At 41.3% G+C, this 72,089-nt stretch overlaps 1 protein-coding gene across 1 annotated transcript; it reads left to right on the forward strand.

Moving 5' to 3' along the window:
- Positions 1 to 16,531: 16,531 nt before the first annotated feature.
- On the forward strand, positions 16,532 to 42,562 carry DPT (dermatopontin; the record flags this gene model as incomplete). Its single annotated transcript, XM_082277651.1, has 4 exons — positions 16,532 to 16,830; positions 27,258 to 27,383; positions 36,622 to 36,729; positions 42,437 to 42,562. The coding sequence occupies 4 exons, from the start codon at positions 16,532 to 16,534 to the stop codon at positions 42,501 to 42,503; spliced, it is 600 nt and encodes a 199-aa protein (XP_082133777.1). The 3' UTR covers positions 42,504 to 42,562.
- Positions 42,563 to 72,089: the final 29,527 nt, after the last annotated feature.

Here is a 72,089-nt window from a genome sequence, read left to right on the forward strand (position 1 = left end):
GTGAGATGGGCTGATGTCACAAAACACAGCAGTAAGAACAACTCAGAAGTCAGGGAAACGAAGACCTGCAGTTTCAGGTCTTCTGTAGGGGCAGAATGACCATAATCCTCTATTTGAATCTCAGATTAGACTTGGAATTTGAACCACGAGAAAACAGCAGAGTAGCTGAATCCCAGATCTGAAATTGGGCTTCTCCCTAATCTTTTCAGACAGATGTTTCAGGATTGTTCCATGAGACCCTACACTACCCAAAGAAGAGCATTATGGCCTCATCCCATAGAGCTGTAGATTCTCTTACCAAATGTTATTTTCAATTTTTGATCATCATGGGAAGCCTGTTTCTAAAACAAAAGGTATTTTCACAGCACACAAAGCTAAGAAATTAGATTCTTCTGTATAGCAGATTACCAGCACCTTAGAAAAATCTGGCCTGTCCAGACTTCAGTCATTTCTAGAAAGTTAAGTTTTGTAATACTTTTCCCCCTCAGATGTCACTGGGAGCTTTGCTTTTGATTTCTGCAGGGCCAGGGTTTATTTCAAGGGCATGTCATCTTATTAGAGCCCAAACCACTTCATACACTCTGTGCACATGGGCATAACCTCTCCATTTGATGAAATGCTATCTCTGTAGGACAACCATGGGCTGACAAGACATCCACATGCATATAAAAATCACCATGTCAAAGCCCTAATTTTTCTGAAAATTTTTTCCTCCAAGTGCCATGCAAATTAAACAGTTCACCTTCATTTCCCTCTGGTGGAAAATAGGCTGAATCAAGAGAGGACTTACAAACAGGACTTGACAAAGAGTGTAATTCTTTAGAGCAATTAGGGCCCCAGTGTGGGATAGGAGCTGTGCACTTCACCAGTCTTCCCTGTGTTCATGTCTTAATATCCACTTGAGAAGTTTTACGTTGCTCAACTAACAAAAAAATGGCTGTAGCATTTGAATGAAGCAAAGGCCAAACAAAAAATGAACTGTCTCACAAGTCAGCTCTGCAGCTCTTATGCCAACCCTCTTTCCCTGCAGCCAGTGTGATGGCAAGATACTGCCATACATTTGGCAGGAAGTCACACCTGAAGAAAGGAAAAGTGAAACTGTGAAGCCACGCATACCTTAGCACAACCACACTTACACCGGTAAGCCTTAGGCAGGTGGGGAGCCTGTGCTTGAGATATGGAGAGAAACTTGCCTTATGCCCAAGGGCCTCACATCAAAATCATGTACTTTAATATCTACACTGCCCATAATCCCTGACAGTCTCTAATTTTGAAGGGGTACATAAATATAAATCTAAATAGGGAGAGGGATACATAAATACATACGGTATTTTACTAAATAAACAACTTTTTTCACACCTGTTACCTCATGAGCATATCTTTACCTACAATGAGATAAGAGTTGTGGTGGCTGTCTGTTTGGAAGCTCCAGTAAGAAGTGTTTCTGTCAGACAGCTTTCTTTTCTCTCCAGTGTTACAAAACCAGGGCTGCTGTGGGCGCAAGGTGATGGTCAGTGAATCTCAACAAGCCAGGAGATGGTTCAAGGAGTGCAGACTGGTGTTTAAGCATTAACAAACATCAGTCAAAAGTACAGCAAAAGAGGGTATCAGAGAGCAGCAAAACATGATCCTGCTGCAAAGTTCCAGTGAGGTACAGAGTATGTCATATCTTCCATGGTGAACCCCTTTCCCTTCCTACTCTTGGCAAATCCTGTCCCCTCTCCAAAAGACTTCTCTTTGCAAACAAACTGCAGGGGTGAGGTTTACACAAGGGAAATTCTTGAGCATGAAATGCAAAATACAAAACACAACATCAGCCTGAAAAGTCCAGCAATCCATTATCATAAGCTTACATGAGCCACATTTTCCATGTTTCTAAAACACAACCAAAGTAGCTAACATCTCTTATGTGGCAGGAATCCAGAGAAAGAGGCAAGCCAAAGCAAGACTGGGCAGTCCTCCAGCAGAAAGGGCTGGCTTCAAAAGCTGAAGTGCACTTAAAACTTTAAGGGGGAACAAGAGGCCAGCTTTAGATGTTGTTTTGTCAACCACACATGGATTTCCAAGCTGATGAGAAGTTCCTCTCATCAGATTAATACTCCACCATTAGGCAATAGTTTCATACATATAAATGATGCCATTTAAGTAACAGGAGCAAGTTTCATCATTCCATCAAACATCATGGCTAACACTTGCTATTTCCAGTATACTCTCTGCTCCACACATGGGGTAAATTTCCCCCCAGTAGGGTAACTACTACTTACTCAGCAGGAGTCCAGGGCAGAAAGTAGAGAGGATTGCTTCTACAAATGAAGAGTGCTTGGAAAATTCTGAGTAAGATAGAATGTTACTAGCATCTAGCAAGAAGTGGCGCAGACACTGTGACAGTCTCTACTCTTGTGGAAAATAGCCCAGCAGGGAGCTCATTTCTTGTCCCACCTGGAAACTATCACTTCCACCAGTACCAGACCATTTTATATGAGGCTGCTGATCCACTTGGAATTGGCTAAATCCCTTGAGACTCTCCCAGCCATGTTGTTACTCCAGTCACTGATGGTTTTCTTGGGTAGAGCTAATTGGGACATGCTGTAAAGGCAAATCCTCTAGTAGCCATCTTATCAGTATTGCTGTTTTGCCATGCCTTGTCCATACAGACAACTGGTGGCTGATGTAAAACAAGTGAGAAGAAAAGCAGGTCTTCAAAAATCAAGATTTTTTTTCCTCTGAGCACACTCAGACAAAAGACACGGTTTCGAAGATCTTGTGGTGCTTTTAGAAGAGAGGGAGAGACAACTCATTTCAGGGAAGCTTTGTAAAGCCAAGCAATCCCAGCTTTAGTGATCTGCAGAGTATATGTTGCATTAAGCAAGATAAAGGGGGAAGGGGCTACAAGCCTGCTTATATCAAGCAAGAGCAGAGAGAAGAGCTATTCACAACACAAAAACACTGTCATGACATTTAACCCTGCTCTGCTGACAGCCTCAGTGAAGGGAGCAAGAATTGATTCAGTTTGGAGACTGAACTCCTACCTCTATCCAGGAGTGAATGTGAGGGTGTAGGAGCACTAGGAAAGAGGAGAGGAGTGGAAAGCAAAAAAAATTGTTCTTCTCTTATTGAAATTGGCAGACAGCTCCCCTGGTGTCCTCACATTGGCAAAGAGCCTCCCCTCCTCCTTAGCAGCTGCCCCTTGTTTCAATGTATTAAAAACAAGATAACAAATCTATGCAGAAAAGACATTTACAGGGTGACTAAAATACAAAGAGTGCCCACATCAATAGAAATCAGAATTTTGAATTGACTATTCTTATTTCACAGAGTACATTGCCCAGAATTTTTAAAATAACCACGTGCAGAATTTATGGGGGCTTTCTTTGAAAGGTAAAGAGGAAAAAATACCAACCAGAAAACTCACTCAAACCCTAAACACTTCCCTTTAACCAGCTGTTGTATACACAGATGATTGTCCTTTTTTTGGGGTGCACTGCAGGGCAAATCCTGAAGATTTCATCCAGGAAGAATCTGGGGATTTTTTCAATGTGAGAATACTGAAAGATAATTTGTGTAAGGAAACTTTTCTGAAGTATGGACTGAGAAAAGATGGGATCCATCCCCATGCACCACTGCACATAGCCATACAAAAGACTGTGAGTCCAGAAAATCCAATGGAAAACTATTCTGGAGTCTACACACACTGCAGCCTCCACAACATTTCAGAATGACCTGTTTATAAAGCAAAATGCTAATGGTTTATAACAAAGTTGAAAGCCAGCACTGTAATGGGACACAGAAAAAAAAAAAGCAAGAGAAATGAGAATTACTGGCAGTGCCCAAGGTCCCTGAAAGAAGCTGGGAGTTTGCTATGGAATTTCCTAGCTTTTAGCATGTGAAAGAGAAATAGTACTGGCAGTGTATAAGTCTGCATAGCATTTGAAGTGTTTGGGTATCAGATCCAGATTCAGAAATATGGAAAAAAACCCCACTTTCAAGGATAAAACCTGCTGAAAGAGAGGATAAGACATTGGCAAAATAGTAGCAGGAAAGGAAGAGAGGAGGGACAGAAGGCACAAAGAATGGGAATGGCTAAAAACAGGGAAAGAAATGGTGGTGAACTGTTGGGGGTTTTTAAATGCCAGTTTAGTTATAAACTCAGTGCATGACTTTGATGGCAGGTAAACCTTATCATGTTTTTCCTCAGTTCTCCATGTATGTAAAATAGATACAACATTTCTCTACCTCAAGATTTTTAAACAGAAAGTGCTAGAAAGCTATAAAATATACAGTGCAAAAAAGTATCAATTAGGCATAAAAGGAAAAAGCCAACTCAGAAAACAATCACTGGTATCTGTGGAAAAATGTCATTTTGGGTGCCATAAAGAGCTATGCCATTTGTATTCTTAAAAAGAGGCATGGCTGAGAAAAGCAGCACTCTCTTCTTATTACCACTGAGGTCCCAGCAGACCTTCCTGCTGAAAGAACAGAAACTGTAACCAAATAAATGCTGATGTGATTGTGATAGTGATTGATGAAGGAGGATCTGGATCTCATTGTGTTCAGCACTGTGAACACCTAATAATCCTTACTCGAGAGCCTCGTATTTAGACTGTAAGCAAAAGACAGTGAAGGATAGAGTAAGCTGGTGAGAGATGTATATACAGCAATGAAATTGCCTTTTCTAATTGGGTTTCATCTTGGTGGAAAGATAAGTGATCCCATCATCCAGGCCTCGTGTTTTATAGGCATCTGGATCTGTCTGTTGTGTATGAAAGCAGCCAGCAGTTCTCTGGTGTGGAGGGCAGAGACTGTATCAGGGAATTCATTGAGCAGTAACTATATGCAAATTATTATCTCTGCAGTGGATGACAGCAAAGAAGGAATTTTGGCAACATCCTTTCCAGGATTTTACTGTTCCTCAGGGAGTCTTCTGTCTAAGTGAAGGGCACTTATGAGGTACATTATTTCATTATTTCTGCAGCTTGGGCACTCTTTTGCCTGCAGCGCTGCAGGGATCTTAGCATGCAGCTTGGGATTTTGCCAGTCTGCTCACTGGAGTACTGAAGAGAAGCAATGAAGCCAATGCAGCAAAAAATGCTGATGGTACTAGAGTCTGGGAGAAATCCATTTCGTATTCAACTCACGGCAAAGCCTGTTACAACGTCATAAATCCTCTGTAGCAGCAAGAGAGGGACACGGGAGAGAAGCCTGCTGTCTCTGCTTTTCCTGCACTGTCTATTCTCAGCACTGTGCGTCACGCTCTCCTTCATCACTCTCCATCACTTCTGCACAGTTCAGGAAGATTCTGACATCTAGGTTTGCAGTGTTATGAGTTAGCAAAGGCCTTTTCCACCACAATCCAAAGACCACAAAAGCCAGAGAGTTTCTTGCTGTCAAACCACATGTTTTTGCTCTGAGTAAACTTGACAGAATAAATAGAGAGCCCCCATAGCACCACTATTAAAAACAATTTTCAGAGTACAACAGCACTTTAAATGAGGAAAAAATGACACAAGGCTCTTGGAAGAAATAAAAGCAGATATAAATGTCAAATTCATTTAGTGTCAGGAAATAACATATCAAGAGAGACGGGTCCATAGCAGTTATTATAACCACTGGCTAAGAAACGTTTTTTGTTTTCTGCTGAATAGTTGCTAGATTTTTCCCCATCTTCTTCCGCAATAGCACAAGACTGTGAGTTCACCTGTGAAAAGAGAGCAAGAAGCAAGCAACAATAGTTAATAGCTGGAGAACATGGGTATTTGCTTGGGGTTGCAAGACATCAATTGTCAAACCCATAATGAGACAGTAACTTAACAATTGAGTTTACAGCATCAGGCCAGAAATACCAAAAATGAGCAGAATGCCAAACAGGAATATGAAGAGACTAAGTAATTTGTTTAAGGATCAAGAACAGTAGAGTGACAGAGCTATCTCGAGCTATGACTAAACCCAGTGTATCAAGATTTATTAACCCGGGATTCCAGGATTTACTAAACCAGCAACTCCCGCTGAACTGTTGATATTCTGAAGCTTAGGTTTAAATACACAATAATATTGTTGGAAGGATGATATAAAAAGGGTTTCAGGCAATTAGCACAGTTCTTTCACTGGGTGCAAGGTTGCCATCTGGAGAGCTTCAGCCCTACTGGGATAGGGACACTGATAATTTCAGAGGCAATTGGTCTAACCTTCTGCTGATGTAAAAGAACACTGGTGCATTCTTTTTAATTGCTGGGTTTTGGATTTGTCATAAAAACAACGAGGTAAGAGCTGGCAAATATGTCTAATATAGGCTGGGAAACAGTCTGGTTTTCATTGCATGTGTGGTATGCATCTGCATCCATGTTGCTATGCATTCTAATGTCACAGAGACAGGACGTGCCTCCTAAAGTGAAAAATATACCATTTTCAATATCATGCTTTGAAGGTTATAGTGATAAAGAGAGCTACAGAGCAAGGAGTGCTCAAGTAGCAGAGTAACAGCAGCTTTGATTCTGTTACCAAGTTCCTCTGGTCACAAAGATATTACATTAGGGTTGTGTAACTTATGCTTTCTGTTTGCAGGTGGAAAAATGACAGGCTGTACATTCTCCATTGTTGGAGATATTCTAGACTGGATAAAGCTGTGAGAAATCTGGTCAGATCTTCAGCCAACTCTGATTTGAACAAGAGGTTGATCCAGAAACCTTCAGAGGTGTTTTCCAACCTGAACTATGCTATGTGCCTATTGCAACATGAGGATGGTGTAGTGTTGCTGCCCATGCTTAGCAGAATAGCAACTTCTGACCTTTATGTCCTGGCCAGAGTCAAGTATTTGATGTCTGCTGAAAACAAACTCTTCCATTTTTCATGCTTCACCAGAAAGAGTCACTGGGTATGGCTACAGAAGCTGCTCAGTCCCATAGTACAAGACTTATCCACAGGCATTTCCAGTTAGCTTAAATCGTGAGCTCCTAAACCAGTGAGTGCTGACATTTTACATTGCCTTGTGTGGAAATAAAAGGCATTTAAGTAATGAGCAGAAATTTCTCTTAATCTTGTCATATTCCCTTGAAGGCAGTCATGAACTACAACATAAATTATTCCCTTATGCCTGTCATGCCTCACCTTATGATGAATAACCCAAACATACAACTTTGCTTCTAGAGATATTTTAGAGTTCTGCTATACTTTTTTGTTCTTTCCATGTCTATCTTTCCATTTACTGGCAAGTATTTTCTCTTTATTTCTGCATATAAACCAAAAAAATGACACCAAGGTTATGAACTCGCAAGGCTACTCTTCCACAGACATGCAATCTTTTCTCATGATGAGCAGTGGTTGTAAATGTACCGAAGCTGAGAAGAGACGCAGGGAGCACGCTGCCCTAATAAAGTTGTTGAAGTCTCAGTGCAATAAAATAACATAGAATGAAGCACAAAGAAAAGGAAAGGATACATTATCCTGTGGACATAGTTGGCAAACTGTCAGAATTTGATGTGATTAGAAAAGCTTAACACAGTAATAGCTATGTGGGCACTTCTCTGCTTCTCGGTGAGCATGGCTACTGCTGGTATCTAGTGTGGTGTCTGGCACACCAACAAAATACAAGAGTGCTCATACAAACATGGCCTGCCATGTGGGTTGGCATAAGGCTCAGTGAGCTGTGTGGTGCAAAGGCAAATATGTTTGAAAGTTGAGAGCGGGCCCAAAAACTTCGTTGCTCAAGCATGTAAAGACCAAAGAGCAAAATTGTGTTTCAGGGGCTCTCAGTTATGCTTCTTGTGGCCATGAGCAAGAGCTGCTCTGGGCCAGCCTCACAGAGAAGTGAAATGGAGAAGTAGGCAATTTGTAGCAATAGTGGTCTTTGTAACTGCTTGCAAGAACAAGGGAGTGGGAGAGAAGTACACCATGGATCAGAACTAATTACAACAGTGCAGACCTGCTGCCAAGAAAAGGGCATCGCCTCATCCTGGGGACCAGCTTCTATGAACATCAGAGTAAAAATCTTGACAGGACAGTGCAGAATGGGTTAAGTAAATACACTTTTGGTTATATGCAAACTCTATCAGAACGGTGTCTGAGCCAGGGCCGTGTCAAACCCACCTGTCACACTCACTGAAATAGTTCATCACCCAGCTGAACTGCAGGACTATCAGGACCTTCACTGCCTGACTGTGCTCTGTTTGAGCAGATAGAATGACCACAGAAACTGGGTGCCAGATATTGTCGCACTCTCCGTATTCCAACTTTTTGTCTGCAACCCCAGATATTTCCCAGGGGAAGGCAACCTTTCAGTGAGCTCTCAGTGCTGTCACCTCTGTACAGCAGCAGAGCAGGAGTTGAACCTAATTAGATGAACAAGTAACAACAAGGACGACCTCCAGCTGATGCCTTAGGTTGCCATGCCCTGCTTAAAAGACAATGAAGCAAGATCCGTAAATGCCATGTAAAGAGGGACCTGGCAACAGCAGCTGCCAGTCACACTTGGAGAAAGTCTATAAGCAAAGGTGAGGAACTTGCAGCATGAGAAGGCAGATCTGATCTAGCTTTCATCCACCTGGCTGAGACACCCACAGCAACAAAGACAGGGAGCCTTAGTCAGCAGCATGAACCAGTGGCCACACAAAGAGGCAGGGACCCCAGTGGCTTTCTACTCTGCAGTGCTGGCACAGGGGGATAAGTCCCAGAAGGAGGGGAAGGAGAGAGCCATGCACAGAACAGCAGGGTCTTTTCTGAAACTGAGTAGACAGCCCTCAATTGGCACAACCACAGAAAGCCAAATTTATCATCCACCCCCAGACACTGGGACTGCCGGCTTGAGCACTCTCATTAGCAGCTTCGGTTCTCATAAGCAGCAAAGAGGGAGGCATGTAGGGAGGAAGGAGGGTGAAGCAGCCTGGGAGCTGGGAGGACACAAGGACAACAAAGCAGGGTGAGTCAAGGAGCCAGATACCACTGCAAGACTGTGGTATTATCTTGGTGCAAATGCTAAGGAGCTGCTTCTGGAGCAGGACAATCTGTCCTCTAATGACAGGGTTAATTTTAAATTGGCAATGAGCTTCTGGGACTTTTTCACTTTCACTGTCAAATCTCTGGGGCTGGCAGTTGCTAATTACAATATGAGGTGACAGTCACATGAGGAGTGATGGATGGCTGAGTGGGGCTGAAAATCCAGAAGGTCAGATCACAATGAGTTATAGTGACAGGGTGCAGAAGCCCTTTCCCCAGATCTTCTCTTCCTGTCTCCACTTCTTCCCCCCACCATCTGTAGCACCTCAAAAGCAAAACAGCAAAGAGAAATCATTCTCACCACTCTCACAACTAGAATGCAAAATGGATGGAGGGCAATGGGAGCCAGATTTCAGTGTCACTCCAGCTATCCAAATTCACAAAGTATGTGGCCAAAAGGGACCAAGTAAGCATCTCATTTCATTTCCCACATAACATGGGCTGCCAGACAGCACCTGACTTTAGTGACTGCTAAAGCAAAATCATTTTGAACTCTTAAAATTTTATTTTGACACAAAGAAGCCTACACAAAGAAAGCACAAAACTGGAATAAAACATCATGAGCACTGAGTGTTCCTACTCAGCATTCACTTTGCATGGGCCTGAAAGGTTGTGCAGAGATAGGGTCCTTTGCATGTAAAACTGAGATACTTCTAAGTCACATTCTCAGCTCTTTTCCCCCTTATCTAGCTCAGAAATAACTGGCTTTGGTTCAGCCCATTCCCATGACCAGCAAGTTTTACAGCATTACAGCTACTGCCATTCTCAAATAAAAGATCAGTTCAGCCCTGACCTTGGACTTACCCCGTGGGCCTGTGCAGAGTTATTAGGAGTGATTAGTTCAGATTTTCCCCTCCAGCATTTCACAGTGATGCTATGAACTGTTGGTCACAGACTGTGCTGGAGAAAGCCGTGTGAGAACTTTCTAATGATACCAAAATCCTCTGACAGAGGAACCTGCTCCCCATCCACAATGGATGGTTTCCATGACAAGCATCCCAGCTGACTGATATCTTGATACTGTTCAATCGGCCACCTACAGTCACACCCTTGGAAAAGGGTGGCCCATATTAAGCCTCAGGTCAGTAGTCCATGGATTTTGAAAATGCTGCAGCTGTCTGCTGTGGCCATTTCTAAAAGGTGTCCCATGGATGAAACTGAAATAAAAGCAACCAAGCTTTGCATGGAAACAAGCTTTGTGTTGGACTTTAAAAAAATTGGACTGGTGCCTCTGTTGTATCTCTTCTCAGATTATGAAGAATACCTCAATAATACTTTGATTGCTTCTTGTGACTTCTACTTTTAAATGTAACATTTTTCCTACACATTTTATCACAGAGGACTTTCTCAGGGCTTCAAGAATCAGCTGAAGCTACATATTTTGAGGCCAAACTTAAAAAAAGTTGAAAGAAGGAGTGGGTAATTTATCATATACAAAATTCCTTATGTGTTTAGTAGCAATTTCACTCAAATGTCCAATCAGACCACTGGAGAAAAAGTCTCTTTCTGGAGGAGTCATAAAGTTTTAGAACATTTCTGCCTCTGCTTATCTGGTGATGACTGCTCTTCCAAGAAAGCTCTCCAGCTGTATCAGGGGCAAACCAACAAAAGCACAGAGATAGCCAAGCTTGAATTTAGCTCAAAGATTAAAAAAATTATTATTTAATATAAATTTTTATCCTAAAGCCTACACACACATACACACACACAAAGAGGATGAGTGATGAAAAGGGGATTCAGCAGCTCAGCTCACGTATGAAAAGGTCCTGGCAAAATGCTGCCTGCAAGTCTGTGAGGAGCTTCAGCACTGACTCAGCCTGAAGCATCTGGCTCTCTCCTGAATCAATGCCACCTGAATTTCCTGTATCCTCGAGGCTTTTTAAATTTCTTTTGGCAGCTTCACCTTCAGACAATGTACCCTGACTGTCTAGGCTTAATACAGGACTGGAACTAAAGATTTGGTGTGGATTTCAAGCTTATATGCTGAAAGAGATAGTGGTAACAGCAGCTACAGCAACAAGAATAGACTTTGGTAGCAAAAAGCACTCATAAAAGACACCTTGCTTTTAGCAATAACAAGTAATTGGAAAGTACCATGCCCAGTCCTGACATGGGAAACTGTAATGGCAAACACTCATCAACTTGTGTTTTCTATATTGTAAAGATCCTGGAAGGGTCACTGTAATCACAACAACTTTAGGGATTGAATTTATTAACATAAGTGTTAAGGGTTACTACAGCAGGGCAACTTTTACAGCATGAAGAGCAGGGTAGGGAGGAGCAGTTATACCTCTGCTGTGACAAAAGCCTGAATTTGACTAGGATTAAAAGAGGTTCAATTTTAGTGGATCTGAACAACAGTGAAAAAAGCATCAATTTCTGTTCATAAGTTGTGCGTGACTTCGTACAATATGTACCTAATAGTCAAGTTACCAAGCTCCTCCTGCCCATGTTTGAAGAATGGCTGTATCAGAGCTGGTTGAATATCCTTTAGTAAATCTATTTGAAATTACTTCTGGAGACAGATCTGTGGAAGTCTGTAACGATGGCAGTTGGTTCTTGGGTTTTTTAACACCAGAATATTCTGGGTAGCCATTCTGGGATGTCTCTACAAACCCTGCTGTTGAGAAGGATGCCTCCCCTTGCACAACTCAGCTCTTTTCCAGTCTCCAGCTTTTCCCTACTCAAATCTTTATGTGAGCAGGAGGTTTGTCACAAAGGTTTGTGACTGCTGCTTTTGAGCAGTTTTTGGGGGTAATCTGATTTAGCAATGATGATCAATCTATGAAACAGTTGTCTGCTGATTACCTGAAAATTGAGTTTGCAAAATAATAGATCTCAGACTCATAGAAGGAAAAGAGTTATCATGGCATCTAGATGTTTTCCCAGACCAGGAAAATTTGCTTCAGTTGTTTCTTTACTAATGTTTCAGTGCAGCTTTCTTACCATTTCCTCAGAGGCTTTGTGACTTAAGTTTCGCTTTTCTGTTTGCTTCTTTTACTTAATCCATAATTTAATATTACACGTGCAGGAAGGAAGCTATTACAAAAGCAATTCAAAGGCTTATTATGTTAACTTGAAAAAATAGGACTGCAGCTAGCACTTTTTTTTCTCCACAGCAAATTCCAGGTGGTATCATATCAGATGATTCTACAGCTATTTCCAAAGAGAAAACAGCTCTGCAGTATCTTCCAGTATCACAGAATCTTAAGTAGTAGCTTTCCTTTTACATGGAAAGAGCTACACAAAGTAGAAGCTGAACCAGCATCTCTGTAGGGAAGTAGCAGAAAGAAAAGGTTGAGATAATGTGTGCTTTCCCAGGACTGGAGTAGGATTTTAAACCCCAGTCTATATGCTGGAGTTTAAAGTCTCTTTCTAGCCCTGAGGTACTGGTGGACATTGGGCAGATCTCTGGACCTGCTGTGCAAAGGGTTTTACCCTTTTCTATTTTTCAACAGGGTTGTTCAAAAAGCTTAATCAAAATACTTTGAGAACATCAAGAGAATGGGGCTACACAAAATATCATTAATAGCAGGAAGACTTGACAAATGAACTCCAGCCTTCACCACATACATTACTCTGAAAGAAGATAATATCTCTGAGCTATAAAGTTGTCTAGGACATATCTTTATCCCTTATGAAGCACAGTCTTTCAGCAGCTTTGTCCTCTACAATACCAAGGCCTCTGTAATCTCATTTCAAAAACATAATAAAGGGACCCCAAATCCTCAAACTTTTATGATAACTGACAGTGCAAGAAACTTTTATATATATATAAAAGCCATGCTGCAAAGATGACAGGAAAAGTAATCGGTAATAGAATTCAATTTACAGCTTCCAGATCATGCAGCCTCCCTGACTCATCCAAGCCACTCTGCTTTATCAGAACTGCCAGCATCACACTGAGACAGTGTGAAATAAAATATGGAAAATATGTTCACAGTGTGTGACCTCAGTGATGCTATGAGCTGTCGTGGAGAACACTTTCTTCTCACAGTGAAATGCCACGATGCGGTTCATTAGCTTGGAAGCAGACATTTATTGCTGCTGCTACTGACACTGCTTCTGCCATACCTGTTTTATGTACAGAGGATTCAGGGCTCAGGATATACACACTCAGGCTCCCTCACTAGCCCAAAATGCAAAGCTTCACTTCTGGCTATAGTCCTGAGTATACGAGTATATGAGATGGAATCATGCCTGTGCATCTAAATGGTGCAGTGAGGTAACACCCTCATTTGCTCCTTCTGCCCTCAAAGTGGGGCAAAAACTGGCTGCCCATGAGCCAGACCTTTGCAGACACAGGAATTTAAGCAGCACAGATACTCCAATAAAACCATATGACACTGCTTTCATGCAACTCAGTTTATAGACACAGATCTAGTTGTACCTGTCACTGACCAAGTCTGAACCCTCACTTTTCTCATTCAGCTCTAGCATCTCTATGTTTGCCAAATAATAAATCAAGTTTTACCATTCTTTCTCCTGTTTTAGTATAGAGCTTGAGTGCTAAAATAAAACCTGGATACTGTTATTCATTCAAATAATACTTCCACGTCTGTGATTTTAGCTCAAAGCACTGAAATCTTTCTGCATTTCATGGCTGTATCATGGCATGGCAAGAGAATACTGCAGCATTTCTCCTAATGGCTCCAAAGCACTAATAACACCTGCAGCACTAAGTAATGGTGCATTTACCTTCAGCAGGAGAGAAACACAGAGTAAGTCAGTTGGAAAAAACATTCCTCTTTAGTCCAAACTGTAATAAAAGTTGAGCTAACTCCAAAGTTAGGCCAGGGAGGCAGGGTATCAAGAATAATCACTTTCATCTGTCACCACTGGGCAGGAGAGAAATTAAATTGTTTGTGTGGATTAAATGCAACATTTCTAAGAGCTGATGAAGAAAAAAATTACATGACAATGTAGATTCCACAGCAAGGAACTGATCATGAAAGATTGGTCTTAGCACCTCATATATATTACTTCATTGACACTTTCTGCTTTTCCAAAGATTGGATATGCATGGCATGCAGCTGATTTTTTAAAGTCAAAATAAAGGGTAGGTAATTTCAGGGAGAGACTGATTTTTAAATACCTTGTAGTGCAAACTGTAGCTGAGGACAACCAAAGACACCAAGCTGCAGCTTAGTTTGCAGCTCTTCTAGCCACTGGCTTTTGAACTTCTGTGCTCGAATCACTGGCCAGAACAGAATAAGGCTGGTCAGGACATGTCTGAACTGCCACAGCTGCTACAGGGAGTTGTTCTTCCCCATCCACTGTGTTCAATATCTTCCCTGCATAGCAGCCAAGCCAATTCTTGATCACAGTGCAGCAGGGAAGTGCCACTCTATCCACTAACTGGGATCAGGCAGGGTAGACTGTATGTAAGAAGTGAAAACAGACACCTCAAAGCTTCACACACTTGTCAAAGGTAGGAAAAAGACTGCCTACTGTCCATAGAGCCTTCATTCCACCTTCCCCTCCCCTCTTGCCTGTCATTTTGTGGGTTATGTAAGACTTTGTTGCAAGGAATGGTGCTTATAAAGGGTTATGTGAGGTGAGGATCATATGTATATGATAATGTGGTTCTTCCTGCTAAAACTTCTTCCAGAATGCCTCTTAGGCATATACAGCAGTGTGCAGTACTCCCTGATGTGCCTGTGCATTTAAGGAAGTAAGGGAGAAAAGAACATACACTACTGAGCCAGCTGAAAAACTCATGTGAGATGGTGCAGCTCACACACTCTGGTGCTCATCAGATAACTTATGGGGGTTTTAAATCTTAAATTTCCGCTCTCTTTAGACACTGGGTACCCGTGTCCCCCACTGTTACCTAGGATCTAGGGCAGCTCCAAGGAAAGGGCTCTTCTCTGCTGTGTCCGCAGTCCCCTTCCCCAGGCATCTGGGGCTGCTACAGCTGGAGGTGAGGCACTGAGCCACATCAGCAACTCTCCCCTGCCAGGTGCATGTGGATCTGCACTGGCTGAGAGCATGGACAGCTGAGATGTTGCTGCACTGCTCTGGAAAAGAGCCAACCACCACCTACAATTTTGTTGAACAAGGTTCTGCTACAAGAAAAGCTATTAGCTAAAGGCACAAAAGCACCTGGTTGATGAGGCTGAAGGCAGTTTTGAGATCTGAGGTTTGTTAGTAAAGGCACCGGCCTCCTGGGATGCTTATGCTCCTGCAAAGAAATTACCAGGCAGGATGGGTTTGGAGATCCCTAGAGAAGAATAAGTCCACAGTTACCATCACAGGTCTTTCTGTCAGTACCAGCAAGAGAATAAAAACTCATACACTTTTTATTCTTTCTTTGTTCTTTTTCTTTTTTCTGTGCATGGTCCAAATGTGGAAGAGAGGTGGCAAAAAGATTTGAGAAGAAGTTTGCAGCAAGAAATGGTCTCTGGATTTCACTAAAAGATACAGAATCTGAATCTGGAGCTGTTCCAAGGGTCACACACTTTATTAGCAACACAGCAGAGGCAACACAGACATAAGTAGACTATGTTAGATTGATTTTGGACTGTCTTACTTATTAAAACATGCTCAAGTCCCAGAGTTTTCTATGGGTCAAGTACACAGTTAAGTAAAGCACGCCATTCCAGACTTTCCTGAATAGAATGGGTTCTGGATAAAGAAATTGCCTAAGGATTTTACATATAAACACTTTCCAAGTGGCAAGTCAGGTTTTGAATTTGCAACACAGCAGTTCCTCAGCAGCAGCCTTGTGTTCCTAGTCCATGATAAAATCAAGGTAGCTTCAAGGCCCTTGCTCAGAGATTTCAGTAGGCTCTGGTCACGCATGAAGCTTTTCTCACTGTAACTTGCATATGTGCTTCATCCTCAAATTAAAACCTCTGCCGAGTCCACAGTTTCACAGAGCTCACACACAGTCATAGCAAAATCGGTTCTGCTTTGAGGAAGCCAATGCCCTACGTCTCAGGGTGGGCTGTTCCCATGCCAAGACAAAGTCTCAGTCATTTGGTCTCCACCTTCCCTCCAACCAAACCAACCCAAAATTTCTAAAGGAGTTTTTCAACAGGAGCAGTGAATTCTCTCACCTTGCCCAATTCCCTGCTTTCTAGGCACTGGCAGAATCATGTCACACACATTTAGGAAAAACAGGATGGTGACACACACACAGACGATTACTAATCATGGAAAAAGGCAACTTCAAATAGAGCTTTAATTTCAAATAAAGTACTTTTCAAATTTAACCACTGTCTTGAGGATGGAAATGGGATGTCTGTGACAGCTGTATTATGACATGTAGCTTGCTGTGTACAGTAGCCCTGCAGTAAAGGATCACAGATGGTTTGTGGTGGTGGGAAGACCCTGTTCTTAGGGACTGCAGACTTACTGTACTTGCAGAATTCCACCTTAAAAGTAATTGGACGTTTCTGTAGCTCTGAGAAGGTTTGCTAAGCAATGACACACTGCACTTGGATCTGAAAGCACAACATCTGGAAGCCAAATGTTAGAGGCAATATAAAAGGGCCAGCCCAACAAACCAGAGGGGCACTTCTAAGACAGGAACATCTTCAGGATGGACATCTTCCTTCTCTGTGTGTTCCTGCCTCTGGTGACTGTGGCATGGGGCCAGTACAGTGACTATTACTATGGTCCCTATAATTATGGAGATAATGATGAATGGGCCAATGTGTACCGGCAAGGTTTCAACTTTCAGTGCCCACATGGGCAGGTGATCGTGGCCGTCAGAAGTGTTTTCAGCAAGAAGGAAGGCTCTGACAGACTGTGGAACTATGCCTGCATGCCAGCATCCCAGAGCCTCGGTGAGCCGACAGAGTGCTGGTGGGAAGAGATCAACAGGGCAGGAACTGAATGGTAGGATAACCCCAACCATCCCTGGAGGGCACAGCCCTGATAACCCCTGTGGAATGTGGGTCCTAATATTGTGGTCAGAACAATGCAAATGCATATTAATGTCACAATAACCAGCAGGCTTCACTGCCCTAAGACTCATTAATCACGATGCATGGGAGGTGACCAGCATCACATTTGTCTGCTCTGTAGCAATTTCTTGCTGGAGGGTGTCAGTGTGCTTTACAAATGCCGTGTCCTTTGGTCACGCACAACCTCAGCTGTGAAGTGGTTCAGTCTTGCTATTGTTTCAATGATAAGGAAAATGAGGCAAGAACCGTTGCTGAGGAGAGCATAAAGTCCCTCTTGAAAAGTCACATTGAATCAGTGTCTAAACGGGGGAGCAAACTGCAAAACTCCTCACTCCATCCTCATGCTCTTATCACTAGTAAAAATAATCTCTGTATTGCACTGGCTCTTTGCTTTGTGTTTTTGTTGCTAGTCTTTTTCGCTTAGGCATAGACAAATGCTGTTTTCTAGTTGTGCTGTTATTACAGGTGCCAAAAATCCACACTAACAAGCAATGGTGGTGGCATATATATCTGTATGTTGATAGCAGAATATCATGTTAATTCCCTAATACAGTCAGTTTGCTTAACTAAATGCTACATTTTCCATCAGCCTTGGAGGCAAAGGTGATCACATAATGCGACCACCATAATTTCTGGAAATAAATATAGTATTTCATATTTGGGCAGAATACCCAGTATTTAATTATCTTCTGGGTTTTTTCATGAAATGGGAAACAGAGTTTTGGACAACTCTAGGATTGAATTATTCTTTGGACAGAATGAAATGCATGCAGGAATGAGTATTTTCAAATACTTGTAATCATTTTGTTCCAGAAATTGCAATGTGATTTTTTAAATTTTGTTATGTGGGAATAGGTTAGCAATGAAATGTGAAGTTCCTGCTTTTTAAATGATTCAGAATTTTGTTCTGAATCATTCATACTCTTTCATTTACCACATGATACACACCTATGGCTGATGCAATTGCTAAGGGAAAAAAAGATTGACCTTATACTTAATTTTGGAATAAGAATTGGAAAAAAGGGGGAGAGCTGCAAAACAGGCAGAAATAAGACATTGTGATAATCCTGGATGACTTCTTCATTTTTTATACGTTGATGCAATTTCTATTTATTGCATAATAATTTTGAATTAGACATTTCTTTTGTTCAAAATAAACTTATTATCCTCCTTCTAAAAATCCCTGGCAGCAATTGCTCAAGTTCACTTCTCACAAACAGGATACTGTATAATTCTATACAGAACATTTTCTTCTGATGTGTAACGATTCATCACCATGCTCCATATGCTTAGCACAACAGTGTATTATCTGAATCTTTTTTCCTTCACCTCTTAAAAAAATCTTTTCACTTTGTCCTCTTTGTTGCCTACTTTTTTCCTATAGCAAACCCTATATTTTCTCCTAATTTATTTCTTTTCCAACCCCTCTTTAATTGCTGCACTCTGTTTCTCCCCCTTTACTAGCTTTTGGAGTTGTTTTAGTATTTCTTCACTAGCTCACATTTCCAGTCCAACATCCCTACATCTCTCTGCCTACTCTGCATAGACCAACCTTCCTTCCTTCCTTTTATTTCCATCTTTTCCTTTTCCTTCTTTTTCTTTCTTTTCTTTCTTTCTTTTCTTTTTCTTTCTTTCTTTTCCTTTCTTTTCTTTTTCTTTCTTTTCTTTTTCTTTCTTTTTCTTTCTTTTCTTTTCTTTTCTTTCTTTTCTTTCTTTTCTTTTTCTTTCTTTGTCTCCCTTTCTTTCTTCCTTTCTTCTGTTTTGGGAGCAGGGGAGATCAAACTGATTAGTGAACACATATCCTTTTGCAGAGGTGAACTTGTACTCCTAGTTACTTGGGCCATTTCCATAAATCCTAGCCAGCCGTTCCTGGTTGGATTCTGCAGTTTTCAATTTTCCACCCCCAGGGCTGAACTGGTTGTATCGACAGTGCTTCATGGGGAGAGGCTTTGCTGTATGCCAGCACATCCCTGGCCATGCCAACACTGCTGCCCAAAAGCCCAGCAGTCTCATCCCAGACTGGAGTGAAAGCGTAGGCAAGTGCAATCTCAAATTAATGTGATGGCATGGATATATCCTGGGGGACCTCTGAGGATCCTGCCTTCTCTCTTGGCATTCTTACTTCTCATAGGTGCCCCTCTTCTCTCTCTCTTCCACACCCACCTAATTGCTATTTGGAGCCATCCACAATTCTAAAAAGATTCACTCAGTAATCAAGTGGAACCACAAATATGAGTCACCATCTGTACCATTAGCTCCTGTTTGGCCAGCTCTCTTCCCTGCTGATCTCCCAACAAACCAATCTGTTGGTGAGCAATATATCATTCTCATGTCAACTGACACAGCACTCTGTTGGATTTGCGAGTTCGTTTCCCATCCTTGTAGGATGGACTATAATATTCCTTCTTCAGCTCTGTCTCACACAGCATTTTGTCTCACCTTGCACACCACACTGAGGGATATTCAACCACTTGTACCACCAGTAACTACAAGTCTGCCAAGTTTTTGCTAAAATTTTGCAGAATCAATTAGGTTAGAAAAGACTTGAAATCATTGAGCCCTACCTGTGACCAAACACCACCATGTCAACTGAGTGCCACGTCCAGTCTATCCTTAAACGCTTCCAGGGATGGTGAACTCCACCACCTCCCTGGACTACTGAATTCTATATAATACTCCCTGGAGTATTAAGTAGGATTAGGCCCAACACAGATCCCTGGGGGACACCACTAGTGACTGGGTGCCAACTGGATGCAGCACCATTCCCCACCACTCTCTGGGTCTGACCATCCAGCCAGTTATTAATCCAGGGAGGAGTGCACCTGTCCAAGCCGTGGGCTGCCAGCTTTTCCAGGATAGTGCTGTGGGAGACAGTGTCAAAGATAGTACTCTGCTGTAATTTTGGCTTTTTATTCTTTGCCCTACCTTCACTGAGAAATGAGAATGAGCTTGCTGCATCCTTTTGTAAAATCTCTTTAACTTAATTATAGGTAGCAGCTATGTCTTTCCCTCACCCACACACCTTCACCCATGCTTTTGCTGTCAGGCTGAACACATCTCCATTCTTCTAGTTCTCCTCTGGAGGTTTTATATTCCAGCACTCCTAAGCAAGCACTGATCATACTTACAGCTCTTCTCTGAATTCCCTCTGGTTTCTCAGCCAGAACTCTAGTCAGAAACTCTAGTCTGGCAGAAACACCAAAAAAATAACCTTTGACAAATTATGCTTATGGCATTTCAAATGGTGATTTTCAAATTACCACTCCTGACCACTGTGCAGCTGCACAATAGAGACAAACCCAAAAGAGGTTTCTTTAGAAAAGACAATAAACAAAGAAAAGCTAAAGAGAGAAAATGAAGAGGGAATATAAAAGAGAGAAGAAAGAGTCTCCAACTCTTTATTTCCTTTGGCCTTTAGCATTTGGGGCAAAATGACAGAAATAGATGGGGGGACCATTGGGATAGGAGAGTTGGGAGCAAGAGGGAACCACTGGCAGAGCTTCCTGGTAAGTTTGCTTCCTTCACTAACACTAGGTATTGTACAGACTTGGAGAATTAAACCGTAAAACTTTGAATATTTCAGATACGAAAAAAATGATTCAACAGAAAGAGGACAATGACACGGATCCACATTAGGCAGCTAATGCCTAGTGATGCTTAGTTTATGACCTTTGCCTCCTTCCAGGGTCAATGGAGAGAACAGCTTCTCTAAAAACTTCTCTCTGGGGTACCCCACCTCTTTCACAAGCAGACTCATGACAACTAATCCATTCTGACCACTACCTGGAACTACCTAGTGGCATTTCAGAGTATATCTAACTATGGTGCTTCACTGCATAAACGCATCCCTGAAGTTAGTCATGTATGTGCATACACGTCTGAAGAGATTATGTGCATTTGTGTTTTGCTGAAAGGATATGAGAAGCTTGTGAACCTGTTACAAGACTCAAAGGGGAAATTGTGGCAATAGATTGGATCAGATGACCAGGAACGCCTTCTCAGCTTCATTAATCTGTCAATGTGTTTAAAGTTAAGTACATGTACAAAGGCTTTGTTGAATCTGTTTCACCACCTTACTCCTTCAGAGGCTATCTGCTAACCAAGATTCCGTAGTCCTACTAATTTGTATGTTGCAACTTCTCAAAGAATTATGTTATTTCAGGGAGCATAAATTCTACATTATCTCCATTTGTACTGGAGAAATATTTACCTTGTTTAAATATTTCACCACCTAAGTTCTGAGTGATTGAGGGTGAAACTGTTCTTCACTTCTTTGTTGAATACTACATAGTTGTCTCCACAGAGCAGTTACTGTACAAAGTATTTAAGAAAAACTACTTTTCTTGCCTGAAAACTATCACACCAAAAGACAGGGATCACACAAACAAAGGAACCAAAGCTTGCAAGCGAAGACAAGCAACTTTTCCTTCCAGGAAAATAAGTTTCATTTACACCACATAATAGAGATGAAACCATGCCATACCCACAATATACTCCCAGTTAGCTGTAAAGCACAACGCTGAAGCATTTCCAGCCAAGAGCTATTTACTCCATGTTTATTGCCTCTTTTCCTTGCTTAGACTTCTGAGAAAGTGTTTAGATGGGACTTGGAAAAAACAGATATCCAGATTCTCCCTCCCCACTCCCATTCTCTCTCTCCTTTGCCCACAAACTAGGTGCAAAGACAGACTACTGAGCAAAGGACCTTCCCGTTCAGGCTCTGGCAGCACACTTTGGTATATCAGTGGGAACTGGTTTCGTTCCCAATCTCCGACCAATCCCAAATTTCAAATCTGAGGCTCTGTTACCCAAACCCAATAATCCAGCTGCCCTTTGAAAATGTTCCCATTTTTGCTATCTGCACAAACAAGTTAATTTTCTCCAGAGCCCTAAGTTTATGTTAAAGAACTACTGTTACAAGTCCATTTAGCACAGCTGCAATGGACTGAGTCCAGTGGGAGCATCTGAGGAGAAGAGGAGTGTTTCTGTAGAAAAGGAGGCCTCATCAGCTACTGTCGAGAAGAAATCAACAGGGTGAAAAGGGCCTTGCCTTCCCTTGAGTCAGGGAGAAAAAAGTAAGTCATAAACACCCCCTAAATGAAAGAAAAAGATTGCTGAAGATGTCACAGATGTTGTCTTTGGCATGTGGAAGTCATGACAACATGTCTCAGCACCTCACAACAGATAAGGAAGACTCCTCATAGAACTGGCTTTTACAGACTGACGTGACATAATCAAACACATAAAAGTTTGACACTGAACCGTGCAGTAAATCAAGTCCCTCCTGATGGGAGAGAATTTGCTGAAAGTCCTTGCAAGGAGTTTCAAAGATAAACCGAGACTTTTCCTTGAGTTTCAATGCTTCCAGATAGTTGTTTATTAAGTCTTATCAGAGGAACAGAGCCACTAGTGTGACCCAGGTACAGCATAGAGCACAGAAAAGCAGGAGTGAGCTCTAGTTATCAAGATTTATACAGCTTTTAAAGATATTTTAACCAATAGTTACTAAAAACGTACATTATTTCCACTTTCCTACCAATTATTCAGTAACACGACTAGGAACTGCAGAATTTTCTATCCAATCATTCCAAACCAGTTTTACTGCAGAATATGGAGTAGTAGAAGAAGGAGAAGAAGGTTTAGAGAACAACAACAATCCTCCATTTTGATTTTTTTTACTCTTATCTATTTACTACAGAGAGAAGCGCAAAACCTCTAAATTTTTCACCCTGTGACAATCTTACATAGTAGTCTATCACCTAATGCACACCGCTGTATTTTCTAGTTCTTGTCTGACTGTTGGTAATTTTTTCCAAGGTTTGAGGCTAAAACAGTGTTGTTCAGGGGGGTAAGAACCCTTAAAAACAGGCAGAGAAATATTCTTGGCACTCTGGGCTCCTACATAAGTTGTTCCCTCTGTCTGGGTGCCAGAGTTGCAAGTGTCCTGAGCCTGCCCTCAGCCTCTTATTTCTCCCAATTCACCTGTAACAGACCAACCATTAAATTTGCTCTCATCATGCAGTTAACCAAATTACACAGAAGGAGGACAGTCCACAAAGATAACTCAGGAGAGCAGTATAGGCCCTCCCTCCACAGGGACATGGAATGACGCTCTCGTGTTTCCCTGTCATAAGGAACAAATCACCCTCAGTGCAGCATGACCCAGTGCCTACTGAGCTGTGTCAGCCTCTGCATGTCTCCAGAGAGCTTCAGGGAGCACTATCCCAATCAGTGCAGCAGGAATCCAATGCAGGTTCCAACAGCACCACTACCTGCATCTTGACTTGGGCTTCCCTGGATAGATTTGTAGTGAACAAGCTTCCTCTTTGTGTTGTCATCCTCAGGATAACACGGTGCTTATGTACCTGAGGCACAGGGAGCCTCAGAGGGAGATTTACCACAGAGCAACAGCATTAGATGGGACACAGCACTCCGGGGCTGCGTCTAGCAAAGAGCAAAATTAAAATGTAGGTGTAAGAACTGGTTCAATTGCTCAGAACTATTCTATTCTTGTAAGCACTATTTGTATTCAGTCCAGCAGGCAGCTGTTGAGTCAGCGAGGTACACACTTGGCTGCTGAGGCTCTTGCCGATGTTCGCAAATAATGAGGCACAATTGAAGAGGATCTCTAGGGTGAAATAGGTCATGCACAGACCCAAAATTCACATATGCATTTTGGGTGGGCTTGCTTCACACCAGCTCTTGTTTGGTCTCACAGATAAAAGCTCACCAGTGAACAACAAAAGCAGTTCTGACCTGAACTGCATCTGTAACATGGATGCATGCTTTAGTTGCTTGCCAAGACAGAACTCAGCTGTACCACGCTTGTTAACCAGTTCAGAAGAAGATTTCGCAGATGAGAGCCTTTTCACAGGAATCACAGCAGGCCAGGAAAGTCTCAGATACCATATCCCTGTTACTACACAGAACTCCCCCCAGAACAAGGCTTTCTATGGAACACTGCAGACATTTCCCACAACTGTACCCAAGGGAAGGGCAACTTCCCATTCAAGAGCACCCAGTCTTCACCACCAATCTTCTCACTCCCCCCCTACCAGCCAGCTCGCCTCCTCTTCTCCCAGTACCAGATCCAAAAGGCAACTCTTCACACATCGCAATTTGAGCCAACTAGAAAAAGAAAACCTAACCAATGCCAAGTTTAATCCCACACAGTCCCAACCAGTTTCTCACGTTCTTCTGCATTCACCTTGTAAGAGGCATTTTCCTCTCTTCTTAGCAATGTCAGGATTTCAGGAGTGAGGAGAACTCTGAATACTGAACCACACTTTAAAACAAAAGTGCTAAAAAGTGGGTCTCATGAAATAGGCATTTTTTTGATTTGGCTATAAATCAAAGTTACTGAATCACTAGGAAAAAATTCTGACATATTAAGTGTTGTTTGTGCACGCATTAGTGCATAGAGCAACTGACTGAAAAGGTGTGTGTGGAGGGGTTGTTTGTTTCCCTTGAAAAATTACTTTCTGCTTTTAGGAAAGTGGCCAGCTGGGAAAAGGAAAGAGAAGGAAATATTTTATATGAGCTCACAAATAAGCACTCCAGGTTCTGAGATAATTTCTTCATTTTTGAAGGAGTATCTGGATTTTACTATAAAATTAGAAAGATCAAGGAAAAAAATCTTACGTTGTCTCAAAGCTAAAGAAAAGTACTTCAACATCACTATTATCTTTCTTTTGATAAACCAAATACTGAGCTTGAATAACAGATTACAGGACATTGTGTATGAGACAGAAGCAAAGAGAGAGACATGAATATGAGCTTTAATGTGTATTTCAAATTTTACTTTAAAGTATGTTAAAACAAAATGGCAATTTAATTATTAGACATGGCTTATTTCCAGCCATACTTTCCATCTAAGAAACTAATTTTTAAGGTAACTCCAATTATATTTTTTTAAGCAAACTTATCACGAGAAGATAGAATCAGAATAAAAAAAAACCCCACTTTCCTAAAATCTGGTACCCAAATATGTGTGCATGTAAACATATGAATGTTACGCTAGCTAGGTTTGTTTCTCAATTCACTATAGAGAGAAATGTCCATGAGTGATGACATCTCTTCCAAAAAGAGTCTTCCCATCACAATTGGACTATATTAGTAGAAAAAAATGTGTCAAGAAAATAAAAACTGTTGTAGGACAAAGACAGTGGGAAAGAGGACAGGACTTCCCAGACTGAATATGAGCAGGTAGGAAGAGAAAAGAAGGAAGAACCTCCTGCAAAGACAAGTATGAGCAGGAATATCAGACACTGATCAGTGAGGATGGGAAATTGCAGGGCAGTGCTGATCTTCTGAGAGGAAATGCAAAGGAAATGGAGAAATAAAGTGCTCCCATTATTACACCTAAGTAAAAGAGCTGGAAAATCTCCCAGGGAGGACTTGAGCAGCACAAATGCCGGTAACTGGGAAGGGTGAGAGACAGAAGAAGATGAGGCACAAGTTTGTTGCTATTTTACACAATTTACTGCTCATCTTGCAACAGGTACAACCAATCCCCATATTGCTGTGTGTCAACCATTCTTCCATCAGGATAACACCAATCATCTGCAGCTATCCAATATGTTTACAGAGTCTTAGCCATATGTTCCCATGGCCTATGTGCCAAAAATCAGAGCAACTTCATATCAAAGTCCTGCTGAAATCCTCTGAGTGAAAGCCAGACTGCCTTACTTGGTGTGATACCATAGCAACTCAGAGTCCCCTTCATGATTTAACTCTGAAGGTCCTTGAAAGAGTCTCACAAAGCACAACAAGTACGTGTGGCCCCATCAGCGTCGGAGATGCAGGGACACAAACAAATGTAAATACTCGTCTGAACAACAGAACACAGGGGAAGGGACATAGAGAAGAGACCCTTGCATTCAAAAGTGGAGGCTGAAAATTAAGCAGGGAAATTCATCACTGCACTGGTCAAAATTGATCAGTTTTTCAGTTTTTGCATACAAACACTTGAGTCTCACACTGTCTTTGCAAGCACTAACACCCCTATATAAAAACGAATGTCTTTCCAAACGCCAGACTCTGAGAGATGATGTTCCCTGCTGGGAACTTCAGGTCATTAAAATAAATCATGAGGTCATTGCATGAAAGGAAGGGAAATTTTTGGTATTTGTTAATCATACAGTTACTTCTGAAAGTGTCTTTCGGATATATCATTGTAATTGATTTTATGAAATTGCAGAGAAAGTTTGCTGCAGGTTTTCCTTGATGAAAGGAAAAGAAAGGAAAGGAAAAGCAGTGGAAGAAATGTCATTCCTGTCATTTTCACAATAGGGAAGCAATGAGTCCAGGAAGGTGCTTGAGAGGCTGAGCACTCAATAGCTGAACGAATGACCTGACTGTTTCCATGAGCTCCTCGTCTTTAGTCTCCAAGAAGCAAGCTATTCAAACTGATTACCACTTCAATTACTTTGGGTATCAGTGTTTAGGTGTTGTAGGGTGTGCAGACAGAGAAGCATGCATGCTTTGAGACCATGTCGATTCCACCTGAAGGCAGTGATTCACACATATGGCAGAACTCAGTACACAGAAAGCACAAAGCAGCAGATTTTTCTTTTGAAAATCATCATAAAATTTATGTGAGTCTTAAAATTCCATAACATTTGAGTCGCAGTTTTCCTTGTGTGATTGCTATCAAATCATGATGTTATCACATGCTTAAATATTTTTAATAAAGATTCCCTTCTCCTGGAGACACATAATTGTGAAAGAAAACAATTAAAGAAGTTAATTAACTTCTTCTATTAAATAGCTTCTAAAGCTTCTTTTTTTTTTTCTTTTGGGGTTTTTTTGGTTGGTTGGTTGCTTTGATTTTTTTGGTTTGGCTTTTTCTCTGGTTTTTTTGTTCGGTTGGTTTGGTTTTTTATTTGGTTTTTTGTTTGTTTGTTTTTGGTTTGGTGTAGTTTGGTTTTTTTGGTAGAGAAGGAGCTGAAAAGGTTAGTTCAATAAAGCCCAAATCCTCAAATACCAACAGTCATAGACAAAAGTATTAATGGACTATTTTGAAGTCACTCTCATGATTTGTAAACAGTTGAGAACACCAACAACAGCACAATCTTCTTTCCTGGTTAGCATACTAGAATGATTAAATACTTTAGCCAGATTAAATCGTTTTAAACACAACATAAATGTTAAGACATTAGTTAAATACTGCTGCTTTCTTATAGAAAATAGTTACTCGATACACAGCAAGTGCAAACAGTGCTTCTCAACACAAAGACAAACCCTTAACTTCCACTCTGTATCAAAAATGTTAATGCTGTTTTGAGAAACCCTTGAAACTATCAAGTAATCTAATACCACAGTTTCTTTGTGTGTTCTCTTCTTTCTCCTCTTTATTAGGTATCAAACCTGCTCAAACAATGGGCTGGTGGCTGGTTTCCAGAGTCAGTATTTTCCATCGGTGCTGGACCGTGAATGGCAATTTTACTGCTGCCGCTATAGCCGGAGGTGCCCGTATTCCTGCTGGTGAGTTCAAGCAGACACCAAACCTGGGAGCCTCTTTCCCCCAACAGTCCCTATGAATGTCTTTGGCTGCTTGACCTGTCAGAAACCTTGTCTGAAGAAGAGTTAACTGTGCTTTAGGGAGCTAAAGATGTTATTTCCAGTCTGCTATGGGGTTCTTAAGGATCCATGGCTAAGGGAAGAGAGTAAGGATGCAGTTACACTGAGCAGCAAAATGCAGTAGCTGGCCCTCAATGAACAGGCCTGGGGTTCAGCATCAGCCTAGCTGTGCTGGAAACCATGACAGAAGTCTCCTAAGTGGAATGACATTTTCCCACTATAAATCCAGCACATTTACAGGAGTAGGAATATCTCTGGGCTACATGTTTGTGCCACAATGACTTACAGGAGTGAACTTATACCAATTACCTCAGAAATAATATTACTAGTCCATACAACTATGCTTCCTCTCTCAAGACTCTTTAAAAATCAAAGTCAAAATGAGCTACTGATCGTAAACCCAAAAGGAAAAGGTGGTCACATCCTAACAGAGTATCACAACTGGTGCTGGCAACTTCTCAGAGACTGTGGAAAAATGAGCTATGCATCCCAAGCTTCCTGGTTTCTCTAAAACACACCACAGGTGTGGTTTCTCTAAATTATAACCGAAGACAGGAGCAGACTGTATAGAGGAAGCTCATATTGCTCCTGTCCATTCTGTCTAAGAGAACTCATAATTTTTTGCTCCAGGGTTACACTCAAGTTAAATTCAGCTGTTCTCAGGGATACAAAGAATAACCCGCCCACAGTTTAAAAAAAAAAAAAAAAAGAAAGTAGGGGGAGAAAAAAGTAAATCTGTGCTTGAATTTTTTTTTTCAGAACTCAGCTTTGAAGTAAGCTTCCCATTGAGATGCATACAAATTGTTTATGTGCCTGTTGGTCTTACTTGGCTGCCTGGCTACTGGCCAAATACAACAGCACTGCCTTGCTTTTCATCCTTCAGTCTCCTTGCAGGCAGGAGGAAAAGAAATGTTTTTATTTTTATTATTTTTAAAGTCCTTAAATTACAGGAACTCTGTAACAAAGTCTTTGAACATTCTTCTGAACATTCCTCTGCCTCCTTTCTAGACATTGCCCACGGATGTTCTCTACCTGTAAATAAACATACCTGCCCAGGCTCTTCCCTCTAAGGGAAACTCACTCAGACTTTTAAGCAGTTCTTTCAATCTCTTGTACTCCTCTAATATTGCATACATTTTCAGAGAGAGAACAGAAATCTCTGACTTTTTTTGTTATTGTTGACAGTTCTTCTTCCCTCAGATGTTGTCTTGACAACTGGGAACAGCTTTGTCTCTGCTTTGCAAATTGACATTCAGAGTAAGGCAAATCCTAATGTAAATGTTGGGGGGTTACTGAAGTCTTTAGTTTTCATCTCAGCTGCACAGAGACTCCTATACTGCCCTTCTATTTCCAACAGTGACAATACTCTGTTTTTATGCTTGGGAAAGAAAACTTTACGCAGTTCATCTGCAGTTCCATGCAGAAAAGGCAGCATTTCAAAGAAAGGTGAAGCATTTTTCCCTCTAAGCAGGGTAGAAATCCCATGTATTCACATTCTTCTGAGATGGGAGAGCTGTAAAACTGGTGGGTAGCCATGTCACCTGGCTTGTGAAAAGCTTCTGGTGCATAGTTTGTGATTATGGGTTCATTATAAAACCATTCTGCCTTTGGAGTTAGCAAGGTAAGCTCTTTCCACATACAGCTATCCAAATTAGGATGTTATGGTCTGGATGGACAGACAACTAGATGAGTTAAAATATGGTGGTTTAACAGGCCCAGAGGGCAATGGTTAAAAGGTGATACTCTGCCTGGGTGCCTGTCCTGCTTAATATCTCTATCAATGACCTTGAGGAGGCATGATGGCCAAGTTTGCATATGACACCAAACTGGGGGGTGCAGCTGACATGCTTGAGAGCAGGACTGCTGCTCAGTGGGATGTAAAGAAAACTGCTTCTTCTATGAGGACAGATTGCTCATTGAGGCTCCTTGGATACTTTCAAGACTAAACAGAATAAAGGCTGAGAAGCCTGGTCTGACATTGTGGGTGACCTTGCTTGGAGCAGAGGGCTGTAGCAGAGACTTTTTGAAGTCCCTTTCTGCCACAGTTATCCTGGGGTCCCACATAGGAGGACTTTTTACTGGAGGACCCACACCATGTAGATAAAGTCTCCCCTCTAGAACAGTGGTCTCTCTTCTGTCGTCTGCTGGGAATGGTTTGTTTTCTGGTTTGCTCCCTTTACCCTACCTAGACAGTGTACGAGTACTCTGGGCGAGTACTGTGCTAACCTATAACCAACACGAATTTCACTGGGGTAGTGTGAAACCCCATGCTTTGGAGTAACTTTTACTTGTGAAGTCACAGATGTGACTTGTCTGAATTGTTAAACTTCAGTGTACGGAAACCAAACTTCCCATCCCCTAAGCTCAGGAGATCTCACAACCTAACTTCCATTGGCATTTCCAAGTTATTGTCACAAGACCCTTGTTCACGCATCACACTTCTGGTCTGTATCTTGCATTCCAGTTAAGATGCATTTGACAGAAAGAATGTTTTCCAAACAAATTGCAAAGTAGTTCTGGGCTACCATGGGTAAGACCTCACACTGTATATGCATATAAGACACAACAAAAATGTGTGTGCATGGAGTATCATTATTTATTGCAGTTTCTGCCCCAAACTATAATAGTATTTGTTCTGTTCCAGAAACTAGTTGTCAGTAAAGTAACTGTGGAGAAATGGCAATCAGCATGCTGCTGACTCCTATGTTTTGGTTGAAGCAGCTTATTTTCATGCAAAGGCTTCTATTAGTATATGACTATGTGGAAAAGTAATTCTTTCCTCTTCCAGTTGTCTCCATAGAGGGCTCTCTGGCAAATATAAAAGCAGTAAGACAGCTGATCCTTATGGATGGTTTCTCTTGGCTCTTCTGCTTCAGGATTACATTCCTCCTGAAGTGAGATGACCCTACAATGAATAAAGATAGGCTTTTGTTATGTGCATGAGCCATGCAACTTATTTGTTAGAATTTTCCCTGGTTTTTACACCTAGAACATTCCTGTGTTTTTGAGAACTGCTAGTATTTATTGGAATACTAATTTATAACACCATCATGTTGACTGAAACCAAAACTTTGCTTTCACTTTGCTTGATAAAATGATTGAACTCAAATACATAAAGAAGGACTTTATTCGGCAGCACTTATATCCTTACTCTTTGAACCCAATAGTTCTGTTTCACAGCTCATCTTCACACCATTAATTCCCAGTTTACCTCTGCAGTAAACTCATTTTGAAAATAAATCTACTAATCTTTTCCAGTCTCATAGTTTTGCACTTGCTTTGTAAATTTTTTTACAAGTACTTAGTTTTCTTCTTCATCATGCCAAGACTTGTCATGGATTCTGCACATTTTTAACATACTGAAAATAATTAACATTCCTCACAGGAAGCAGAAAAACTCTCTTTACCTGGCTAGGGAATGCTACCACAGTAAAATAAACTGTGTGCTGATTTGCACCATAAAGGAAGGAAATCTATCACAGATGCAGAGACAGTGTCACTAAGTGGTCCCATTAGAGCTCAGATTTTTATCTTTGCCAGGAAATGGAAGCTTGACTCCGTACTCTCAAAAGCAAACACATGTCACAGAGCAGCCCCAAGTCTGCACAGATTGTTTATGCATGTTTCCCTTCTCCAAACAATGAGCAGTTCAAATGCCAGAAGGTCTGTCTGGAGCTGTGACTGCTCTCTGTCATGGTGACACTGTCCAGGCAACAATTACATTTTCCAAGAATTATGGGGCTTAAAGTACTTCTTTGTTTTCTTGACTCAACCTGCCACATAAGACATATTGAAAATGATCTGATCCAATGCAGGTTTTTCAGAGATAACCAGTAGCAGAGATACAAATCCGAGAGATGAACTCAGAATAGATGTCATGGAAACATACAGTTCCAGACAACCCAATTCCTCTCCCCTCTTTTTCCATTTTTTAAAAGGTATTTAACTGTTTGGGGGGGTGGGGGGCGAGTTGTTTTATTCTTTTTTTAATATTACCCATCAAATACAACCTTACAGTTCAATCTGCTGGACTATCTTCCAGAGATATTTTAGGAGAAACACATTTGCTCTGACGTTTGAAATCTTGCCAAGTTACTTTGGACATATTTTTTTTGAGGAACAGGCACAAGCTGCCCTGAGCTCTGCTGCTGCTTGTACCTGCATTGGACAAGCTCATGCAGGCCTCGAAGAACTGTGATCCTGCTGTGCCAGCCCCGTGGCTCCTCAGCACCGGGAGGGCTTGTGGCTTTCAGTGCAACACAGTGGGAACGTAGGAGCAGTGACGTGTCTCTGTGGATCTATGAGCTCAGAGCCTGGAGACTGAGCCCAATCCCAAAACGCATGACATGGCCCCACAAGAGAACTTCTCATCTCCAGAGAACTCCAGGACACCTCTAGTCCCCTAGCAGCCCAGCAATCTGGGATCTATACTCAGAGCATTTGCCAGAATTTCTGTAGGCAGCTTACTGAGACTTTCTTTGGCTTTTCAGCATAGTTTGCATTTTTAAAAGCAGATGACCTTTGTCTTCCAGCTGGAGGAAGAGTCGAAATTGATTAAAGAGGTATATGATTTCCATGTTCACTGAATGTAACTTGAAGGCTTGTGGCTCTTGAAAAAAATTCCTCCTTTAGGAAAGACATACTCTTGAAGCATTTGTAAACAACATCTGAAAATAAGGCCATTCAGGGGACAATCCTTGTCCTCAAAGGTCAGAAAGTTAATGTCAAATCTTATGTTTTCATCTTGAAGTGGAACAGCTCTTTCTTTTGGCTGTGGCATTGTTGGAGGAAGAGTTCATCAGCAAAGAGGAAAATGAAGGTTAAACAAGAGCCATTCGCCTTGCTAGCACTGTAGTTGAACAAGAAGTGAACAGTGTAAGATATTCCAATACCCTGTACTTACTACAGGGAGTAAGTATATTCAACAACTGGAGCCAGAAACTGTGAGTTCTACTGCTGACTCTCTCTGATATTTTAAAAGACTCATTTCTTTTGTCTGCTTGGTATCTGAAAGCAAGGCCTACCCATAGTTCCCATTTATATCTTTAATTAGCAGACTATACATATTAAGGCCATTGGTGCGACTTGATCTTCTTATTGGTAAATAATAGACTCACAATAACTATTTCTGAAGTCAGTTGTTAAGAATGCCACAGATTACTGTAGATTAGTACAAAACATTCTTCTCAGTGCTAAATGAGTAACTCTGTGCTTTCTATAAATCTCTACCATAGCAATTCTTCACCATGGAAAATAAACATCGCAGCTATTTTCAGATTAAAATAAAAACAACAGTAACCCTGGTAAAGATTTAATGCCTTTTTTTCAATATCTATCCTACCCTAGGCAAGATTTATAGGATTATAGTGAAATACATTAGAAGAACATGTGGATGGTTGAAGCAATGCAAACCACTGAAAAGATAAACCATTCTACATCAACTCTATCTGAGCTAAAAATGCCATTATGAAAACACCTTTCTCTGTCACCTTTTCCTGCTGTCTCACACACAGGCCAAACTACTTACACCCCCTAGCACAAGATCTTCTTTCCTAGTCTTTAACACAGAATTACCTTCTTTCTCCTCTCTTGACAATGCCACTGGTGCTCCAAGCCTCTTGTACCCAAACATCATACACCCAATACTATCCAGCAGTAGATTTGAAAAGCTGAACCAGAGTTCATCTTTTGTGTATTTTCTTGCAAATTATACAGACTGAAAAGGCTACCAGTTTTTAAAGGTCTCACATTACTCTTTGCTCCCCTACAAGTCCTTCCCAAACACCCATGTGTGTCTGGGTTCAACAAACAATTCCACTAAATGCACCCTGCTAGCCCCTGCCCCTCGGCCTTTGTTTGGCAACAAATTACTCAGTGCCTAGAGCCCACAGTCGGTATAACACAGGTCTTCTCACAGCTGCCTTGCAAGCCTCTTTGCTAGGCCCCTGTTACATACCCCCTCAGGCACCACAGGCACCCCAGCTTGGTCATACAGGTCTTACAACACCCCAAACAGCGGCAGCAGCTTTGAGCACTTGGCAATTCCCATACTTCTCCCTGCTCACCTAGCCCAACTCTCCTTGCTATAGGTTCAGGGCCGGAAGTGCTTACAGGGCACTGTGAAGGTTACTGTGGATGGTTTTTCCCAAATGAGAAATCCATGGACAGGCAAACCCTCACTAACCTGGGCAAAAACTGTCTCGCACTCGTTTCGTGACTCCTCTCAGGTACAAACCATACATTGCCACAGGTGGCTTACAAATGCTACCATGTTTGCAAATAAGTGATGTGTCTGCAGGCTGTGGTAGGTGGCTCACAAGTTGATAGGCACTTTGTATGCATTAGTGAGTAAAACATTCAATATTTTCAGTTAAGTACTTGATAATAAAGGTACAGACCATGCTACAACAAATCCTGAGGGAACTGCTGTCCTGGGCCAGGCAGACCACTTTGGGAAGACCCTCAGTGACTGTCTTAAATTATCTTTCTCCCCTTAATGACTACCCCTATGCATTAAACACTAGAGGATCTCTAAGTGCAGACACATTTTATGTGAATTACCCTCACGATTCAAAAAACAGAGATAATAGAAAAGGAATGGGATGCACCACAGAGTCCTGCTACATGGACATTTCCTTCTAAAGAACACAGTGCAAGCCAGACAACCTTGAAATTCAGGGTCTTAGGGGAACAGTTTCAGAAATAAGTGCAGCAATCATCAAAGAGAAATGAATTAGACAGACCACACAGACTCATGTGAACTTGAACACTGCTGTCATAGCACTATTTTTAATTTTTCTCTCCTGAACAAAAGGAGTCAGTAGGCATCTGTCTATATAACAAGACACACTTCAGAGCAGCTCAAGTCCCCAAATAATTTATTTTCTGTAATTGCATATATTTGCTTTTTGAACATTTCTTAGCAGAGGAGCCTTAAGAGGCTGCATGGTTAAGTGTAGAAGTTAGTAGAAAGGGAGGGGGAAATGGCAGCAGTCAGAAAGAAAAGAGAGAAACTAAACGAAAACTCCCAATGCACTTCAGAGTAACACTGCATGCTTCTGCAAAAGGTCTGTGAGACCACAGCAATTCAGAAGCTTATCATCAGATCTACTTTTCAGCTGAGAGGCCCATGAAAGAAGTTCCAACAGCTGACTCTCAGTTCTGTTTCTGAGCAGAGCAAAGAGCAGCGTTTTAACCTTGTGTTGTGCACAGTCTCCTCTGCCCTGCACATACTGCTGGTCAAGATTACAGAACATTTTCCTTGCTGAGTGCCAAACAGATGTTATGAAATACATTTGGTAGAACATATAAAAAACACACGTCTTAGTGTCTTCTCATAATAGTAGCTAAACAAAGCATCAAAGCCTGGAGTTGATGGGAGAATGCAAAATTAAATCCTGGTCCATACCACATTTTTAAAACCTTCTATGACCCTGGATTTTCTGAAGATGCGCTATCAGACATTAAAGGTCCAAATTAGTAAACTAAATATGGGGACTCTCCTCTGGCTGAGGGAACAGTGTACATGGGTTCTTCTTTTTTTCCTAGTCTGCAGCAGCTGTCTGCATGACCTGTGAAATAACTGCTGTTATTTCTTACCAATGGCAGAGCACTGCGGGGGCTTTGCAAATCCATGTGTCCTTGGTCAGAACTCTGACAACAGACACTGTGACCAGGCCTGATCTTCTGCTTCCCAAACACACTCTGGGATGGGTGTCCTTGTACTATAACTCAGAATCTGTGTGATGAATGTCATGGCCAAAGGACAGGAAGCATGATATATTCAGATGGAACAAGATATATTCAAAGAAGTTGACTGATTAGACTTCAGAGTCTTATAAGGCCATGCTTGAATGTCACATGCAGACCCATTTTTCATTTGTCAAGGAATAATGATTTGTTAGGAACGATGTTCCAACCGAATGATGCTCTTTCAAAAGCTGAGTATGACCCGGAAAGCAACCTAATAGTCCAGAGTACCTCAGTTTTCAAGTAAACTTTCAGCTTCTGAGTTCTCCAACACTTACAGGTTTGGCCTCCAAATACACCCAAAACACCTCATTATAAAAACTCCAACCCATCCCAATAGCTATATTCCTAGTGAGTAAAATATTTAAGGCTGTCCTTAAATTCCATCAGTTGAACAAAATGTAAAGATGCACAAGTGCTGGCTGGAATATGCGCTTGGATCACCTTCAAGCATCATTCAAGTACTGCTGCTGGGCTGGATTAAGTCAGGAAAAGGTTGTCAGGATTTCTGTAAAGGTGCCTTAACCCTGTTAGTCTCGACAGAAGCTGGGCTGTTTATTTCCACAGGAGCAGCATCTCCCTTACAGGGAACCTGATTCTTCCCTTTGCCATTTCAGAGAGTAGCTGACACAACTCCACTAGCAACTCCCATGTAAAATGGTGTAATGCAAGGAGTGCCAGGTTTCCATTCAGACTTCAGACATAATGTTGACAGAAAGTACTGGTCAAGCTTCCAGCCCCTTCCTGAATCTGCTCATTATCTGTAAAATGAATTACAGATAATTCCCTGGCTATTTCCCAGGGAAGCAGCAATCATAATTTGATTAATAATTGAAGAAGCACTTTGAACTTCTCAGATAAAATACACTCCACAAATATCATCCAGACCCATAATTTTACATTATAAATTAGGCAGAAAGAGGAAACAACAAAGAGTAATGGACTAATTGTTACAGTCACTTAATAAAATTCATAAATGGATAAATGCTTAGAGTCATTTGACTTGGCAACATTTACTGCAGTCTACAGCTGCAAACCAAAGAGACTCACGAGAGACTGGAGCAAATCCCTGCAATAAAGACATAAGTAGTAGACAAGCTTTATCTTCTTGTTCAGATTACTTTTACCCCTGGTCTGCAGATGTATATACATATATTCCAATACTCCAGTTTGCTCTTAACTATTCTAAATTTGCTGAATTTTATTCAAATAGCTACCTGAATTATTTGCGTATATGAGAAAGGCAGCCTTGTGAGACTCTATCTTATGGTGCTGTTAAGAAACAAGAACTTCCAAGGAAGCAGGAAAAATCTACTAATTGAGTTGTATTCATTCAGCTGGACTCTTCTATAAGATGGTGAATTATATTATCTTCTTTTTCCTTAATTCAAAGGTTAACAACAGAATATCCAGGACACTATGGAGAAGATATGGACATGATGATGTACACTTACGACTATTATATCCGTGGGGCAACCACAACGTTCTCTGCTGTGCACAGGTTTGCTTTTCATCTGTTTCAGTAGAAATCGAAAAAAAAAAAAAGGTCTGTCTTTTCTAATTCCCCCCAACAGTTCATGGCTACACACCATCTGCTGTGGTACTCAGCATCACACTGTACTTCTGAGGACCAAAGTTCACAGTACATATGATTCATTGCCCAAGGTGGTATATCAGGAGCAGAGCATCTTGATGCTAATGGGGATCATTTGCCAGGTCCATCTGAGCAGTGAAAAATACAGCAGTGGTAGGTTGGGCTGAATCTGACCTTCACAAAATGCAGCAGAACTTCAGTACATTTTCTCACCTACCTCTATTTGGAGCATATTTCATTGAGCTCACTAAAAACACCCTCTGCTGTCAGGGACCTGTTTCGGTCCACTTTTCTTTGCGGAGAAGCAGGGAATCTGCCAGCATGCAAAGTTAAGACCGTACAAACTGCAATGTGAATGTTGTAAACTGCCCAATCCATTTCAACACAATTCTAAGAGGTTCAAGCCACACCAGGAACTCAGGAAATGCAGTGCACCTCGATCCTTTTCCAGTAAATGAGTTAACTACATTTTCTTGATCAGTCCTGGTTATTTCTTGGCATTTGCTAGTCCTCTTGGGAGAGTCCCTATGGCTAGTGAAGTCATAGTCATGCAAATGGATTCACAAGTTTTCTGCTTAGTTAAAAAAGAGTTTTTCCCTTTTTACTATGCACAACTGCAAAGTTTTAAAATTTGGATTTAACATAAACTCCAGACTGTTGCCTGCCTAGGGCTACAGAGATCCTAACAGCAGGTTTAAGAAGAGTGTAAGCAGTCCTTGAAACCTGATTGTGGGAGAGGGATCTTGATTCTTTCAAGCTGACCTCTAATACATCAATCATGAGCTATTTCTTTGCTGATGTCTTTTATCAGGCATCTCAGTCCAGTATATTAGTGCATTTATTATCAAGCACAGCACAGACAGCAAGGCAAGGTGTGCTGCAATGCTCTGCCAAGACTGGCTACATGAGGAGGAGGAGAGAAGAGAGAAGAGAGAGTTTAAAGACACCACTATTTCAAGCTCTCTCTAATAACACTCAAAGCAGCCAAAATACTTTTGTCACTGTAATGCTCTCAGCTTGCCGAAGATCACTATAGGGATCCCTCAACCAAAATGCTACCCTAAAATAAGAAGATTTTTCCAGAAATGACAACACATTGTAGGACTGCTGCAGGTCCATAACTGCAATTTCCTGGCTAAAATACATTATCCTGTTTATTACCAAATGGAAGCCGTGTCTGCAAATTCTTCCTACAAGTGGAAGAATAATTTTCACAGATACTTGACCCAAAGGTATCGATTTATCGCTTTAGATAAAGAATATACAAGGTCATAAGGGACAGCCCTGTTCTGGGCTTTTCCTCTAAAATATTCCCCAGTGCTATCCTTAATCCTTGTTCTTGTGGCAGAGACTCAGGGAAATAATGCAGACAGTGGGTTCCCCTGCAGCTGGAATCCAGACTCCATCGGATGTGGACCGGGGTAAAGTCTGGAATCACAAAGACAAGCCTGGAAAACAAAGCAGCTGAGGTAGCCTATGCCTCTGAGCAGATTTCTCTCTCTGCTGAAGGCAGCCTTCAGAACAGAGTGGCAATGGGGGGACTGGGCAGGAGCAGAGGCAGCATCAAGGGAATGTGCACTGGGAGTCCTCAAGGGACCGCAGTGCCGCGAAGAGGAAAAACCCTCAGCACACCTTTGTCCTACCACTGCTCTGGTGGCAGACATAAACCTGCAATAGTAACAGGTTGAAACTACAGAGAAAACATTTTATGAATTGCAAACTAGAAAAGTTTTCTGCGCCAAAGAACTTTCTGGCCCTCAGCTTCCAGAATGACTAGAACTAATTTGTGTTGCCAAGTGAATGAAGCGAAAAAAAATTCTTGCTTCATCAGTTCAGAATTCAGATTTAGGCTGTAACACTCCTCCTGAGCAGTATGAATCACAAGAGTCAGCAAAATTTGTCATCCTTAATGGTTCTTTGCAGCTCATGAGGCAGAATAGGAGCAGAAAAAGGTCTTCTGAGTCTCAGCCTGCCAGGGGCATGCACATGTTCCACTTGTCTATGTAAAAGTTTTTTAATTGCTCTTCATTTTCAAGCATATTAAACTTGTGTCCATACTATTTAGTTCATGATGGACAACGTTCTCGAGCTAACGAGAGGCAAACAAAAGCCTCTGAAGGTATTTCAGTTTAAGCTTTCCCAATCACTTCAAACTGGTAGGTATTTTTAGACTTTTTCAATAAACTTGCAGAAATCATATCTTCCCTTCCTACTCCCTAAGACATTGCATCACTGAGGTCACTGTTGAGACAAAGATATTTGAGACAGCATGTGGTGCTTGTGGCAAAGGACACAGAAAGTTTAGAATAATGTTATCCCCACCAACACTTCTGTAATCACTCTCTGTGAGTTTCCATGCCTGTGTATCGGGAATGAATGAAAGAGTTGTTCATCATCAAAGGTTTTAACCGCTCCTTTGTGGAGAACAGACTTCAGAAGTGCTTAATATTTACATTTTCCAGTCTCATTTTAAATAGGTCAAAAGGAGAAAACAACTGTCTATAAAGCAAGACAAAAGCAGCTGCAAAGAATTAGAAGAGGCCGGAAGTATCTCTGGGAGCCCATTCAGGAGTGTGGTGTGGTGATAACACTGATGCAGACAGGATGACCTAAGGACATAAATAAGGGAACATTTGCAGGGAAGGGCAGTATCTTCGTTAGACAGACTGATACAGTCAAATTTCAGAGAAGGACATGGGGTATGTGAAGCAGGTTGTAAACAACTGAAACTGCCCACATACACAGGCACATTGTAAACCATTTGCAGTATAGCTTCCAAAATTAAACCCACAAACCAAACAACAAAATACCTTCAGCCTGAGCTCTGAAGCATGCCAAGTGGTGGCTTTCTGGTGGAGCATTGTTATGTGGCTGTGATCTGGTTGGATCAGTCTCCTGAGTCCAGAGAGCACCACTGGAACTTTCACAACCTAGCCTGCAGCAAGTATCTTGGACAGGGAGGTGGGAATTACCAGGCCTTCTTGGTAGGTGCCACAGCTTGTCCTTTACTATGTAGTATAAAAATAGCACATGCAGACTGTCATAAGCTCATTTCTTTTACAAAACTGTTCTCTGCTCCACTTATTTGGGTGATCTGGATAACCAGTTATTTCTTAACTGCTCAGACATCATCACTGAAAAATAAATCGACAGCCAGATACCCCGACAGTAAAGCAGGTTTGAAATGCCAAGACAAGCTGGACACCCATCAAGCTCAGCTGAGCTAAATTATGGGGTATTTAAGGTCCCTAATAAGTTTCATATGACCGAAGAAAGAGGATTTTGTCAAACTCAATATGAATAGGAATTCATAGAATTTTTAAACTGAATTGGAAACAGATTATTCAACAATATTTGGAGATAAAAGAAATTTCTCTATACATCAAAAATTCAAATCTGACAGCACACGACAGCTGGAAAGCAAAAGTGACAGTTCAATATTGATTCTTGAAGCCAAGGAAAATGCATGAATTTAGGAACTGGGAGGGGACGACACCTACAAACTGGTGTTAAGGATCTGCAAAGGCAAGTTCAGATATATTCTAGAGTATGCCTCATAAGGCAATTCCTGATGGGATCTGCATCCCCACTGGTAAATTTGTAAGGGTTCTACAAATTGGAACAGGCTGATAACTACTAGATTAAGCACACAGCAGCAATAGCACAAAGAAATTGCCTGCATCCTGAAAAGCTGGGCATATATGCTTGAGTTCAAACACAAATAACAGGGGAAAAAGAGGTAACACACCATTAAATGCATCAACAATGTACATACATGCTAGTGTCTGCAAGTCCAACTGACAGCTTTAGAAATAATTCTGTTCCAGTATTTTAAAGCATGTTATTAATTCAGGTGACTAAAATACATTTATTTTAAAGAGCTTGACTTTTAATTTCACAATGTCTTATTTTAGAAAAATTACTTGACCTAAGATGTTGAGCTAAAAGTCTCTCTGACAATGGGTGCTAGTTTAGCAGACCTTAACTTTGACCAATATAATCCTATTTTCCACAGACAAGTCCTCTTTATTTTTTCTCTCTTGGTAACTTAGTGACCAAAAGAGTAATAACTGTCTTTGAGGAGCATGCACATAGACCAAATAAGGGATTCTTAAAATAAAGCTAAAAATGAATCTTGCATTTCATTAACCTTTGGTAACAGTTTTATGGGGAAATTACAATTTAAAAACATCTAGGAAAGATCTAAAGAAAACCAAAGCCAAACACTGTGTAACTGTTACATCAGACTTGCTGATGAGCATGAGACAGACCCAGTTCCAAATGACACTCAAGATAAACTGGTGGTTTAGTAGCACAGTAAATTTCCAATTAAAAAACCCTCAGTTAACGAAAGCTGCAATGAGACATTTTATACCTACAGGGTAGGTATAAAATGTGTACCTACAGGGCTTAAGAGTCAAATTAATCTTATGCCAGGACAGAGTCACACAGTCAATGACACCACATAAGCACAGTTAATACCAAAATCTGGGCTCAGGGGCCTCAGCACATTCCCAAGGGGCAGCAGTTTGGCATCAGTTTGGTGTTTAAATGCAAGCTTCCATTAAATCACCCCAGCAGCACTACCCATCCCAAGCCTCAGCTTTAGGACATCACTATTAGCAGAATCCAAGCTTTCAGAAACCTCTTGGAGGACTACCCATTACCAGTATAAATAACAACTGCCATCTGCAAGGACTGTACTTTGGATCTAATTTCAAGTTAGCCAGTATCAAGCAGCTTAAATTCAACTCTCCCTCCACTGCAGGACAGTATTTGGTCCGCTGAACACACATCTGTTTGTCAAAGGAAAATTTAATGAACAATAAGCTAAGGTGGAAATTAAATTTGTAGCCTGTTGCATCTCTTGGACACTAAATCACTGGCCTCCAGTGTTGAATCCCACTGCTCCAGTCAGGCTTCCTACTAACAATTGTTAGGTTTCCTATCACTCTCTCGAGAGAGAATACCACTCACAAAGTGGGAAGAGCATAAACTCTCCTTACATTCATAAACATTACTCTTCCTCACATGTGACTTATCCAGGATGAGAAGTGAATTTCATTTCTCTCACTATTGATTCCTTCAGATCTTTAATAAAGGACACTAACTGAAAGACCTAGTAGTGAAAGACATTAAAAAAAAAAAAAAAACCAAACCAAACAAAAATGAAAAATGTGAAATTTGCCATGTGGATAACTCCCCTACTGGACATAGCTTGAAAATCACTCATGTACTTTTTACACATTAGTGAACAATATATGACATGACAGTAACTTTTGACAGAAACATCTTTTTTCTCTTGGTCACTGATTAGAAGCCAGTTCAGGACTGATCACCATCAAGATTCACTGTCTTCTGAAGGATATTCAGAGACCTGCTTCTTCAGAGAGCTGGTTTTCTTACCTTTTAAAGGAGTGTGAAGGAACTGTAATTATCACACATATTTAATGTCCTTTCAGCCCATAAAAACAAAGCACCCAGATGAAAGTCAGTTAATGGCAGACAGATGTTTTTGTTGCCACAATACCTGGTATAAAGTTAGTCTTACTTGTAGAGCATCTTCTGCAGTTCTGGCTCACTAATACCTCTCTCTTGTCTCTCTTTCATGCAGGGATCGTCAGTGGAAATTTATTGTCTGCAGGATGACAGATTATGACTGCCCATTTCAAAATGTTTAAAAAGATTGAGTGTACTCCATTTGGAAAGCTTGGGGACAGACAGGGTGGGATGAGGATTAGTGATTACAGGAGAAGGTCAGTTAGGCTCACAAAAAAGTACCAAGACTCATTAGCTGTCTGCTGAAGATATAATTCCCCTCTGGAGCTAATACGTAAATTGCCAGCCCACATGCTTACAACAGTGAATTCAGAGGATTCTTCCAAGCTGCACTGACAGTTGTATCCCCCAATTAAATTTGCTTATGACAAACATGCTTATGATACACAAATCTATGGCATATGCACAGTTACCTTTCTTATACATACATATAGCCATTCTAAACATGTACAACTTCCTTTCACACAGAAACTCTGTATAAATGGCTTCCCAGCGCAGTCGCTCCAAATGAGGTGGAAATATATTATATACTTCTCAACATACACTAGACTTTCCTGACTTCTACTTGGAATGAATACAGTGATCCCTACCAGCTTCTCAGAGTTTAGTAGCTGGAGGTGTGCAGAAAATGCCATTGGGAGGTCTCTGATGGGCTGCATCTGGTGTTACCTGTTACGGCCCTCAGCGTAACTCCACTGCAACAAAGGTCTGCCCACACAGGGGAATTCCGAGTATTTACAACAGAAAGATATTAATATCTGATAAAAATGAAAGTAGATCCATCAATAAAACCAGAAATCTAACCCAGCTTTACTGAGAGTCTCTTTTATATTGTCTTAAAAATCTCTAATGACAAGACTAACCAAGAGCTCTACTCTGGGCAAAGCCAGGAATAGGTCAGGCCACTCACTCTCAGTAAATATGGATACTGCATTCTTCAGGAGTCTGCTTTTCAGGTGGATTGGGTTTCCTCTGTGCGTGCCTGTACAACATCCATCTGCCTTTGATAATACATTCTTGGCTTAGAATAGACAAATAAAGCTAGTGACTTAGGTGACCTTATTTCCTCCAACTTGCAAATCCTATTCCCTGTAAAGTATAAAATAACCATGTTCCGAGACTGCACAGCACTTGTGCAGCTGTAATCCAACAAGAAAGACTGTTGATCTGTTTCAGGAAGATCTGAGATAGGATTTTCACTTGAACAAGCCAGAATTTAGGGTTCAGTTTCTTAGTTGATGACTTTAATGGTGAACTTAGCAGTTGGTGGTGGTGGCTCACCATGACTCATGATGGCTCATGGTGACTCCACGTGCCAATTTAAGGTTGCAATGCTTCATAGGAAACAGTGGTGTGAGCCAGCAAGTTTCCATATTCCAAGCATTTTTAGCATGTTTACAAGCATACCCTCAAGCATGAGCATTAAAACTTCACTTGTCCAATAAAGGAATGATAGATTTTGCATTGCTGTAGCCTTGTTCTTTACTGATTTTATTTACACCAGCTGATTAATTTGCGCACAAAGAAACCCTCTGTCACTCTCAGAGACCACAAAGGTGATTAGGGAGTTCTGTGAGAGCCAGTTGCTGAGATGTGTAGGTAAGAGTGAGAAAGATAAATTGATAAGCTCAGGAAAGCTGGAGAAGCTTGCTCACTGACACTGGTAGGCAGGCAAAGGAAGCCAAAGGAACTCCAAACAGCAGAGCACCAGAAGAGAAAGCACTTGTGCCAGGGAATTGACGGAAAAGGCTGGGCACTAAAATTAGGCATAGTAGGATTATCCCTGAGAACACCTGCTCTAGATGGAAACCCATCTCCCACACAACTTTATCTTGACTACTTAGGCTGCTCTTCATTCTGTGTGCACACCATGGGCTTATGAAGGCCTCTGAGAGGACAGTACAATATCATCTTAAACTGGTTAAAATTCACAGAACCACAGAAAAGAGCAGTTCTCTTCTCTTGTCCTGGAGCTGCAGTGTCATACTGTCCCATATCATAGAATCATAGAATCATTAAGGTTGGAAAAGACCTCCAAGATCATTGAGTCCAACCTGTGATGGAGTACCGTCATGAGAGCTACACCATAGCACTAAGTGCCATGTCCAGTCATTTCCTGAACATCTTCAGGGATGATGCCTCCACCATCTCCCTGGGTAGCCCATTCCAATGTCTAATCACTCTTTCAGTGAAAAAATCCTTGCTGATGTCCAAGCTAAACCTTCCCTGGCACAGCTCAAGGACATTTCCTCTTGTCCTGTCACTGGCTGTGTGGGAGAAGAGCCTCACCCTCACCTGGCTACACCCTCTTTTCAGGTAGCTGTAGAGACTGATAAAGTCACCCCAGTGCCTCCTCTTCTCCAGGCTAAACAACTCCAGTTCTCTCAGTTGCTCCTCACAGGACTTGTGCTCCAGACCCTTCACCAGCTTCATTGCCCTTCTCTGGACTAACTCCAGCATCTCAACATCTTTCTTCTTGTGAGGGGCCCATGACTCGGCCCAGAATCTGGGGTGCAACTGCACCAGTGCCAAGTACTGAGCGACAGTAGCTTCCCTAGTACTTCTTGACACAATATTTTTTATGCAGACCAGGATGCCATTGGTCTTCTTGGCCACCTGGGCACACAGCTGGCTCATGCCTCCTTTCTCCCTCATCCTTGTCCCAGTCCCTTGTTTCCATCCATGCTCTATTCCCAGCTCCACCCTAGCAGTGCATCTGTGTAGGATACATTTCACAGGACTCCTCTTCAGAAAGTTAAGTAATTCTCAGATGAGGAAAGGCGTGGGTGGGAAACAGAATGTATCTTGGGGGAAGGCAGAAATGGGATGTGGACCAAAAAAACCCCCAAAAAGCAGAACAGAGGCAGAGAAAGAGTGGTTCCTTTGAAGTCCTAGGACAGCTAGTTACCAAAATTAGGAACTGAACTTAGCTTTTATCTAAGTTGCAGTATCCACTTTTAATGTTGAGGTAACCCTTCTGTATGGGAAAACATTGCTCCAAAGCTGATAAGGTTCCAGTCCAAATTCCTCAGCACAGAGTGAGGTGATGATGAGCCTGTCTCACAAAAGTTTGCCAGCTTAAAACTTCATCAAGTTTGCTTTAACTTTTCTAAAGCCATTCTGGAAAAGTGAGCCTTTCAACCTGCTTAGGACACCTTACCAAACCTGAGCCACCTTTCACTCTTTCTGACACAAACCTGATACCATTGCAGGGAAATGAAGAGTTGTGCTCGGTCAGACCAAGTACAGCTGAGCACAGATTCCCAGTGCAGGGAGCCCACTGCGCTTCTTCATCCTCTTGTGTTCCACGGCACAGAAGCACCACACCTGCACTTGTACTATATGGAGTAAAAGACATCCCTGACCTGAGAGTAAACACAAAGTCTAACATTTTAAATAAATCCTTTTTCTTTAATAAATAAGACATCAGGAAATAAAGCTTTATTTATTTTATAAATAACAACAGTATGGATCAAATTCAAACATCTAAGAGAAAAACATTCCTTTGTAAATGCTGAGCATTGCCCCAGCCATGCTACAAGGGCTGCAGATGGCACACTGTCAGCACTGTCAGCAATTTTTTTTTAGATAAAGTAGGGCAGGGTAATCTTTGCATTCACAAAGGGAAATGCAGCAAACTTTAAAAAATGTGGGGAACCTTTTGCGCTTTTCTAAATGGAAATTAAAAGGTGAAGTGGGGTGGCCTGGCTGTGGAAGAGAAACACCAGCAGGTACCAGACTCCCTTTGTGGGTCTCCTTTGTCCTGAAACTCAGCAAAGGCCAGTGCTAAGACAAACCGTGACCCGCATCCTCCATTTGATCCACTCAACTTGAAGAGAGGTTTGAATAACAGAACAGTGTGAGTAATTGGGGAAAAACAGACAGTCAAAGAGAAGGACTTGACTGCTCTTCTTCCTAAATCTCAAGATTAACTTAAAAACCAAGGGACTTCTGTTAAAAAAACAAAACAAAACAAAACAAAAACACCAAGCAAACAAAAAAAGAGTGAGCTCTATTTTCTAACATCCTCTGATTTCTCAGTTTGCAGAGTATATAAGCACTTACCATATTTTTCACTTTCAGTAATTTTCAAGTGCTTCAAACAGTACTTCCAATTACTTTTCAAAAATGCTGAGCCTAAAAATGTGGTTTTTAAGTGAAGGCTGAGATTCTTGTTTAATCACTTGAAAATGAGAGCTGGGACATCAGCACTTTGTTTTATATTTTAGGTCCTGTGTTACAGAATGTCAGATACTATGAAACTCATGATAAATATGCCAGACTTGGCAACACAGCACTGGTGAAAAAAGAAATAGCAAACCTGTAGCCATGTTGAAATAAGGGTTCTTTCCTGTAAGATCAAGAGAGACCTTTCAACCTCTTCCAGCCCAGTATTGAGGATTTTGTAATATGAGATAAACCTGGCAGAGAGTCATGGCATTACCTAAGCAGGGAGATGCCAAAATAGCTGAAGGGAAACCAGTCTGTGGGTGAACCAGAAGATCTGGCAGAAGACCAGTTGGCTCTTTGGAAAACTTACTTAGACTTGACCCTTGTCTCACAGCCATTGATCTTTTTCTGTTTTAAAACTTGATTTCAAGTCCATGTTTATTGCATTAGCAACATGTTACTGTACTGGCCTGCATTTTTAAGGCTACAGTACTGTTTGCAATCAGAGAGTATGAACATCACTGGTAGTGGCACTTTGTGCCAGAGTTGTTGGCATAAACCATAGGCAGGAGGAGTTCTGCTAATAACACATTATTAAACATAAAACAGGGCTTGTGCTTAGATTTACTTTTCAAGACAGAGTATTTACACAGGAAACTGCTACTTTATTTCTCATGTTTTCGGGTTCTGGTATGTGTGCAGCTGATGCCCTGAATAGTAATCTGGACCTATGCTTTGAGAAGTTTAGAAAAGGCACAGGGCTGCCCACATGCTGAAAATAAAAGACTTAAACAAGTGCCTGTGGGTCAGAGCCAACTGGCTTGTCTTTGTCTTTGAGCTCCATACCTGAACAGCATCAATTTCAGTCTTATGCAGCTTGTGAACCTTGGCCAAAATCAACGGAGTTCAGCTGTAAGCAGGAGTCATGCATCTAAATGCTTTTCAGGATCTCAGCTGGTATGGCTCTGCAAAGAATACTGGATAAACTGGACCTCAAGTTAGAGGGAATCAATCAAAGAGTGTGCCGATATACACGTGAATGGCCAAGGCAGCACATATTCTGTATGTACTTTCTTAAGACATAAAAGCCCTGAATTGGTCAGGCCCTTGGACTGAATGGTCACTGTAGGTCACTTCCAATTGAAACAGTGTATTGCCTTCAATCCTACTTGAAAATCTGACTCAACCTCATGAAGACCAGGACTCACTTTGCCTTAGGTATCTTCAAATCATTTAAGAAGAGTAAAAGAAGTTCTTGCTAAGCTTAGCATTAAAGCCTTGTCACAGGATAAATCCCAGTACGCAAAAAAAGTCACAGCTACATTTTCGTAGAATGTGAGTTTTAGCTTGCCTGCAGGATCAAATTCTCCAGGTCTTTCCTGAACCAGACAAATTGCCACACTGCAGAATATGATCCCAAAGGATCATCGCAAATCATGGAGAACACAGAAGACACTGGTGTAGAAGAGATGATTCTATCTCAGAGAAAAATGAGGGAAATTACAAGAACCAGAGTGAAAATAACGAAAAAGACATGAAGCCACCTGAAGAATATGCCATTATGTAATTTCTTAAAATAAATGCATGCTCCTCTATCTTAGGAGATGAGATGACTAGGATAATTTAATACCAGCAAAGAATTTGGAGAAAGCTCCCCAAATAACTTTGAAAAGAAAAAAAGCCAGCACAGTACATCAAATACCATCCTTGAAAAGCAGAGGAGTTGCCAATAGAAGCAGAACCAACTGATAATGCTGATATAATTCTTTTAATCTGTGTTTGGAGCTCTTAACCCTTGACCAAAGCAAACAGAGCGATGAGAACTGAAGGAATAAGCTAACAATGTGGTAAGTGTAAGTGGAAGGAGGAGGTGTGATGACTGATTAAGAAAGGGGCAAGAAAAGAACAAAAGCAAATACATTCTCAACAAACTAATGAAAATGGGCTTTTGGCACAACACGCGGCTTCTGAACTGAAATTCTAGTTTTCCATCGTCATGTGAGGCTGCATATAAGGTTTTGCTTCAGTTAATATAAACACATTGCTCAAACTACTTTAAAGGTTGAAGTTACTTAAGACTCTGGCTTGGGTTCAGACCCATGTTAAAGTGAACAAACTTTGACCTGGAAATGGATATATTCGTCAGCAAAAGAAGATCCTGCTAGAATAAATTAATAAACTCTGCCCATGATCTTACATGGAAAGTAAGTTGTAATAATAATCCTTCCTTTATTTGTCTTTATTTTACTTATTCAGAGTGAATTTGACACTGATAGAGAATTTGAGGTGGCCTTGAAGAAACTCTTACCCATATAACAAAGCACTTTTCTGTCATATATTTCTGACTTCCCCTGGGTCCCAGGGGACCTCCTTGGGGTCTAGGAGGACTGCTGAGTGTCTGTGGCTTATTCAACAACAGCTGTATTGCTGAGACAAGCAACAAAGGGCTAAGTAACTCTAGCTGCCACCACTTCTCTGCTAGAAACTGACTTGTGACCATAAAAGTAATTCAAGATCAGCAGTGAAATAGTTACTAAATTGTAACAGATTTGCATGTGTTACACTGAGCTGTATCATCATCAAGAAGAAATTTTTCCCCAAGGATTTTATTTGCTGATTGTGCTGCACTGGGTTGGAAAAAGTCACCTACTCCAATATATTTAATTACAATTCAGAGAGAGAACTAGATGAGACAAGACTGATGCAAACATTCTTCTGTACCACTTAGAAATGCTAAACCTGAAGCTTTTTAGCATCAAAACCTGCAGTTTGCTCTTTGGCTGGTTCAACGTTACCTGCTTTCCAGATGCCTCTGACATCTGCCTTTGCTGCAGGTGGGAAGTACATCGTGTACTTCACAGACTCACTTAACAGTGCAGCACAGCAGACATCAAACTCCCAGCCCAACAACCTGAGCTATCATTTGCAGTTACTTTCTGCATTATTTAACAAAGCAGACAAGAGGAAAAGGGCTCTGAGTAATTAAGTGTTGTTTGGCAGGCACAGTGAATACATAGATCTCCATGACATTTATGTGAAACACTGACTGAGAGCGCTTTGGTGCTCTGCACCCATTTCATACACATACAGCACAGTCCCAGGGTCACCAGCAAGAAATGTATGTTGTGGCTTCAGGTCATTACTTTTCTCTGTCAAACTAAACCAGCCTCCTGGTATCCTGTCTGGTACAAATGGACTGACTTCCCCAGCAACAGGGGAACATCTCCCTCTTGGTGTGAACTGAGCACATGGCCACACTGCTTGCTCAGTGTCTAGGTATGTCACTGCCACTGCCACATCTGTGCTCTGCCCAAACTCAACATAATGAGTTTGACCAGGATCCTGTCAAGCCCCCAAGATGTCCATTTCACCCTCTTTCCCTTCACATCACAGCAACAACTAAAAAGACTCAATATTGTTAACATAAAAGCATTAGCATCAACTGTGAAATCCCCTAATTTATACTTATGCCTGGTGTCACTCCATCCCAGGTGCCAAATCCAGAATTTCAGCTTCTTAAATTTCATCCCATTAATCACAGCCCAATGCTCCAGTCTATCTAGATCCCTCTGCAAGGTCTCTTGTCCCTGAAGAGAGCCAACAGCACCTCCCAGTTTGGTATGGTTAGCAAACTTGCTAAATGTACATTTAACTGTTTCACCCAGACCATTGATAAATATATTGAACTGCACAGACCCTAGGATTGAACCCTGAGGAACTCTGCTGGTGTCTGCTCACCAGCCAGATGTAGCCCCATTCAATACAACTCCTTGAGCTCTGCCCTTCAGCCTGTTCATCACCCAGCACACCATGGACCTGCTCATTCCACAGCTGGCCAACTTCCCAAAAGGATGTTGTGAAGAGCAATGCCAAAAGCCTTATTAAGAGCCAGAAAAATACACTTTCTGCCTTCCTTTCACGCACCATGCAGATGACCCTTTCATAGATGGATATTGACTTAATGTCTTGGGATGACTTTGTGATGTGTATCCCATATCACTGCCCTATGCCCAGGAATTAATTTTGTGCCTTTCTATGCCTTTAAACTGAGGCTGAGAGGGGGGAGGAAAAACTGAGCAAAACTTCTTCAAAGGAGTTTGCAGCTTGTTCAAGGTCACACAGAGATAGACACTGCTCTCTGTGTTGAGCTGTGGCAGGAGAGTGGAGGGATGCACCCAGCTTGCTTTTCTTTCTAGCCAGCTTTCAGCCTGTTTTTCAGCTCCTTTTCCTCCGGAGACTTGAACTTTTGTTTTCCTGGAACTTCGTTTTTTTTTCCCCTTTTTCTCTGCTGGACAGTTTCAACATCAGAATACATCGGGAGGATCTTCCACTGAGGCCTTGGCCCTGGAGGGGGGCCCACCACCCCGTCCCAGCTCCAAGGAGAGGGAGAGAGAGAGACTACAGAAGGACTCTGAAATTTTCCCAGGTTTTCTCTCTACAGTGAGAGGTTTCATTATTTAGCATTAGGATTTTTTTTCCTGTGTTAAATAAATAGTTTTTATCTCTTTCACTTTCCTTTGAGGAAAAAGTTTTTTTCCTGAGCCTGGTGGGGGAGGGATGGTTTGTAACCTGCCTTCTCTCAGAGGATATATTTCTAAATTTGGCCAAACCAGCACACTTACTTAAACAGTATATATGTGTTCTTGCTCTCCATTTGTTGTGCCTGTTGATCTCATTTGAGTTAGATTTAAACAACAAGTCAGATATGTTCACTTGCACCACAACACTCAAATTCTATATACATATTCAATAAAGTTAATAACATATTTTCATAATGTGCTGTATGAATACCTGAATGGTAATGAGCTGTTGTTACACTTTTGTGAGCTGAAAGTTTACAGCATAAATGCATTAATGAATTAAGCCTTTTGATCAAACAAAAAGAAAGAAAGAGCAACAGACTGATATGTATTATTCTCCTGCTTTATATATTAAAACATCGATTCAGCCTTCAGTCTGTTGCTTGGAAGAGCACACCAAATAAACAAAGAAGGTAATGATGCAATTACTTAAGAGGGTAATGAGCAGAACTAAATATCAAAATATAAATGCTTCCACAGAGCCAAACACCCTGGGTAAAAAGGATGAGCCATGCAAGACACATCTGAATTCCCATGTTGGAATTTTCCTTTGTCTCCTTTTGTCAACAAGGGTCTTAGCCATAACAGAGAGCAGACTGCAGGGTGGTGCTGACATACTGGAGCATCTTGAAATGAACTTGTTAGAGTAGTCTAATTCCAGTTGGCCAGAGCATGGCACTAAGGACTTGATCATGCTTCTCCTGTTAAGTTAATTAAAAACTACAAAAAACCCCCAGCTAGTGCTTCAGAGAAAGCTGTCATCAGAAAACAGATTGTTTTCTACTACTGGGTCTCCCTTTCTGCTGAGACCTAGATCTTCCTGATACAAAGCCTAATGCTGTTTGACACTCTTCTAGAGGAGAAGAGTTAGCCCATTCTATCATGATCGGGTACATTTCTGTATCCCAGCTGGTTTGCTCAGCATTTACTTGGGTGTTGATAGGTGTTGCTCTATGGTGCACCATGCAGGTGCAATGCAGACAAACCCCCAGTGCTCTTCACTCCTAACTGTACTTTCCTGATTTCTGTATGGATAGTGAAAAAAACTGTTAGAAATTGAGATCAAGAGGGGATGGGAAAGGATAAGAAGCTGACATCTGCCTCATTGTAAGCCTCAACTTGGTGCAATGGACGTAGTCCCCTATTCAGCCATATATTTGAAATCCAGAGCCAGTCTGAAATAGCATAAGCCCTCACAGGGAGAAGGACAGATGAAGTATATACTCTAAACCCATGTGCAGCCAACCTGACAGTAGGAAGAGAGTTGATGTTTTCTTTAAATGATGTATGAGCACACTGATGATGTAGGAACACTCCAATTAAAAACAAATCAAGAGGGAATATTCATCATGAACCTTTGCTAAAGAAACAGTTAATTGTCTGAAATCTTAAAAACTAAAGAGTGCATCTGTGGGCACAGGATAATAAACCTGAAGATAATTCCAAAAAATAATTACAATCACCTTTTCCTTAGGGAGCTGTTGGGCTGAAAGTACAGTGCAGAAACACCTGTGTCATCTCCCAGGCTTCACCGAGGCAAAGGCCTTTAACTGACTCTTGCTACCTCCTTCAGCTGAGGGAACAAATCCATTATTCTGTTTAGAGCATCATGCACCAACAAGCTGTTCAAGCTGCAATTTGCATCTTGAATGCTGTGCAAGGCAAAAAAAATATCTGAGTCATGCCAGGGAATGTTTCACAGCAAAAAGAAAGGGGGAAAAATGTGTGTAAGAAAGAAACCTTCACAAAATAAGGGAATATGGGGGAATAAGCATCCACAGCAGGGCTGAGATGTAATTAGCCCCATGGAAAACCGTAAGTCACCATGAACAGTTCCCCTGTGAATAGTCTTTATGGAAAGAATGCCCAGTGGTTAAAGTGTCAGCCAGGAACTTGAGAGGCTCCTGCTTGTCCATCCACTTTTCATGTGAGGAGAGCAGTGTCACTTATGCCACTTATGCTCCCATGCCACATTGTAGAATAGGACTAAAGGTCATTCTACAAACTTTAAGCAGGATGACATTCCTAAAATCCACACACACAGATGCTAACACACGTTTTCAAAGCAATATTTTGATTGTGCCTGAGCTGCTGATTAATCCAAGCACATACTTCAGCTAACACAGCTTGCCTGATTCCAGCATAGCTCAGTTAACACTAAGACTGTGCTTTGTTTCACATGCAACTTGGACATATGAAACATGCCCTGTGTCTCTCTGAATCTCATCTCTCTTTCCGTAAGTCAGGGATAGAAATCATCACTGGAATCACACACAAATGTAATGACAGCAGTGAGGCTTTAATATAACATGACAAGGAGAAGGCTGGGAGACACCTCTAAATATGACAGCTCAGATGAATCTCAGTGTGATAGTGCTGGCTCCACACTCTGGCATTTTGTGCTTGCCCAGAATGCTGGTACCAAGTGCATTCCTGCCTGGCTCCTCAGGGCTCTGCACAGGTCCCTACAGAGCCAACCCAGCAGAATGGCAGCTTCCCAATTAGCACAGCCACCACAATGCACCAAACAGCACTAAGTTCCCTGTTCAAGTGACCATTTCTTATCTATTAAAGGTAGATTTGTCTTCCAGGAGTAAAAGCACATTACAAATCATGTGGTCAGAACACCTACCATGACTTTTGTTGCCAGGTCAGATACCACATGCAGATGGTGTCAATGAGCCAAATGTGTAAAGGATGTGGCTGTCTACACCCTTCTGGAAACTTGCTGAAGAGGTAAGCTGCATGGTGGTCTAGGCAAGCACCATATTTTACAATCATTCCAGTTACAAATTTTCTAGAAAGGTTAGGATCTTTCAAGACAGAGCTATGGAGCTACTCTGCTGCCCCTAAGTTACTAGGGCTGCACTTTTCATCCATGGAATACTGACTGCTAAAGTACTGCAGGCAACACACGTAGTATATAGGACACCTTCCCCAGCTACCACTGCACTCCTCCACTGCTGCAAGGAGGGAAAATATTCTTGAAGGATCGAAGTGTGACTTGGATTAAAATACTTTTTAGACACTGATCTAGGGAGCTGCCAGCCATATCACCTGTGATCAGATTTGCAACAGCACTAAGACCCCAATGACAAAGAAAACAGCTTGACAATTCACATTTTCAACAGCAAAAGGCAATTTACTTTAACAAAGATTTTCATGTGGAGAAGAGAGGCTTCAGCAAAATGAGCAATGCAGGCCAGAAGGGGAAAACTGGAAGGCAAATTCTTACTAAATCAGACAGCAGAGGGCTGTGAACTGGTTCTTAGTCCTAACCACAGCTGTCTGGTGCACAGCCTGAACCAGACCACTAGCCCTGGGAACACCTGTAAAATTGGGTCCTGCAGGTGAAGATGCCTGAGAACCTTGTTGGGTTTTAAGGTTGAAGCCAACAGCAACTGAACATATGATTTTGGGTCCAGCAACAGCAATTAGTCTGGATTTTCATGGAAAGTTCATACCCACAGAAATCAGGTATGTCTGACTGAAACATGTGCTTGGTGGGGTTTGAAGGGATGTGCCAAGGCACTTAACTGGGCACTTGGGCTTCTGTGTGGTTCTTTTAACACACAGTGCAATTGTATGCGCATTTCCTACAGTAGCCCAAACAAAAGAGACCGGACTCTGGGCTCTGAGCTCTTGGTACTGCTCATTTAAAGAACATCAGTCTGGAAAGTCCCAAGTCAGACACTGAAGGTCAAGACTAGATGTAACTTGAAGATGTTGACGTAAAGCTGCTTGATACGGTAGCCAAGAAAATGTGAACCCTTTTTAGCTCCCTGTTCTCAAAACTTGCCTCCACAGATAGCTAGAGACATATGGGCATAGTCACTGTTCTAGTTAGCACAGCTTCTCACAGAGCTTAAAGAAACTTCGGAGTGTGGGGTGCTGTGACCTAAGACCCACATGCTGAGACTGGCACTGGCTAGTGGATTAGGCTAAATGCTCACAAACCACGTCATAGTGCTCCATAGCTAATAACTTGTCATTAAATCATATTCTTCTATGGAGGAGGCTGCTATGTTTTTCTAAGGAGGTTCTTCTACTTTTAAACCACAGAGTGATTTAAAAGTGGTAACTCGATAATGACAATAATAAAGGCATGAGAACATGGTAAAGGCACTGCATTTTTGTAAGGCCAAACTATAAAGATATTTATAACCAGTACCCTTATAATCTCCAAAACACAACCACAAACAACCATGAAATTAATATGCTTAGGCAACTGCTGGGCTTAATCCAGTGCAAGTTGAAATCAATGGAGGGACATCAGGGACACTGGACTGTGTCCAGAAGCAAGCGAATGAAAAGCACAAGACAGAGAGTGGTGATCCAGACAGCCTTCATACAGTAGGCTTAGCACATCAGACACTGGCAGACCTTGCACAGGAATTCTTAAAGGAAAATCCTCGGTAAGGCAGAAATTGCCTCATTTTTGAGCTATTCTTGACATATTTTTCAATGCCAAATCTAAGGTCCCAAAACCATAACTAAGGCTTTCCACAGGGCTTAGTGGGATTACCATGAGTCAGGTTTGGTATAGCATCATTCCCTTCTTTGTGAATCCTGTTAAATTGTTTCCACTCTCTCACCACTCTGTTTCCAGTAAAGATGGGCTAGGCACAGACTGAAGGAAGCAAAAAACCAGAATCTCAGTTGACTAGCAGTAAAACTTATGGATAGCTTCTGCAAAGAGCTTAGATGTTTTGACTGCTTGAGTGCTGAAGGGCTGTACTTGGGCTGTTTCAAACAGGACCGAACAGGAGAAAACCTTCACAATTCTTTGTTTGCCACTGATTCTCAGCAGAGTATGTCTTCTGAGATATCTCTACTTCCATTGACATTTTCAGTAGGTGTTGCACGAAGAACATCCACCTCTGGATCTCCTAAGGATGTCCAAAATACTTTTGTCTCTCTCTCTCTCTCTCTGCCTTGGTCCTTGTGTGTACTCCCTGCTTGTGACTAGCTGGGAGAAACTCCTCCTGCATATCCACATGCTTCTGACATGTTCTTCTCCTGACTCTTTACTGGATAATAAAGACTATCCCAGCTTGACAAACCAACTCTCAAGGAATCCAGCAGGCTTTAGATCTGTGTCCACACGGGGACAGAACATGAATCTGATAATTTAAGGGAGTTGCCGTGACTGTGGCACACGCATGGAGTGTAAGATGAGTTCTTGCTTAACGTAGAGAGGCAGTGGGATGATGCACTCGCAGACACACATTGAGAGCAAGATCACCTGCTCACTGTGACTTCAGCATCAGAGCACCGCTGCTTCTTTCACTCTGTCTTTCTCTAATAGATAAGTAACACCCAGGTAACATGAAAATATGTTAAAAGATGCTGATCTAATGAACACAATAATGATAAATATTATGTGCACAGAGGGAAATGGCCCAGTGTAGTGGTGAAGTGCTGTCCAGATATGAAACAATTGGTTACCAACTGGGAAATGTGTCTAATATATTAGCTGTAAAAGTTATATGCCTTCTGACATCATCTTAACATAAACTATTGATTTTCTGTTCTTTCCCTCTAACCTGATTAATAAGGCTAATAAAATATTTATTAGGTAACATAAAATATGCACAATGCTGTCTTTAACTTTGTGCTTGTCAGAGAAAACACACATTAAAAAGAAAAAAAACCAGCTTATGAAACTTTGCTAAAACACATTCATCTGGGCTCAAGAAGTGCTTATTGCTACACATACGTATTTCCCCCAAGAAAGTGCAACTAGTTATCCGATATTTCTATTAATGATAACTATAGTAAAGCCCCAGTAAACCTGGAGAAATATCTTTCGTTTTCAAAGATCAGGTTGAGTTTACTAGATATAACAGTATGCTGCATGTAAATGGAGTGAAACCTGCAAAAGATGTAAGACATCTGCCGGAATTTACAGTGTGCACAAACCGAATAAATTGTTGGTCTTGAACAATTATAAATGTTCTTTTTTTGATGATTGGAACTACATGCATGAGCTCTATTTTTACACAGATTCACTGAAGGAGAAAAGCTGTTTAATATCAGCTGATGTGCATACTCATCAGGGACTAAGTGCAGTGAGGGCACATTTCCCTGGTCTGCAGTCAGTGCTTAACAAGCTCCTAGGTAAGGAGAAGTCCACAGTAGAGACAATGAAGACAGACAGCTCTTCCTTTGGGAAGCACCAAATCAACACAGCCTCTCCTATAATACATTGCTCACACACAAGAAGCTCAGGCACTGTAACTTGAACAGAGACCAAATAAGAATTCAGACACAAACCACAGTTCCTGGGACCATGCCACAAGACATGGAGTCAACCACCCTCCCTCCTCTCCTCAGAGTACAAGTATTTCCAGCACTCAGACAAGGTGGTGCAGAAGTGAACTAACAATGAGACAGAGGAGGTGGCAGAAATATTTTAGCCTTCACCTGAAACACACTGGAAAGTACCCTCACTGAAACACTTCCTCTTGAATCTCTGAGTAGGCTCCTAGCCTTGATCCCCTGGCTTCAGCTTTGCATGTTTTCTTCATTATAATCAGCCTAACAATGCAGGGGAAAACAGCAGAGGGATTTGTTTACACTGTACATGGACTCCCTGCTCACCTGTTACATGATTAGGCGGATACATAAACGGCCCAAGATGTCACATTCCTCACCCGGCCACTGACCCTTGAAAATAAACCAGGCAACGTGACTCTGAGTAGCTGGAGGGTCTATTTGTGAGAGGATTTGCTGAGCAGGGCTGTAGTATAGAGTGTTCTTTCCATCTTCATGACTGCATTCATCATTTGCAGACAGAAACTCAGACAGCGATGATGCAGAGTTTCCATGTTCTATTCCATGCACATCAATGGGATACCAGTAGTGTTTCCTTTACCTTCCTTTTTCCAAGAAAAAGGAAAAAGGACAGTCAATCACAAGTGCACCAGTGTGATTCCTTGTTTAAAAACAAGTAGATGAGGACTTTGCATAAGATTTTCTCTCCCATCCCTCTCTTCACACTTGCTATCTGATCCAGAGCCCGCAGAAACCTGTGAAAACTTTTAACCCAGATTTCAAAGGGCTCTACAGTCAGCCCTTTTTCATCTATCCCTTTCAAACACGCCCAGCATTTTATGCAGCACAGTGTATTTGATGAATCTGGTGCCATTTGCCTACAGAGCTCAAAGTATTTCCCAGTCATCAACAACACACTACAACAGAAACAAATATTATTCAATGGCTGATTCTACGGCTCCTGAAAATTAATCTGAGGGGAAAGAATTTATCCATGATCATACTGAGTTAATGCCATGACTGCAAAAGAAATCCTGCTCTCTCTACCTTAAGGAACATTTCTTCTCCTAGCATACTGGATTCATTTTGAAAAGACTGTGAAGGCAACAGGTAGTGAACACCATCCCTGCTTCTCATGGCACCTTCCTGAGGTGCTTCTCACACATTGCCCTCTAACACGCTGTCAGAGTGTATTGTCCAATTCTCAGAAAGGGCAAAGCACCCGAGCAAGGCTGCTGGTAATGCCAGCAGGGCACCCCAGTGATGCCCCAAGGGATACTTGCCTCCCTGCTATGGGTTGTTCAAGCATAATAGTCCACTAATTCACACAACCAGGAACAGCACTTGTTTAGAGATCATGTATTCCACAAACTAATGCCCTGTTATCCTGTGCACTACAGGCTTGCAGATCTCCACAAGTAGAACTCACTCACTTGGTTTTGGCCCCCAAAGAAGAAAGTTTTTCTTCCTTTCTGTCATTTTCAACAAATATAAAGAAATTATTGCAAAGGTAGACCAAAGTGAAAGCCAATGTACATTGTTACTAATCCTGGTTAGGATAAAACCAGATATCTCCTAATTGATGATAAAGCTCTGATCTGCAATTACAATTTATTCCCCGTCTCTACTGAAGGTGAGTTTATAAAAAATGAAATCTCATTACTCATCGATTTGCAATGTGCTCCATTTTCTCATGAGATATTGGATCTAACTGGTCTAGTATATTATTTCCCAGAAAAGGAGAGACAGAAAGAGAAGGGCAGGTATTGGTTTATCTGGAGGGAATCTCTTATAGAAGCTCTGTGACATGATATCTTGCAGCTGTTTCAATGGATAGTCTCTCTTGCACTTCTCAAAGACAAACGATACACCAAACAGTCAAACTGCTGCTCACTCTATTCTAGCTTACAGGAAGTCTGGGATTTAGGGAAAGGCAGCACATGGGGATTTGAAAGTTGGCTGCAACTCCTGAACTTAAATTTAAGTTCCAAGCCCTTCTAGAACCCAAGGCAAAGCTCTGGGAAAATACAGCTCTCATTCTGAAGAAGCTAACAGAGCTATTTGGCTGTAGCAGAGTCTCTGCCTTTCTGCATTTGTTCATTTGTGAATGCTATGAGCTCTCTAGCACATGAACTACACTTTCAACATTCTTGTCCTTCATTTATTTACTTGTGCCTAGTCCAATCCATGAGCAATTCCTCTTGAGGCTTCCAAGGGTGACCTCAGTCCATTTAGGAAAAACCCACACATATTTCAGCTTACCACATTTAGTAGCATCATATTTAGTTTGAAGGATTCTTTATCTCCAAAATGTAACATTTAACATTGATACTTGTTTCTTGAGAAGTTGAAAGAATAAAAGGTATGTAGGAAATAATACGTAAACTCAATGTAAACTTCTATAAACCCAACTGCTTCACCTTATCACACATTCCCAGCCCATGAGGCTTATGGATGGAATAGATCAGTGCTCCCTAATTTTCACAGGCCTGAATAAAATAAGTAAGCAAAAGGATATTAATTTAAAATAAATCCACTGTTCAGGTGAAAAACGTAACAATTTTCTCTGATTTCCTTAGCACTGAAAGACAAAAACTGGCTCTCACATGAACCTGAGCTCACAGATCAGGGGATTGGTTAACAGTGACAGTACAGCTATCTGGTTTAGTTAACAACAGCCAGAGCAGATCATGCAGCTGGCAACAGGAAGAATAATTTTCTTCTTATAATGTATCCCTTTCTTAATCTAATCACCTACAGAGCAGTTTACCTACTTCTTTCAGATCAAAGTGGCTTTATTAAATAAAGCTGACACCTTACAAGGTAAAAGTTTCCAGTGTCGGTCTTAAATGAAACTATACTTGTAATAAATTAACTGCAGATTTAGGTTTTAAAGACAGGGCCAATGTCAAGGCAGTCTTTCAAAGAATATGTGTTGGCATGCAAATACACACACTCCACATGCTGCCACCAGAAACATTTTCCTTCTAAATAGAAAGAAAAGAGAACACTAGATTCTTAGAATGCAGAAATTATAAGATACTTTGGATCTGTTATCTTCTTTCCTGAACCTTGCAGGATTTTTACTTTGGATTCAAAAAAGAGGCCAACAGACGAGGCATTTGTACAAATTTTTCATCAGTAGGGATCTCCAAGACAGTATTAAGTCAGTCACCTGGCAGTGAGTATCAATAAAATCCTTTCTTCTTCCTTTCTGCTGTGAGAAACAAAACTATCTTAGCTACATGTGTTGATAATGAATATAAAGAATGTGTAGATTTCTGATATATTCTTATTTTTGCATGTTGAACTCCTATATTTTGATACTCTCTCATTTTGGGAGCCAACCCAGCAATTCAATTTGTAAAAGCACCTTCCCATAATGCTTCAGCCTAATCACACTGGGAAAGTCACTGTCTAAAGAAGTTGTATTGCAGTCATATGGCTTCTCAAAATCAAATGGATTTTCAAAATGCCTTGTTGTATGAGGTCTTATCAGGGGAAGTTGTCCCTAGCCTTCTGCTGTTAGGAAAAAGCAATTACTCCTAGCTCAGGTACTGCTACAGGCCAAGCAGGTCATTAAAAATAGCTAATGGCTTAGTCAGCCACCAAACCTTGTCACTTGCCCCATGCATCCTATTACATTCTCTCAGCACACTGGAATTAAATGTAATTAGTGTATGACAATCAATCACATCCTTCCATCAAGGAAGAAAATTAGGGGAGTAATTGGGTAAAAGATGATTTATATGGCCCTTTCTGACACAGGAGCAAAGAATACTTTTTACTTCATAACAACACCAAACCCTTTCAATATAACCCAGTCTAAATTTCTGCCAAGCCATAATTCTCACTTGGACTTTTCTCACATTATTGTAGGTTAAAAAAGGAAGAAGAAATAAATTATAAAAGTGTGTGGGTATGTGTAGATACACAAGGGACTAGTCATTCAGTTTGTTTCCTGGACATAATAAATCTTCGTATTTGGAATGATTTTCAGTTAAAAATTGATCTCATGAAACTGGAAACTGTTGTTAGCAAAATTACCCTTGGGCATAATTTTGCTGGTACCTGTGGACTCCTTTTTGTCCTTTCTTCTATTTTACTGTAAAAGTGCCAACCTTCTTGATCATTTTATAATGACAAAAAGGCATCTATTGTAGAGATGAAGAAACTAAAAAAGATGGCATGAAAAATAAATTGCACAAAAATTAGTAATAGCTACTATTACTATACCAACTGAAATTAAACGGAGGGAAAACACTTGCAGAGATGAGAACAGGGAGTTAACCAATCTGTGGCCATGAGTGACTCACCATGGCTGTGAACTGATAACATTTCAAGTCCACATGGCTAATCTAAATCTGGCCCAGTTCACAGTGATCAAAAGCTGGTACAATCTCGTGTGATATTTGTTGGCTGGAGAAATCAGCTGATGGCTTAAATCTAATTCTTCTCAGAGGGCAGAAGTCGGTAGTGCAAGGATGATGCCCAGGAAGCTCAGAAGACTGAAGGTTATTTGCCCAAGCAAAATCTTTCCTGCTTATTTGTTCTCATCACAGCTTAAGGGGAAGCCTGACCAAACAACTGAACACTGCAGAGCCACATCTGCCTATTATTTGTATACTGAAACTGTAGTATCACACTTCCCTTTCCCATTAGGCAAAAAGAATACAAATAAACAGAATAAACATACAAAATTTCTAATCAGCTCAGAGGCCATTTTTTCTGTCCCTGAGAAGAAATTCACTAAATATGGTGCTTTCTCATTCAACATTTATTGCCTTTCATTAAGACCAGATGAAACACAAAGTCTCTGAAACCAGAATAATATTCCCTTAATTCCACAAATGCTGGCTTTGCAAGCTCAAGCACACATTTAGTGGCAAGTCAAGCCTTTCTTCTGGCACCAATCAGTACAGTCTGTAGTCCTGCATGATGTGACACAGTCACAGATCCCTCTCTCTTTAGATGACGGGCATGTCATGGCTGTCCATAAACCTCTGAATCTGATGGACTGTTGTCATAGGGTTAAATCTCAGTTCATATCTTGCTGACTGCATGGGAAGCACATAATACTCAGTTCTCTCTCTTATGAAGAAGTCTATTTGGAGAGCTAGAAGGAAGCACAATCTGTAAATATTTATACTGTTTGTCAAAACTACAATGCACATGGGACTCAGAATGCATCCCACGAGCCAGCCTGCACACTAAAGTAGCTCCATGTTCACTTGCCATAGAAGAATGGCTCCCTCATACCCCTGCACCACTTAGCCAGAAACTGCTGAAGAAGCCAGTCACAGAACCAGCCTTACTACCCAGCAAATGTAGGTAAGGAAAGCTTGTGTCGGGCATTTCACCTGAAAATCACCTGCTCTGACATTCATATCCAGGACCTTTCAACAGCAGCCTGATTTATGCTACCATGGCTAATATACAAAGTATAGGCAGCCAGCTCAGTTTCATAATTGTACCCTCTGCATAATGAAACTGAAATGAAAAGCAACCACACCTCTTACTTCATACTTTATTACCCATCCTGCCTCAAACAGGAGAGTGCCAAAGGAAAAAAAAAAGTGCAACATATACTTTGCATAAAACACTGGATCAGCAATAAAAACCTCAGCCCATGGAAAGCTAGAAGCATGGCAAAAAAAGATTTTCTGTAGTTATCAATTTGGGAAAATCGTATACTGGAATTTTAGAGGGGAATGCACACAAAAGCAGCTGTTAACAGGGTGCTGACAAAGTGCTGTTAAGGTGCAAATCGACCACTGCCACTACTGTGGACTGCTGCTTCTAGACATTCCTCTTATAGTGCTGTGAGGCTACACAAAGTGTGGTCAGGAAAAGCACAAAATCTTACACACCACAGCATAAAAGAAAAGACCTGTTCAAGTGAATTTTGCAGAAAGGATGGAAGAAAGCTCCAAATATTTCTACAGCCTGCTGACTTATTGCTAACATTTGCCATTCAGATTGATCTTCTACTGAGAAACTAATGTTAAAACGTGCTGCTGTAACTGATTTGTATCAGAAACGTAGAGTAAAACAATGAAGTCTTCTAGTACTTAATGAACATAGCTCCACTCCATGTAGTTTTGCACCTTCTTTGCTTCTCAGATCTTTTCATACCCCTCCTTATGATCTGTTCTAAATGATTCTCATCAAATTCCGGAAGTTATTATGGAATAAGCACAGGAGCACTGATTGTGTGTCATAGCTTTCCAAGCTTCTCAGCAAGCTCATGTTTTGCAGGTTGGCTGCTCTCCCACAACTATTTGTAGGTGTCTTTCTCTAGAAAAGCAGTGGACTGTGCCAGCTCTGTGCTCCAAAGGAGAAGCTTCCAGGGCAGAAGCTGGACAGAGCAGCAAGGACCATGTCAGTGGCACAATGGGGAAGCCTACGGCCCTCACACAGAGAGCCCAGCACCTGCCACTCTCTACCTTTGGTCAGATTTCTACATGTCCCCAGCTTTTCCATGAATCTCCTCCAAAGGCTGAAGCAGCAGTAACACCTGCAGGTACTGCTGTGGCCTGCCTGGAATGCAGCTGGCTTAACTTGCATCTTTCTGCCAGTTAGCCAGAGAGCATTTGCATTTTCAAGCTCTCACCCGCAGTGACTTCATGGAAAGAACAAGTATTTTCCAGCACTATTCAATAGCATTAATCATAATACAAATCCTGTTCTTGGGCTCATTTACTTCATTCCAGGCTTGTACTGGTGCCTGACTCACACTTAACCACAAATTCCCACTCATCTTCACCGCTGAATAGTAATTTGATGGACACTGGGGATACAACCAGCAGGACAGCCTTTCAATCCAGTTGGCATGTCAAGAGCTACTGATTTTATTAGTGCCTCTAGCACTTAGAAAGGACAGTCTCTAGGGTTTTGTAGCAGGAATGCAGCTCCCAGAGTTGCTGCTACCCTCGCTGCCTTGTAGCGCTCTTGGAACCAGTTCTGGGGCTAGAGGATGGCAAAATTACACCAGACCCAGCTCCAGCACGAGAAGAGGCTGCAGAGGTTTGTCTCCCCACTGCATGCAGGCCGGTGAATGAGTTGCCTGCAGAACCTACCGCCCTGGGTCCTACAAGGAAAGCAGATTGCCGGCTGGCTTTCCTGGAAATTTTACTTTGTTTCTTTTCTGAACACTTTTCTAAGATCAGATGAGAGCTAATTCTACAGGGTCATGCATAATTAAAACTAACATCCAAAAGTATCCAAGAAGAAAAACAAAATTCTACTTGCAAGCCTGTCATTTTTGATGGCAACAGCTTGTTTGCTGCTTTTTGAGTTACAGCTGTGCACAGCTGTTAGTGATCAAGTGCTGCAGAACACCCAGCAGCCACCCGGCTTTTCACATGCCTATGCTGTGCTTTTCAGTTATTTTGCTCCCTATTAGGCTGCTCTTACAGCCCAGATGCTGCTATAATACAAGTAATCCACTCTGGAGGCTTGGTGGATGTTGCATAGGTCAATATGAGATGGTTTGGCACTGGGGGACAATACAGATAATGGAAAAACATCCAAAGCTGACCTACAAACTTAAGGGACAACTTCACATTGCTATTCCTTCTATAAAATAGGATTTACATGTTTGTGTTCGTAACCTCACCATTGCCAGAGAGGGACAGCAATAAGCATTTCAACTTAACCTTACATCAGAACTAGAACTTAAATATAAATATCTCAGCATGATCCAGACTAGCAATATAGGAAACCTTGGCTGGAGACAAGAGAATGAAAACCCTCAAGTCATGAACTCAGAACAAAACAAGTGGAATGCAAGAAGAGCCTTTAAACAAGCATGGAAATGCCATATTTTATTTTAAATTGTGCTGAAAAATGGGAGCACAGCCAGAAAACTCAGACAGATGGATTTTCTTCTGTCAAACCAAACTAGCCTGCAGATGAATAACTAAAACAAGTGTTTCTCCAGCACCCTAAGATGTTCATTTTTCTCTCCATTAAATGCCCACTAAGAGTGCAATTGTTGCTCCAATGCTAGTTTGTACTTCTTTGATCCTGTACTATATATTATCAGCAGAGATTTTTACCAGATTTCTTCCTTGCCTTCAGTAACTGAATGCCCTTCATACTGTACTTACATAAAGAAAACTTCCTCAAATCCTGATGGTTGCCTACAAAAAGTGATGGTTCTTCCTGTAGTGTCGGTGTAACTCATATTCTTTCCAATTCCTTTCACTAAATTGCATATCTAAGAGGAGCTTAAGACCTACCACTTTGACCTATCAATAGGTGTAAGTTTTGTGGTTAAGCCCTCCGTGCTGAACTGAGGTCTAAAAATACAGTTCTCCACCTGTGATCAAGCAGGCCTAAAGAAAGGAAAAGAAACAAGGATGAAGAAGGCAAAAAGAAGGAAGAGGAAATAAAAAAAAGAAGAAAGAAGAAGAGACAAACCCCAAGAAAGTAAAAAGGAGAAGAGAAAACAACTGGTTAACAACTTGGTTGAATTGATATGCACTTCAATCTGAGCAGTGTGCAGCATACTTGGTTTGCTTGATTGGTCACCTCTGTCAAAGGTGAGATTTCATTTCTGTGCTTAGTCTAACCTAACATTCTTAATGAGAAGCATGATTAAGCAATCACTGAGAAACAAAATCTCTCTGGAAGAGAAGGATAATTTTTTTTAAGGAAAGCACAATAGGACCCATGAGATAAGTTATTCCTGATTCAGAACAATTAACAGTTTACATATAACTTTTACAATACCCTGTAATTGTTTATGCCTTTTATGTGAGAACTGGATAGTAGGGAGAAAATAATCTTTATTAATTCCTTTAAAACAGATATAGTCAATTTTAGAATAATCCTGTGGCATGCATGCTGTGTGATGGCTATAAATATGGTGAAAATGTTTAGTAATACTTGTGACCACAGGTACACATTAGTCAGGAAATAAACATAAACTGTAACATATCTGGCCTTTAATGCTTTAAAAAGCATCAGCTTTTAAAAAAAAATTAAAGATCCAAAACGCAAAAAAGGAGATTAAAATTACTTCACTAATTGTCCTTAAGTTGAATGTGTAGACACTTCTGCAATGCCATGAGGCACCTCTGTGCATTCTTAGAAATCTAATTATGTTTAGGAACTTGATATCCCTCACTTAAGAAGCAGGTTCTGTAACCAAGCTGTGACGTTTGTGACGTTGCCAATGTATCAGTCTGTACACAGCCACGTCATGACCTGACACACACTTAGGATACAGTTTCCCACTCATTATCTCCTGTGTTTAAATCACTCTTCAGCCTCACAAAGTCCCAGTTTTTAAACTGGAATGGTCTTCAATTCAAGATGCTAGCAGCAGTTTGGGATGAAAAAATGAGCCCCAGACACTGCCAAGTGGCATTTTACACTTTTAGATTGCAGCACTGCATGTCAGAACACAACCTCTTAGGGTCATTAATAAAACCTTCAATAGAAAACCCTTGCCCTGCGTGCAGCGCTGAGATCTGCAGACTGCTGGAGTGTCTCCTCCCCCTCCTCCTGCCCTCACCTCAGGGCTCGAGGTGTTTATCACACTTCTCCCCCTCACTCCTTCCTGCAGGGCAACATTCAGTCCTGTCTCCCACAGGCTCTCCCTGTGGCTGTAGGGCTCAGCCGTGTCCTGTGGTGGGTCGTTTGGAGCTGTCTGGAACCAGCTGTGCTCAGCAAGGGACACCCCTGTCCTCTCCTCACAGGGGCCACCCTGCAGTGCCTGCTGCCAAAATCCTGACACCAGTATCAAATACAGCCAATATTGTCAATAATTTTCGCTGGGCACTGGTTCATGACTGAGAGATAAGAAGCATGAGTTGGTGTATTGGGGGGAAAACAATCAGCTCCCACAACAAACAGTTCTAAGGGATGTGACAGGAGGCATGTGTGCACTAATAAGGAAAAGATACAAACAACCTATATTGACAATACTCACTATTTATTTCTACGGCTGCACTCTGCTGGCCTTCCTCTCCACCAAGCATGTGTATTCACAGAGGCCTCTCAAGGACAAGGCAAGGCAATTACCCTCTGCTTCAGCAAAGTGAAGTGAGCGAAAAATCCTCGATCCAGGATGTTCAGGGCAAAATCACTACATTTTAGTTGCCATCATATCCCCTGATTGTTGAGGTCAGTCTTCTATCTGAGGTATTCATTCTCTAATCACAAATCTTCAAATTAAAAAAAAATCAACGAATTACCACTTGCAACCGAGAATTTTTTTAATTTTCACCCTGTACCTATGACACAGGTTGACAACTGCAGAGCTGTGCTGCTACAGTAACACTACCATCATCTACTTCTAAGTGGTGTGCCTCTGGGCAAATTTATACCTGCTGAAGGTCTGATGCACAAGGTCTGATGCACAGGGTGTGCACACATCTGCTTCTACCATCACCATGTACAGCTTTCCCTGCAGTTACACTGGATATTGGAAATGCAGCAATACCTCGTTTTGGTGTCTCTGTATTTTCCTGCCAGTCACTTAGGAACTCATCATGTGGGAAGAAAAATAAGTTATCCTCCTTTAAGAAGAGCCACAATGCCATAGAGATGGCAGACCTCTGTTTTTCCATTCAAGTATGTTTCCAGCACACCACAATGACCTTTCAGCCTAGCTACACACTCAGGAAACACTTTTATCTCCCCACTGCCCCGATACTCTCCATTTTATGACAATAAAAAACCCCCAAACCCAGAGCATCAGCTATGCAGAAACTCCTCACCAGAAATCCAATTGAAGCCATGCTAATGCCCACCAGAGAGGACATTAGAAAGCTATTAGAGGCAGGAACCTTGGGGACAAAATGGATAAATATCATTAGGCAACAGGTGAGAAGTGTCCTCCATTACATGTTCCTGAAGCAGCTCTCAGCAGGTAAGCAAGCAGAACAGCATGAGAGCAGAACAGCACTCTGGCACTACTGCAACTTGTACCAGTGTTTGCTCTAAGCATGAGCTGAAATTTCATACTAGAAACAGTTATTAAGGTCTCTTACAAATGTAAATCATAGGCAAAATAGCCTCAGCCATTTCAGCAGGGTGTTTATGTGCATTTGAACAGCTGTTCTAAAGTAACAGCTCTTTCATCTACACAGCTATTTCTTGTGTCTTAAATCTGGGATGAAGATTTGGGAACAAAATATTCTTGCATGGAAGAACACCACTACTTGGTAATTAAGCACATTGTGATTCACGACACCAGAGGAATGCCAGCAAGGCAGGATTGTCCTCTGATTAGGATAAAAAAAAGGATTTAGAAAACAAACCAGGTTTTGCTATGGTTTTCTTGTGATACTCTTTAAGGCTCTATTCTCTGCCCATAAAACAGGTAGAACAGTGCTCCCTTGCGAGACAGAGAAATTGATCTCATTTGTAGTGTCCAGATTGCTCTATATGTTGTTAACTATTATTACATGCTACTAATAAAGCTGAGTTTGTTGTGGAGACGGGTACAGTCAACAAATAGTATCATGACATCTCCAAGAATGTTGTGGAAAACATAAGAAAAAGCAAAACCTGTAACAGAATGGATATCTATGCTGATTTTGGCTGAGACAGGATTTATTTTCTTCATAGTAGCTAGTACGGGGTTGTGTTTTGAATCTGTGCTGGAAACAGTGTTGATATCACAGGGATTTTTTGGAGCAGCACTTGCACAGAGCCAAGGCGTTTTCTGCCACTCACACCACCCGTGGTGTGAGTGGGCTGGGAATGTACAAGAAGTTGAGAAGGGACACAGCTGGGACAGCTGGCCCCACCTGACCACAGGGACATTCTGGACCATGTGGCATCATGCTCAGCATATAAAGCTAGTAGAAGAAGAAGGAAGTGGGGGACACATGTTAACACGTGATGGAGCCCTGCTTTCCTGGAGGTGGCAGAACACCTGCCCGCCCATGGGAAGTGGTGAATGAAAGAATGAATGAATTCCATGTTTTGATTTGCTTGCACACGTTGCTTTTATTTACCTATTAAACTATCTTTATCTCAACCCACGAATTTTCTCACTTTTGCTCTTCAGATTCTCTCCCTCATCCCACCGGAGGGGGAATGAGTGAGTGGCTGTGCGGTGCTTAGTTGCCAGCAGCAATTAAACCACAACAAGATTTCTGAGGAAAACATGCTTTGCACAAATGTTTGAATACTCCTGAGCCATTTGTGATAAATGGACTGTGGATTCTGGAAAAAAGAGTTGGGTAAAAGTAACTGGCCAAGTAGAAGAAGGAACACCCTGTCAGATAGCACAGTAGAAAGTGCCGTGGCAAACATTTCTGTGGCTCATAGAAATAACCTTTTGCTCCTACATCAAGTCTAGGCCCAAAAAGAAAGAAAAGGGTGTAAAATTTTTTCGTCTGCTACTTAGCTTTACAGAAATGGAAGTACAAAAATCAGCGAAACAATGACTCTGAAGAAGAGTATCTGAAACGTAGTAGCAAAACAAGCTAAGAAAAAGTGCCTGTAGCCAGAGCTCCCCTGTGCTGAAAACTTTCAAGAGTCACTTCAGTGAACCAGAAAAGCACAAAAGAAGAAGCTGAAAGGCTTAATAAACTGAAGCACCCTGAGCAATTTGGGGGATTAGACGTTGGTTTATGGAGTTTCTTTCTGGAGTTCACAACCTTGGCTGCAGGAAGGAATAAATGAAAAGTTATTCTAGTGGTTATGGGCTGGTGAGGTGTGAAATGCACCATGTGCAGCTGCCTACTCAGCTACAGTTTTCACTAACACAAAAGACCACCTAGGTGGCCACTGCCTTCAGTTGTGCCCCTAGTGTAGCATACAACCCTTTTTTCTAAAGCAACTAAAATGCCATTGACCTAACACTGCAGTTATAAAAACCCTCAGTTGTCTTGTTGGATTATGTTTCTCTTCAGATACAAGAATGTGTAGATGTGGAGCTTTGGGTCTTTTCCAGCCTAAATGGTCCTATGATTCTATGAAATTAAGCAAACACCTCTGCAAAAACAACATAGCAAAATTTTCAGCTAAGAATAAACTAAAACATTTTAAATATGACCCTGAGTATTTAGATAATGGAAATCTGTGAAAAGACAGCTTAACATACATCTTTGCTTCTCAGCAGACCATGTTGCTCTCTCCTGACTGGATCAGAAGTGGTTAAAACTGTATCATCAACAGAATCTCCAGCTCACTGTGTGGAGTGTGCAGAGTTCATGGATGTTTGAAATATGGCTGGCATTTCAATAGGACTAGGGAACAGCAAAGACATCTAAAGCCTGTTATAAATTCGTGTGGCCAGATGCCAAATACAGTGTGGTCCTGGACCGGGGAAGGATATGAACTTTTCCACTGCTCATATTGTAATAAATTGCCATTTACTTAATGTGGTACTATGCTGTATGGCCTAAGATCTTTATTTATTCCTCAGATTTCCCCTATAAATAACGCTGCCTGACACCTTCAAAGGCTAGATTAAGCAGAGGAACAGCATAGAAGTATTATTAAGGTAGCCACTCTGGGCAATTGGTTAGCAAAGCCTTATTAAAGCAAAGGTTTGAGTGTGGGGCTTGTAATCACACCAGGATAAGTTTCATCTTCTCAGCTTGTGATTTGGTCCTCAGAAAGAGCAGTCCCAGATTGTGGTTATGCATGTCTGTGTTTACAAAACAAAACAGAGGGGAAGTTGACCTTGCCTGCAGAGAGGACCAAAGGGCAGACTCCCAAAGTCCCCTGGCATACCTAAAATCAGCATGCCTGTTGTTTACAGCTTTCTTTTCAAATTTAGAAACAGAGACTTTTCTCATCTCACTTGTTCCTGGCTGCAGAAAGGTCTCCAGCTATTTATATATGTTGCAGAGGTGCCAAAAGACACACAACACGGCTGGCAGCTTCCAGGGGGCTTGGCTCCACTAAGACTGCAACTAGCTGTCCAGAGTTTTTTGGAAGCTACTTTATTCCAGCAAATCTTTTGTTCTAGGAGCACTTTGATCTGGGAATTTCTATGTAAATATACTTCATAGCCTGGTACCCTTTTAGACTTCATAATTAGAAAAAGGGGACAGAGCAGCTTCACATTTTTGATAGCCTTTTAGCAGCTCATTTATTTATTATCCATGCATGAGCTTCCACATAAAATATGAGATTCATTGCAATTTGGTAAATGGTATAGTTTTTATGTTTTCTTTACATAGACTACATCTTTGAATCTATTGAAGCAAAGATGTATCCAGAGATCATAAGCCAATTGTTCTTTCTGTCAAGTACAGCATGGTTTGTAGTTTCAATTCATATTGGCTTGGTTTGCTTCTCCAACAAACACAAAAACTTTGGCTTTCTTAAAAAATCAATATTATGAAAAAATTTGCAGTGAGATTCAAAATTCAACTTCTGCTTAGGACTCTTGCCTAAGAGCCCTAAACTAAGTAATTTTTCATTTCCCTCTCTCCTTTTTATCTTTTTCTTTTTAAGCAGGGAAAAGAAAAGAAATCAGAGAAAACATAAAAAATCTAAACTGTAACTGGTTTGCATAATTCTCATCTCTTTTATTTTACTTAAAAAGTCTGTAAGTAAAAGAGAAGCTGAAAAGACTGAGAACAACATAATTTGGCTTTCCATTCTTTCCCGTGATACAGTTTGGGTTTTCTATGAACTCTCCCATAATTAGGACTCAGTCGTGGTGAAACACTTTTGTCCTTTACTGTTTCTAGGTAACCTCAA

Source organism: Coloeus monedula (assembly GCF_965178545.1).
Source record: "Coloeus monedula genome assembly, chromosome: 3".
NCBI lineage: Eukaryota > Metazoa > Chordata > Aves > Passeriformes > Corvidae > Coloeus > Coloeus monedula.